The sequence below is a fragment of the Corylus avellana genome, chromosome 7 (assembly GCF_965113065.1).
Source record: "Corylus avellana chromosome 7, dhCorAvel1.hap1.2, whole genome shotgun sequence".
Classification (NCBI taxonomy): Eukaryota; Viridiplantae; Streptophyta; class Magnoliopsida; order Fagales; family Betulaceae; genus Corylus; species Corylus avellana.
In genome coordinates this window covers 26,169,864-26,241,952 of record NC_142496.1, presented here as the reverse complement: position 1 = coordinate 26,241,952, position 72,089 = coordinate 26,169,864, and the positions used below count along the sequence as shown (strand labels likewise).

At 34.4% G+C, this 72,089-nt stretch overlaps 5 protein-coding genes across 6 annotated transcripts; all 5 read left to right on the top strand.

Moving 5' to 3' along the window:
• The first annotated feature begins 13,164 nt into the window (after nt 1–13,164).
• Nucleotides 13,165–14,353, top strand: LOC132185625 (uncharacterized). Its single transcript, XM_059599385.2, has one exon. The coding sequence runs from the start codon at nt 13,311–13,313 to the stop codon at nt 14,181–14,183; it is 873 nt and encodes a 290-aa protein (XP_059455368.2). The 5' UTR covers nt 13,165–13,310; the 3' UTR covers nt 14,184–14,353.
• Nucleotides 14,354–20,261: 5,908 nt separating this feature from the next.
• Nucleotides 20,262–22,485, top strand: LOC132184884 (gibberellin 20 oxidase 2). Its single transcript, XM_059598669.2, has 3 exons — nt 20,262–20,823; nt 20,926–21,247; nt 21,976–22,485. Exons 1-3 carry the CDS (start codon nt 20,279–20,281, stop codon nt 22,243–22,245), a joined length of 1,137 nt encoding a protein of 378 aa, XP_059454652.2. The 5' UTR covers nt 20,262–20,278; the 3' UTR covers nt 22,246–22,485.
• A 6,495-nt stretch (nt 22,486–28,980) lies between these two features.
• On the top strand, nt 28,981–29,529 carry LOC148584732 (uncharacterized). The gene has a single exon (XM_088518600.1). The coding sequence runs from the start codon at nt 28,981–28,983 to the stop codon at nt 29,527–29,529; it is 549 nt and encodes a 182-aa protein (XP_088374726.1).
• Nucleotides 29,530–37,363: 7,834 nt separating this feature from the next.
• On the top strand, nt 37,364–40,932 carry LOC132184252 (putative wall-associated receptor kinase-like 16). The gene is made up of 3 exons (XM_059597809.2): nt 37,364–38,231; nt 38,463–38,627; nt 39,734–40,932. Exons 1-3 carry the CDS (start codon nt 37,364–37,366, stop codon nt 40,930–40,932), a joined length of 2,232 nt encoding a protein of 743 aa, XP_059453792.2.
• Nucleotides 40,933–60,592: 19,660 nt separating this feature from the next.
• On the top strand, nt 60,593–68,658 carry LOC132183951 (putative wall-associated receptor kinase-like 16). 2 transcript variants are annotated; one of them, XM_088518053.1, is made up of 6 exons: nt 60,593–60,671; nt 63,148–63,190; nt 64,186–64,961; nt 65,193–65,318; nt 66,655–66,711; nt 67,346–68,658. In XM_088518053.1, the coding sequence occupies exons 1-6, from the start codon at nt 60,602–60,604 to the stop codon at nt 68,518–68,520; spliced, it is 2,247 nt and encodes a 748-aa protein (XP_088374179.1). In that variant the 5' UTR covers nt 60,593–60,601; the 3' UTR covers nt 68,521–68,658. The 2 variants fall into 2 exon arrangements, with proteins under 2 accessions (XP_088374179.1, XP_088374178.1); XM_088518052.1 differs by lacking the exons at nt 60,593–60,671; nt 63,148–63,190; nt 66,655–66,711 and having other exon boundaries at nt 64,086–64,961; nt 65,193–65,360; nt 67,325–68,658.
• Nucleotides 68,659–72,089: the final 3,431 nt, after the last annotated feature.

The window sequence follows — 72,089 nt, the reverse complement described above, 5'->3', positions numbered from 1 at the left end:
TTCTTCTTCTTCTTCTTATAGGAGTCCAGGCCTGGACTCCTAGGGAGCCTGTGGCTTTTTCTTGCTGGAAGGGTCATTGATTTCTCAGGGGACTAAGATGGGCTTGGCTGGGCCTTTAGACAATTTCCAGACCCTCCAATTACTAAAACCATTGAAATTTGTAAGTCTATGATAATCCAACGGGCTTGGCTAAAAAGCTCGCAAAAAGAAAACGGCAACGGCCATCGTTGTGGAGACAAGAATGTGAATGAAAATGGCCTTTCTAATCCCAAACAGATGTCATTAGTTTATTATATGACCTTTGGGTTCCCAACCAAGATACATACATATATATATTTTGAGCACTGATTGGGATCACGTGGCGTGCTGTGCAAATTTTTTTTTTTTTAAAAAAAAAAATTCTTTTCACGTGTTGTTTTGTTTTACCCATATATTTTTGTTTTTATTTTAAATATGACATGACACTCAAAAACCTAGGTACCACGTCATATGGTGCTTTGAAATCATAGGTACCACGCCACGTGTAAGGGTGACGTAGTGTTCCGTTAAAAAACCTAATAGAATCTTGACAGAGGTACCAAATGAGTTTATTTGCTTACCATAGGTATTATTTGTGATATTTACACGCCGCGTGCTGTTTTGTTTTACCCATATATTTTTGTTTTTTATTTTAAATATGACGTGGCACTCAAAAACTTAGGTATCGCGCCATATGGTGCTTTGAAATAATAGGTACCACGCCACGTGTAAGGGTGACGTGGCGTTCCGTTAAAAAACCTAATAGAATCTTGACAGAAGTACCAAATGAATTTATTTGCTTACTACAGGTATTATTTATGATATTTTTGAAAACTCAAGTGACTATTTGATTTTGGTGCAAACCACTGGAAAGGTATTTAAACCTTAAATAAATTGGGGGCATTTTTAGAATTTTCCCAAATATAAGACAATTTTGAAAAGTTTAGAAAAAAACAATTGCATGTGAAATGCAAGTGAATTAATTTTCGTCAAATTAGACAAAAATGACTAACAGATGGGTCACGTTCTGAAATGAGTAGTGTGCTGTGTGACGAATGGGTTTTTTTTGTTTTCTTCCTAAACTCTCTTTCTTCAAAGCAATCACGAATCTGAAATGAGAGTGGAACTTTTCAATAAGCGGCTGGGAGGGGTTTTTTTGTCTTTTTAACCAGTTGTTAAAAACTTAAATCATAAAATTAATTATTTTTCGTAACTACTTAAATAATCATAATAGAGGAGCATAATAAAATGAAATAGAAAGGTTTGCTTAATTGATTACTAAGGGGTGGCCAGCCCTTCCAATTTTTTTTTTTTTTTAGATTTGATTTTTTAATTAAATTAATTAAAAATTTAATATTTTAAAGTGAGGTGGAAAAAAAAGCTAACGTGACAAAACGGTGAGTTTTGAGATTGAATGACAGACGTTAGACATTTTGAAAAAAATGTAACCGAAGAGTTTATGACATCTTTCGGATTGACTCATGGACTAGAAATTGAAAAAATTAAATAAAAATTCAGTGTTTTATTTTTGTTTTCATGTGTTGACTCGGAGATTTATTAGAAACTTTTCCTAAAATGAAATAGGAGAGGTTAGCTATTGCTATAAATCTAAATCACTACTTTTTAATGGAAAATTACTTGAAAGTTAGAAGAAAAAAGATGTAACTCAGAAATAATTAGAAAATGATATCAGAGAAAAGCATGAAAACATTAGGCATTTTTATTATGGAATAAATCTTTGAGCCCGAAAAATAATTCCCACCGCTTCTGTATATCCTCTCTCTCTTGTGAACGCATGAACCTGATCTCCTCTTTAGGGTAACTTTTGGGATGAGAGAAAATGCCTCTCTTCCTCTTTTCTTCCTCTTTTTACTTTTTTTATTTTTATGAGAAGATAAAAGCCTACTAGTACTTTATCAAACACAATCTCTTTTGTTGCCTCTATTATAATAACAATTATTTTTTTTTTATGTTCAATAACTCTTTCGTCATCGATCTATGATTTGCTCTAAAAAAAAAAAAACCATAAGAAAACAAAAGACTGATCGAAATTGTTATTTTTAAGGATTTGTGAAAATAAAACCTACGAAAATGACTAAAACTTCACCCCATAAATCGTTGGTAAAAGCAAATCTAGAGAGAAGATATTCTTATTCAAAAACAACAAAAATACAATAATAACAAAAAAATAACAAAAACTCGACACATCCTCACGCGTTCCACTCGTGGCCTCTAGCCATCCACGTGCTACTAGAAAGCACTCCGAGAACCATTGACACACATGCCCTAATCAATCTACGATAGAGGTGGGAAAATGAGGAAGAAGGAGGAAAGGGAGCGAGGGGCAGGGAGTAGAGAGTCGTGACTCACTCTCCCCACTCTGCTATGCTCTTTCTCTAGGGTTTGACAGTTCCAAGTTAGCATTTATTTGATATTGTGCATGTTCGGAGAAAGTAATTAAGTACGTGTTTTCAAAACATATTTATATTAATGTGGTATAAAAAATTGAAAATGTAATTTGTATTTTGTTTTGTAAAAAGTATTTTGAGTTATGTTTTTAATTTGATAATCATTTTTGTATTTTGTTTCGAAAAACTTTTAATGATGAGGATCAGATCTGAAAATTTGTTTAAATAACTAATTTGTAAAAAGTATTTAAATAAATAAAAAAGTGTTTTATAAAAATGTAAAGGTCTAAAATATGGGTATATATGTTATAGGCATGTTAAACGTACACACGTTCTTTTTTCCTTTACCTGTGCTGCAATTCGTCACCATTAATAAAAGAAGGAAAATGTTAAAGTCACAACATAAATTCAACTTATGGTCAACTTCTCTCTTACGTGTCATTTAAAAACAAAAAAATTGATAGAGATGATTTTTGGATTCTGAAAATTTGGAAAAAAAAAAAGAGACAATTTGTTTGATTTAAAATTCAAATTTTTTTACACGTAGAAGAGAAATTGGTCATGAGTTGGATTTGTATTGTATCCGTATCAAACCTCGTAAAAGAATTCGCCAAGACTACACGTGATCAAGGCCCACCCTGCAAAGTGCAAAGATCCTCCGCCACTACATATTTGAGGTTTCACATTTGGGTGACTGGGCCATTACCTTCTAAGAAACGTCCCTTTTAGACCAACTCCCAAGATTGTTTTTGGTACTTTTTCAATGCATAATCTATATATTGTGCATCTTTCCTGATTCCTATCATATCAAATTTTTGTACCATGTTCCTATATTTTCCAAATGATTCTTAATTAGCGGGGTACTCATTATTCCACGGTCCACCAAATGTCCATCTCGACTGATAGTTTCACATTGAGATCGTTATTTCATTCCAAGATAAGTTTTGACCCATGGGTGAAAACATTGACCCATTTCTTACACAAACATTGACCCATTATTGGAAACAGATTCTCACCCTCATAATAAAAAAAAAAAAAAAACAAAACAAATCCATAGAATCTCATCTTTGCCCTTGCACTTCCAACCGAGCCAAAATTGGTGAGAATTGTTATGCATGCATACATTTGTAAAGGTTGTGTTTCACATTGAGAAAGTATGAAATAATTTTTTTTTTTTTAAATAGTTAATATATCTAAGTAGACCTAAGCCAGGTTTAGAAATTGTGTGATAATATATGTATATATATTAACTTAGTTTTGTTTGACTCCCAATAAAAAAAATAAAATAAGGGGAGTCTCCTTGTTCTAATGTATGCACAAGGTTAATGCTACGAGTCTAAAGACCATGAGTAATGTTATAAGGATGACTAAATTTTTTTTAGTAATTACCTTTTATTCCTATGAGCTACAACACCTTGACACTTTCCCTCTATGAACTACTAACTATGATACTTAACTTTATCAAATTACCATCTTATGACAAAAAGCCCATTTCCATCAGTCAAATGGGTTAAAATTGACCGTCAACGGTTATGTGCAAGTTATGTGCCATTTTAAATTTTTTTCTTTCATTTTTGCCATCACTTCAAACAAATAAAGTTAATATGTTTATGAGGGTGTAAGCGTCATTTTCTTGGTCTGAAGTGAGGGCAAAAGTGGAAGAAAAAAATTTAAAATGACACATGACTTGCGCATGACCGTTGACTGTCAATTTTAACTCTTTTGACTAACGGAATGGGTATTTTTGTTATAAGATGATACACAAAAGATCAAAGAATGGAGAAAAAGAAAAGAAACTTGATTCCAAAAAGACAAAGAATCTAGAATACAAATATTTTATGAAGTGGGTACTCTAAACTGATGCCACATATAGAGTGTTAAAATTATAATAGAGACTCGAGTGACCACATTGATTACAAGCACTAATTAATTTATATAATATGTAACTTTTAACCCACACATGAATAATTCAAATTTAGATATTCTGATACAATTATTTTGCTCTCTTGGAGTGGAATAATTTATTTAATAACTTCACCAGGAGATCAATTGCTTCCCTCAGAAAAGTTACAGCACAAAAGGGTAGGGGAACTCCACACGGAAACTTGGTGGACAAAGACAAAGCAAGGATTTTCAACGCAAAAATTACAAAGCGATTCGTTCATAATCATGGTCTTTCATATATGGCCCATCAAATGCATGACCAGGGAAAAACGATCCATCAAACCCTTGAAATCTTTGATTAGTGATATTGTCTACTGATCAATATAGTTTGGAATATTTCAACGTGTGTCACCTGCTCTGCTGCAGGGAAGTCTTTCCCACCTCTTTCTTTCGTCCCCTTCAAGAGCGTACATTGTATTATGTATATATATATATATGTACACATTCCCTATCACTGAAACGTAAAAGCATTACACATTTAGAGAGCTGTGTAGGTCTCTTTAGAGAAGAAGAAGAGGAGGGGTGGTGAGCACTGAGCAGCCATTGTGATGGAGCCGAACCAAGTGGGTGTTGCCAACACAAGCCCGGAGAAGGCGCTGAAGGAAACACGCTTCAAACAAAAGCATGGAGGTTTAATTCCGCCAAAGAGGAAGTCTGTGAAGAGATTAATTTTCGACAGCATTGTCGAAAATATTTCCTCCGTTTTCTGTTTCCGAGGTACCTCCTCCTCCTCCGCAGCACCCCAGCTGGCCCATTCTGACAAAGCTCTCGAGAAATAATAGTACACTCATCCTCTGCGTTGTTAATGTTGTTACCGTTATTCCTGTACGTTGTACGTTGTCAATTCTTGTCGATGTTATGATATACTATGTATTTGTGTTGCAGAACGAACAATTTCAAGGTCTTTCTTAATTAATTAGCCTCTTCTTCGCACTCTTTTGTTATACTAGAGATCAGGTAGTGTCTGTTGACGATAATGTTTTGATGTAAGTTGTAATTGGCTTGTAATAATTTGGAATGTACTTCCCGACATGTCCGATTTTATTTTAAGCAGCTTATATGTTGAATATGTAGTTGTTATATATTTGGCTCTTTGAAGGTTTTTTTTTTTTTTTTTTCAAATAAAAAGAAGAGCTTGCAAATTATGTCGATCTGCATGTTGGCCCTTATTTATTTATGTTGGCCCACATGAGAAAATGAAATGGCCAAAGATTTCCACATCAACCAATACTTTTGGGAGAATCGGATATATATTCACATTTATTTTTGTTTCTTGTTGGCCAATAATTGATTCAATTTTCGTTTTGGTCGGAATATTTGATAGTGCATAAATCTAAAACAAAAAATTAAATGCTTTAAACTAGTCTAGATTGGACTATTATAACAAGAAAGAGAGGACACAGAAGAATTTTGTGCCTTAAACTAGTCTAGATTGGACTATTATAACCATTACTTAATTTTAACCGTTTGATTAAATTGAATTTAATCTTATTAACAGTCATGTAAATGTAATCGGGTGTGACCCTACTAGAGCGCACACACCAAAGTATTGATTGCTTTAAAGCAGTAGTTTGGTGTGAGTTGAACATTATGAATGCCTAGCTACTTTGATTTCTTTTTTATTATTATTTTTTTAATGTGGAACTCTCTTCTTCTAAGTTTCTTCAAATACCCTTCATTTTAAAACATATATAAATAATTATACTAATTTTGAAAACTATTTTTAACAATTCCATATTATTTTTAATGTGCTCAAATTTATTTATTTAATAAAAACTTATGAGCACTACCACATTACCCGACTAAAATAAAAGTAGAATAAGAATTTAGGATGCAGCATTCTTCATTAATCAAAATATCATGGTAGACAAGCTTTGAATCAACTATTCTATTTGACGAGCCGTACATATATCTACACGTGTTTTCGTCCCTACCTGGGCTATACACGTACGGGATTATACGCCCGAGCCAACCCAAGCAAAAGACAATTAGCCCAGTCCCTTCCTGAAAGGTTCCTGAATGTTTGAAAGCTGCTCGCAAGCCAAAAATGTCATGTCCCCCAAATTCGCAGCGGACGGTGTCTCAATTATTGGAGTTTGAACTGGGAAGGGATTCTAGGAAGAGTGGATGGATAAAAGGTTTTAAGAATCAACCTTGGAGAACAAAATCCCAACATAATGATGACTTACATCATTCCTGCAATATTTTGTCCAAGAAAATTCGGCTGTCTCCTGCGATCTGTAGAATCTCATGTGGATCTCTTAGATGGTGATACCCTATCCAGGAAGATCTTGACTTTCCAGCTGGAACGCTTCAAAAGCTGAGCGTTGATGGGCACGCTCACTGGTGCGGGACCTCTAAATGGTCAGTCAATACATGCCATTTTATTCCAACTTCAAGAAATTGATGTTTGCTAACCAATAAGGTTAGGCGACGTGGCAGCAGAGATGAAATCTAGGCAAAATTCTCCTACTTTTAAATTCCTTTCACTCGTTGATCCATTTCTGATCATCATACAACCTTCGATCAACTACATCACATGTTATGCAGAGTGTCCTGCTTGTTTAGACACAAAATAATTGCCTCCTATTAGAGAACAATAACAAGAACAATATATATTGTTATATTTGGCTCAGAAAAAGTGTGTTATTATTTTGGTTGTCCCTAACAGGACACACCAGTCCATGTATCTCTTAATCTTATGATCGATGTTGCATGTCTCTGTTTTGTCCTGTTAATTAGCTAGCTAGTAATCTACTTGTCTGTTTGTCTTATTAGATTAACTTATTAAGTGCAATTAATCTAGTCATTATAAGTACTTTGCAGAACTTTATAACCTATTGAAAAATGAGTAGTTTTCTTTGTCCCATTTCTATTTTGGTCTACTTTATATATCTTATTAAATTCTGTTAAATCTTTGCGGTAATAATTAATGGGCAGAACTATGGGAGTAATTTTCTTTCATGCGCATTGACCTGAAAACTAGTCTACTTTCATTCAAGTAATATCTTATAAATCAAATTAAGCTTCTATAAGATTTGTCTGTAAGTAAAAGACAAGCTGCTTAGCTAAGCCAGTGTTCCATTTTCCTATCATAATAGTAAAAGCATTGTGAATAACTTGTGCAGAAACCTTGGAAACATTTGGAGGTAAATAAGTCAAGCTGCGAATATTGTGTGCAGATTTCCCACTAAAACTTGCCCCCCTTGTCCTTGGAGTTGGCTATGCATGCTTGCATCAGATGGGAATATGCCATGCAAATAGATCTGAGAAAGCGTAAAAGATCTCATCTGGACCCCTAGGAACGTAATCCACGTTCAATTCCTGATATTGTCTGCTCCAAAGCAACGAATTGAATATCTACGCGTATCATTGTATCACTCCCCTTTCCTTAATTCCATTGGCTACTTCCTAACATTTATCTTCTAAGAACTTAAAAAGTTCCATGTTCTAACAGCTGGAACACAAAAGGATCGCACTTGAGAGCTAGAGAAATCGATAGGGGTAAGATTTGATTGGCTTATAACTACTTTTATAGAACTCTTTCTTTGACAAAGAAGAAGGGTACGTGGAGAACAGCCAGAGATGGCAGAGGGGGTGAAATCAAGCGATCAGGAAGCAATCTGCAGAGCAAAGACGCAGCCGCGGTTCAAACCAAAAAATGGAAGTGTAATTCCAGCGAAGAGGAGGTTGGTGAAAACAATGATGTTTGATTACATTGTTCAATCTATTGCCTGTCTTCTCTTTTCTCGTGGTTCCTCTTCTTCAGGAGCCCCCAAGGCCTTATCCAAAAATTCTAGCGGCTGCTCAGAGATGTTTCCACCACCCAATTCATCAAATGGCAGGAAGAAGAAGAATAACATATTCCCATATACATCATAGCGCGCATGGAAATGCATTTCCACAATTTGTCCTTAACTCCACCACACCGTTTGCAATTAGTAATATCGGGGCTCTTGTAATTATTAGTTTTTTGATTGACTTAATAATTAGTACGTACTTGTCCTCTTCTGTCTCTGATCGTCTTTTTCCATCGTCTTTTCTTTTGGTGGCAGATGCAGCCATTACTTGTCATTATGCATAGCCTTTCTGTAGTTTAAGGTGTTGTATATATTTTGCATTTTAATCATATGCAGTGTACTTCTAACTTCTCTATGTTCGATTTTTTTTTCCTTTTTTATTTTTGTTTTCATGCCAGAAATTATATTTTTAACTTACAACCATTTTATAATATTGAAGTGGTAGTCCCAAACAATATTAATTTTTGTTAAAAAAAAAAAAAAAAATCAAAACTTGATTGAAATTGCTACATCATTATGAAAGTATTCACAATGGAATGATACCAAGCAATATTCTCATATCTATTTACAAATGGTGTAAATTAAATATACGACCATTTAATTTTAAGTTTTTAACTAGCCCAACTACTGTTCTTAGAGAAGAGTGGCAGAAAGCTAATATATGACTGTACGTAAAGGCAACCTTAGGTATCAAAAAGATCAATGAACATAAAGAATCCTCTCCCCTCTTTCTGGTTCAGCCAATCTTGATCTGATTGGTTCAAACTCATTGAAATTCATGATCGTTGTTTTAGCAGCAAATTATTAATTTTCTTTGTTTATTTAATTGACCATCTTCCCCGATTACCAAAAATAAAAAAAAGTAGAAGCTATATTTTCATAGCTTGGAAGTAGTTTAAAGACGAAATAATTAATAAATTTAAAGCTCTAGTTATTCCAGTGGGGTACCTGTTGATCCTTAACGGATCCCCAGGTGCACTAGTTCATGTACCTAGAGATATGAGATGCACAACAAAGTCTTCGTATGCCATGTGTCACTCTCTAATTAATTTGCTGACGCCACTGTTATCGGATGCTTTGCCATCAAGTTTACCTTGGTGTTTTTCCTTTTTTTTTTTTACTGAGCGTTTCAGTTGGCTGAGTTGTGTGGTGTTAATTAGAAGAGCTTAATGAGTTTGTTTGGATGACGCTTAAATTACGTCTAATAACATATCCTAAACTATTTCATTACATTACGGACTTGATATTGAAGTTGATTTGATTTTCCATTCCGGCAAGAAAAGGAAAGATAGATAGGGTAAGGTACACCAAACACTATGCAAAATATGGATATGTGCTGTGACACCCTTTCTCCCATCATACTCGCAACTTATGCAAAATACTCTGGGTCTTGTTGATGAAAGGAACATTTAGAGTGACTATATATATATATATATATATATATATATATATATATATATATTTCTTAAATAAATGTGGAGTTCAGATCATTTAAAAAATGAAATTTTAAAAAAAGTGTTAGAATGCCTAATAGCCCTTCTCTAACAATATTATAGCCTTAGTGTGTGTGCGCGCTTCTCTTAAGATTATTTGGGCTTTTTTTAGTAGTGGGCCGTAGAGGCTCAATGGTATGTAGGATGGTTTTCTAGTAGTTTTTCAATTATTTGAATGACTTTGGTTAGTAGTCATTCGAAGAAATTTGTCTTGTGTGCCTCTTGGTATCTTGGCCTTTGTCGACCTTTCTTCTCTTCTATTTTTACTTTTTTTACTAAAAAAAAAAGTTAAATCATTAATAAACAACTTTTTCCTCAAAAAAAACTCTCAACTAATTTTATTTCGGTTTCAAGGGATACCACATGGTAAGGACGTGAGGATGCACTCATCGTAGCTTCTCGTCGAATTAAGTGACGGGTAGTACTATTGATGCATCTGTTGCGGGGTCTGTATGTCTCTAATTGATTGTCCTTCGACGCCCTTAAAATCATTGTCCTTTACTTTCATTTCATCCCTCCAATTGTTTCTCTCTGCTTTTGCATCTCCACTTTGATATTGTTCTGCTGCGTCTGTAGTGAAAGCATTGACGATGGGCGACAATCAAGGGAGTGCTAAGGCTGTTAAAACTGGAGGAGATACAAACAATACCGGCTCCGCCCAGCCTGTGGTTGCAACCAGGGAGAAACCGATGAATCCAGCCACGAGAGGAGGTGTCAAGAAGAGGATTTTTTCCGACCTTTCTAAAGTCTTTTATTCCAACTCTTAACTTCCACAACTGCATTGGTGGTTGTGTATATGTATGTATTGTACGCACAAGGTTTTTTTTTTTTTTTTGTTCTTTTCCTTAATTTGCTTGCTGTTGTGGGTCGTGCCTCCAGCAGCTCAGCCGACGACTCCGACCGCCCGACTTCAGCTGCAAAAGCACCAGCCAATCCATGGCGGTCCTTTCTTGGGCTGGGTGATAAGCTTCTATTTGATTGGGTTTTTGGCCCATTTCTAAACTTATTTTGTGGCTAGGCTTGGAGTGATTATGCTTTTCAATTTTCTTAACTTCTATGTATTTTCTTATCAATGCATTGAAATTTTCTATCTTGAAAAAAAAAAAATGTATATATTGTACTTTTTGTTAGTAAGATGGAGAGTTTTTTATTTTTATTTTTTGTTCCTCTAGCTCAACCGTGGGTCTCATTAGCTAAAAATTATGATATGATTTATCATTAATTAGTGTCAACAGACTCAAGATAAGAAGCTAAGAAGGTGTAACTTAAATACTTTAGACAAGGATACAACATATTTGAAATTGTATAGATAGGTTACATTATCTCAAAAGAGGTTATACATTTGAATTGTAACTCTTCGTATTATAAATACAATCAATCTATGCTAGATTACAAGAAAGTGAAAAAATAATATATTCTTTGAGTTTACGTGGTATTAGAGCTTAAAAAAAGACTAATGTCTTTTTTTTTTTTTTTTTTTTTTTTTTTTGTAACTTTTCTTTTCTCTCCCAATGGCAGCCGAACCAACTCACCCTCAACTTGTCACCTTCTCCAATTTTAATCTTACCAAACTTACCCAGGCCATCCTACTTGGTTGCCCCAAATAATTCAACACCTTAGAGGGGTAATTTTTTTTGGCTATGTTGATGGATCTCACCCATGCCCACCACCCACCATGGCAGCTCATGGGTCAATAAATGACCATAAATTTCTTCAATGGAGAGGATGTCAGCTCTTGTTGTGACAAAAGTGACAAAAGGGTTGTATTCTGAGTCAAGTCCCGCAAAGAGGAATGACGGTTTCTCAAGATAACTGAGAGGTTGATTGACGGCTGCAAGGGCATCGATGAGAGTCTGAAACTTGTGGAAATAGTCAACAGTGGATAGGTTGCCTTTCTTCAAAGTGGCCAATTGAAAGTGCATGTTTAAGATACGTGCTTTGGATTGAGACACGAAAAGTGTCTAATTTAGTCCATTTGTTTGGACGTTGTGCGTCTTGCTACATGAGATATCATCTTCTCTGATATGGTGGAGGTGAGGAAGCCGAAGATGATCTGATCTTGCATCTCCCAGTGTACATGTAGATAGGCCGGATTCGTCGTAGTGGAGGAGATGTATTCCTTCACACTGGTGATGGTGGGCGGTAGACATGGGTGAGATCCATCAACATAGCCAAAAAGATTAACCCTCTAAGGTGTGGAATTATTTGGGGCAACCAGGTAGGATAGCTATCTTGGGTAATATTAAAATTGGAGAAGGTTACAAGTTGGAGAAAGTGACAAGTTGAGGGCACGGTGGTTCGGCTGCCATTGGGCGAGAAGAAAAAATCTACGTAGATAAAAAAAATAGACATTAGTCTTTTTTAAGCTTTGATACTATGTAAATTAAGAGAATATATTATTTTCCACATTGCTGTAATCTAGCATAGGTTGATTGTATTTATAATATGAAGAGTTATAATTCAAATGTACAACCTCTCTTGAGATAATGTAACCTATTTATACAATTTCAAATATGGTGTATCATAATCTAAAGTGTTTAAGTTACAACTTCTTATCTTGAGTCTATTGAGATAAGACTTGAAATTGAGTTGGTCTCTCATCCATGATTATCTTGTTCGAGTATTTATCTTTTACAATTCGTGTGAGAGGAAAATAAAATAAATAAATAAATTTGCTCCCTTCCATGTTTAGAAACTGAATTCCTTAAATATGGTAATTAATGGTCTCCTTTATGTTTATTATATTCGTATCCCTCAAGTGCACGATGACCAATTCTTTGATTGGAGATTAATGTAATCAATCAGTTTTGGTCTTGGAATGTGATTGAAATATTAGGCACTTATTGGGCCGCACGGCCCAGGTTTTTAATACTTGGGATGAATGATATTGTAGTCCATTGAATCTTGTCTGACTGTTACCTTAAACCCTTCTCTCTTGGTGTACATAGGACTCGATGTCAGTCGGATGATAAACCCACAATTAAGTTGAATGAGTGGGTTCCCTATAGAAATATGTACAATATGTACATATTTGGGGGCCCAATTATGTTCCAATATTATTTTCAAGTGCAAGAATAAACTGAAAGACTTCAAAGTTTGGGGCAATTGACCTAGCCATAGGTGATAGGCCATACCCACACATGCGGGAGAGATATATGAATGGTAGAGGAAGTCTGCATAATTTGTTCGGTTGCCATTGATAGTTGCAACAAAAAAATTGAGCCGACTTAATGATGTTTCCGTTTCGTGTGTCAGATTGTTGCACAAATGACCTTTTTCTCTGTTAAAGTTACCCTATAATGTTTTAAAATAAGGGAAAGTGGGATATGCGTTGTGGAAGATGCAGCACATCAGAGAGCCCACCAAGTTTGATATGGCCACTTGAATGCTGAAGAGGGAAAGAAAGAAAGAAACACCATCATTCCTCTACATATAACCGTTATACAACGGATTTCATTCCCGGCAATCAAATTCAAAATATCTGAAAAGATAAAGAAGAAAAGCAAAAGCCACCCTCCACCTTTCCCTTCCTTTTTTCAAATCCAACAACAAACAAGCTAGACCTTATATAGAAATGGCCACTATGTTCTTTATGCCTCTTGTCCTCATTCTAGTTTCCCAAACATCAGAATCAAAAATCCCGTCAAATGGGTTCTTGCATTAGCAAATGCAGACACAAGAAAAAACATTCCCTCAAGAAAAATTCCCTAGAAGAATCCAACAGTGTCCAAGACAAGCTTGTAATCTCACAAGCTCCAAAAACCCCAAACATTCCTCACTCGAACAAAATTTCTCCTTCTCCTCCTTCTCCGACGACTTCAATTTCTTCCACTTCTTCCCTCGCATGCACCACCAGTAATGCCACGACGGTCTCAAGCTCGCTGTCAAGCACTGCATCTTCGGAAATCTTGGGCTCCAAAGACAGATCATTCTCCAATGAGTTCTTGTGGTCGTGCATCAAGGAGAATCCGCATATAATACGTATCAATTCAATCAAGGAAAATGCTTTCCTGCTTGCGCCGGAGAAACCAATGGCGGCGCCGGCGAAGCAATCAATCCCACCAAAGGTTGTTGGTTCCACACCGCAGAAGAGAGCCCGGTCAAGGTCCCCTGCCCCTCTAACGCGTCAGAAGAGTTTTAGGAGGGAACCGGAGTGGCCTAATCCTCCATATTCTCTACCAAGTAGAACACTGAGGTCGCCATCTCCAAGCCGGAGATATAATGGTGATAGAAGTGGGCCGATTTCAACAAACGCATCGGTGCTGGAAAGTCATTCAAAGCGTGTGGTTGGATCATATGTGAGGAAGGAAAATATTAGGCCAGCAAGTCCAAACAATATTGTTTCAAGTCGTCCACGGCCATGTTTGAGGAATAAGGAGACATTCACTCATCGAATTGGTTCCAAAATCGACGAATTTGCTGTTGGAAAAGCTCTGTCTGACCATGAAATGATCGACTCTGTTCCCATGGAGGACATTGATAATCCTCTCATCTCCTTGGATTGTTTTATCTTCCTATAGATTTGAGTGTGTGTATTGATTTATAGTGGTGTGCATACTATTCTTTTTTTTTTTGGTCCTTTTATTATTTGTCTGCCTTAATTCATGAGCAGAGCAGGTTTGAAAATCATCATCTGGATTAAATCCCATTTTTCTCTGTGTTTATCATGGGATTATATATGTAATTTTTCATTTTCCCTTAATTTGTTAGAGTTCTTTTCTTTCAGAAATATTTTTTATATTTACACTAAATTGTAATGAAGCTACAAGTCTTGTTGCTGGGGAGAAATTTTTGGTGGCACTTGGTATCTGTGGCGTGGCCGTGATAAGTACCATCTCCTCCTTGCATATCAGCATCGACCACTTTGGGCGTAGAAATTTTGAAACCCATAAAGATCCATTTAGTTATTTTTAAAGGGATAAATTTATCAAAAATATAAATGCCAAAATTATCATTTTAAAAGCAATTGACTGGTTCCTCTCAATTTCATTTAAAATGGAAAGAAATGAAATAGAGAGAATTGAGGTCCCAATTAGGCATGGGTTGGTTCACCTTTAAGTTTTTATTTTTTTGGGCCATTAAGGATGTTGGAACCATTATTAATAATCATTCGGTAATTTGGCCATTATATGCCGGTAAGAGGAGGCAGCCAAACCACCCCATGACTTTGGGATGATTCGTTCACCTTTCATTTGGTCAAAGACTCAAAATGATGGCTCGGCCACCTATCTCTTTTTTTTTTTTTTTTTTTTTTAATTGTAAATGATATGTATCACAATAGTGAATAATTTTAGAAGTCCCTATTTTATCCCTCTAAGAATGATGTAACTATTAAAATTATCATTTGATCAAAATTAAATAATGATCAATCACAAGTTTAATGATAATTTTAATATCCACATCATTCTTAAAGAGATTCAAGAGAGACAAAAAAAAAACTTGTAACATTACTCCAATATAATTGATGTTGGCGTGAAAGATTAACAGATTTTGTAGACCTATTTGCCCTTTTCTTACCTCAAAGAATGTGTAGTCACTTTTTAAATCCCAAATAGCAGCTATTCATGGTAACCACAAACCAGCATTTTTTTTTTTTTCTTTCTAATTTTTTAATTGTTTACGAGGCTCTCTATCGATGATTCCGTGCCTCGGGGCTCGGTGGACGGTGTGTATGGTTCCTGAATGGGCTAGAGAACGCGTGGCAAGGCCCAGACATTGTACAAATAGATGGGCCACCATGAGCTAACCTGAATTTATTGCCCGTCAAAAAGGCTTCACGAGAAATGAAGGACAAAAAAAACCTGGCCTTAATTTCGAAAAGATGGGAATCTAAAAAAAAAAAAAAAAATACAGAAAATATTTTCACATAAAAAAATATAAAGAATATTTTGAACTAATAATCCAATTAATAAAATCATATCCACATAAGAAAAAAAAAATAGAGAATATTTTTCAAATTAAGAACACGTCAATGGAGAAGTTGGCATAATTGATAAGGAACAATTCATTTGGTCCAATTGGGTCAAGAATTATCTTTCTCGTCTACGAATCCCCTTGTCTAGTGCTGTTGGACCTATTGCAAGCTTTTGAAGTTAGGCCCAACATTGTAGACAGCTTTGTTTGGTAAGTAGTATTGCTTATCCTAGCTAGTCTTACTCCTCCAAGTTACATTTATTATTTACAAAATTATTAAATTAAGGTTAGCTGCTGCTACACTTAAGCTTACGTGAATGTAGTGAAGTTTGTGAGGATTTTTCCAAGAAAAATGTACGTAATTCATGGATAGTGTTTGTGTGGAAATCAGCCTCCGGATCGATTAACTCCCTTCCTCGTGTGTCTTATTGTGCAAGTAGAAGAGTGGGCATTTTCTGATGATATATTTTTCCAAACTAGGTAACTGATGGTGGTTGCAACTGTGTTGGACTTTTATGTTGCCTACTACTTCTGTGTTGTAGTGTGTTTTTTGTAGTGTCAGTTGGGTTGTCTCTAGTGTTTTAACGTCTGTGTTGTATTGTTGTGATTTTGGAGGTCTCTTTCTTTCTTGGGGCATTTCAAAATGGTCCCCTCTTTGTATTTTGGTTCTTCTTTTGCTTCAATTATTGTTCATCTAGAAAAAAAAACTCCTTAAAAAAAAAAAAAAAAGAGAGTATGGGTCTTTTCGTTCAAATTGCCAAAATTCTGTCAATAACTCGTCAAGTCATCCCTATAAAATTATAATTATGCAATAGCAAACAAAATATTTTTTTAAAAAAATAATAAGAAAAACAAAAAATCAAACAAACCTCCCGTGGTGGACCACCCTATACCCCTCTTGATTCTTGTGTGGGGGTTGATCGGTGGCCTCTATCCTAGGGATGGTGGGGATGGAGGCCGTCCTCCACCACCTTTATTTGTAGGGTTGAGGCATGGGGTGTGGAGGTCAACCTCTACACCTCCTATGTGTGGTGGAGCCGTGGAGGCTAGCCTCCACTCATAGACCGTTTTTTTTTTTTTTTTTTTTGGGGGGGGTGTAAAATTATAATTTCGCAAGAATAACTTGGTAACTTGTTGACGGAGTTTAATTTCTGCCAAGCCCCCGTCAGTAATTTGGATGAAAAAGTTGAATAAATGATTGATTTTATTTTATTATTTATTTTTAAAGCAAATTAGGAGTGGGTAAATTAAAGGATTAAAACACCAAATAAGAGGTGGACTCTCTAACAATACAACCAAAATGAAAATTACAGTGCACTAAGTACACACAAATAATATTCTATAGGTCATAAATGACTCGGGCCTCTCTAAAAGGGCTGCTAAAAGCGGTTAAAAAAGCAAAATTCATAGACACCCGAAGGTACTCTACAAGCAAGCAACGAACAAGACATCCAAAAGGATTCCGGTGGAAGGAAGGCACTAATGATTTTCGAGATGGATTTGTCAGAAAAGCAAATTAACCGGTATTAATTGGCAACCAGAATCCTCATAAACAAGCCCAAAGAAGGTAACACAAGGCAGAAATACAAATTAAAAAGCAAAAATAAAAATTCAAACCCAAAAAACAACAACATCGACGACTTTGATTTTGATTTTGAAAGTGAACTTAAGGGAGTGATTTGAAAAAAAAAAAAAACCTTAGAGAGATCAATTTGTAAATACCGTACCCCAAAACCTAAGGATCAAGTTCTTATTTTTCCTGATTAGGAAAAAAAAAAAAATTCTTATTTTCCCTAGCAAATCTTTTTTCTTTCCGTATGAACGCAAATTTACATAAAGAAGGCTTTGACTTCCGATAAAGATTCCACTTTAAACGTTGAAAAATTGGATCGAAGATAAAAAAGTTGACAGCTTGATTGAATACTTTATTTATTTCTTTGATTTTTTAATCAAATTTTTGTGAAATCCAGACTTCTCTCCTTGAATTTTAATTGTGTTCTTTCTAGCTTCCTGCCTCTTGTACTGCATTTCAACCATCTTTCTCTCTCTCTCTCTCTCTCTCTCTCTAAAACCAATTCGTAAAAATGAGGTGCTTTTCTCAACTGTGACTAAAACATCTCATTTTACTGCCATATTATGTAATATTGAAACTAAGGGGAAAAAAAAAATTATAGAATATAGGAATTTCACACACACATAATATATATATACTTGGTGGATTATGCCAACATTAATTGGTAATGAAATTATAGACCCAAATATTCAAAGAAGACGGTCGTTTATTTGGATGGTGTTGAATACCTTAATATATATTTTGCTTTTGATGCCATGATCATGAGATTTGAGGTCAATGGTTGTGTCCCCTACCTCTGGCACCCGCTTATGTGCTTATCACATGACATGATCTGCTTCTTGATTTAATGCGAAAAAGCATATTATTAAGCATGTTAATGCTAAATGGAACAGGTAGGGCAAGCATGGCGTAGAAATTTCATTAAATGTTTGGCCCCTACTTCATTTAGTTGGATAATACAGATGATTAAGCATGTTTTGGCTAAACGTCGCAGGTAGGCCATGCATTGTGTCCTTTAGAATTGCTATAAGACGATTATCTTCACGTGATGCTGTCTGCGTCTATTTGGGTACAAATCAAAGCCATTTCGTATTAGATATGCATGCCGGCCAAAACACATCATTCTTCTGTGAGCCTCCTCTGCTTTCTCTTCTTCAGATATTCAGGCCCCTACACGTAGCTTCCCTCCTGACCCCACTCCTCTTAATGGAATTCATTGACAACTCATGCACTAATAATTACTCAATTACTCCAACAAAACCCTATTTCATTAATCTTCCTCCAAATACCCAAGTGCCACCACATTATCTGATTAACATATATATTTTTATATACACGTTTCTTTGACTAGTTATTCTCTAGATGATCATCTACTGCTACTTGTTAGAGGATATTTGAATGGTCTTAAAGCTAGAGATTTGATGAAGATTAGATTAGCCTAATTTAGGGATTGAGCAGATGCGAAAATAAGATAAAAGCATATAAAATAAAATAGACACAAAATAGTTTACGTGGTTCGGCCAACGACCTACATCCACAGATAAAGCTTAAAGGCGCTATATTAGGCTCTTATTGAATTGATTTGTGTCCCCAAGAGGTAGTTCAATTGGCTAAAGACCACGCCTAATGAAGCGGAGGTCACTAGTTCGAATCCCTCATCCCCCCTCTTGTGCGGACATCTCAAAAAAAAAAAAAAAAAAAGAATTGATTTGTTTACAATACAAAATGCTCTATTTATAGAACTTACACATAAATGCAATCTTAATCAAATCTCCTAATTTAGGTTGATCAAATCATAATCAAATCCCAAAATTAAGCTAATCTAATCTTCATCAAATTCCTAACTTTAGAGTCATTCAAATATCATCTAACACTAACAATGGATTGATTCTAATTAAAGACAAATTCTGTCTTTAACTAAGCATTTTGTCGCATTCCAAGGAAAGATCTTTGCCATGGAATTTTCATAGCAGTGGTGTCCATGTCTTTAACAAACAGATATACACTAGGAGAAGAGAGATTTTTTTTAAGTTTTTTGGAAAATTTAAGACAAAGTTGTTGACAACATCTTTTAATTTGGTGATACTCTTTACACATCTTCTTTATAATTAAGACGAAGAATACCATAGATCGGAAGGCCGGCCGGCTCCCTTCTCTGAGTCTCCAAATATATATTGATTACAATATTAGAAAAGTGGCCCATAAAAAGGTTGACAATCGACTTAATTTACGCCCCAAAAAGTTTTTCTCAAATAGTGATATGCTACACGAATGTAGCTGCCACGGCAGTAGCATTATGAGACTTTGTAGCTTAGCTAGCAACAAAAATGACCCACAAAAACACGACCACTCATTTCATTGGAAATTATTTTGCTATAAAGATTCATGGTGACACAGCAGTTAAAATCAATTGGATGGATCCGAAAGATATGGGATTCAAATCTTTTTGACATCCTGAACTGAGTGGAGAGAGAGAAAGTAATCATTAAAATGAACAGAAGAGCATAACGTAGAAACTCACAGTCGTTCATTTCTTTTAAAGGGGCAGGCTTGTGGTAGCAGTTGGCATATAGAGCAATCTTTTTTTTTTTTTTTTTTTTTTTTTAATTTCTGGTATTTTATCCGTTCTTATCCACACTAATTCTCTGGTTCCAAACCTTATATTTGACGTCATTTATCTTTTACGTTAATTAAACATTTTATGTATTAAGCTTTATTTATTAAGTGAGAGTTTATATTTTAAGTCCACACATAAAATGAAATATTTATCCCGACCCAAAATTTGAAGCTTGGACCCACATAAGAGGAGTACTATTCACCCATTCTTTAATTTTGAACTTAAACTTTTGGGACGATGCTCCCTCTCTCCCCCTTTCAATAATAAAAAAAAAAACATTCATCCAAAAAATAATAATAAAAAAAAAACCATTTGGGACAATGTAACATGTTACATGAATGAAAGATCTTAACTATTTTCATCATATTAGAAGTCGTTTCTCTTTCTCTCTCCCTCACAATTTGAAATAGTCATTGCTTGTCTGTTTCGAATAATTAATTTCTTTCTTCCTGAATTCTATATAAATGTAGTAGTAGTCTAATACTGCACTTGTACATTTTTTTTCTATCCCAATGGATTCAAGTGCCTCTCCACTTCCCGCTTCCCCTGCTGCAAAGCGAGAAGATTCGAGAGAGCATGGGGATTCTTTTCTACACTCATCATCATTTCTGCAGAAACAATCGTATGTGCCCAGAAATTACATTTGGCCAAAAGGGGACTTGGTGGAAGCTCACGAAGAGCTTCGAGAGCCAATTGTGGATCTCGAGGGTTTCTTTAGGGGTGATTGGTTGGCAACAAAGCATGCTGCAATGCGCATTAGGGCAGCCTGCTTGAGCCATGGCTTCTTCCAAGTAACAAGTCATGGTGTCGATTCTCGTCTCATTAAGATTGCGCACGATCATATGGATCATTTTTTTAATCTTCCAATCAGCATCAAACATAGGGCCCGGAAGATGCCTGGCAAAATGTGGGGCTATTCTGGTGCTCATGTGGATCGTTTTTCATCAAAATTACCGTGGAAGGAGACATTATCCTTCAGTTTCCATGAAAATGATTCCGACCCAGTTGTGGAAGAGTTCTTCAAATCCTCTCTGGGAATGGATTTTGAGCAGACAGGGTAGGGTATATATATATATATTTGCGTGTGTGTGTGTGTGTGTGTGTGTGTTGGTGGAAATTAACACTAATTGACAATTAATTGGTGAATTTTGGTTTGTAGAATTGTATACCAAAAGTATTGTGAAGCAATGAAGGACGTATCACTTGCAATCATGGAACTACTAGCAATCAGCTTGGGAGTCCATAGATTGCATTACAAAGAGTTTTTTCAAGACGGTTGCTCTATAATGCGATGCAACAACTACCCACCTTGCCCAGAGCCAGGCCTTGCCATTGGCACGGGACCCCATTGCGATCCCACATCGCTAACAATACTTCACCAGGACCAAGTTGGAGGTCTTGAAGTCTTTGCAAACAACAAATGGCAGACTGTTCGACCTTGTCATGATGCACTAGTCGTTAACATCGGTGATACTTTCATGGTACGTACGTAATTTTATTTATTTACCTACTTTGTCTAAGAGTGAAAAAAAAAATTATAAGGGTTAAATTTTTTTCGGATAAATAATAATTTAATATGGAAAAGAAGCTCTGTATTTAAATATTTTACTTATTGAATGTAACTTAAGAAAAGAAAGTGTTAAAATCTTAATAAATAAATAATTTTATCATTTTCTATAAATTTAAGCTTTTGAAAAAGTGATCGTAATGATATGATCTTATTTTAACTTGACACCAAAAGTGAAAGTATTTTGTATGGCTTTTGGGTTTTGTCTTGTTTTGTTTTGTTTTTTCTTTTCTCTTTGACATTAATTTTTCGGACAGTAGTATCATTAGCATATTGCATGTCAACACTATATCCATAAATATAGTGTTGACATGCATAACATATATGTTACAATGTTAATATTAATTTAAAAACAGCTCCAAGTAGTTAGGCTAAATTAATAATTATTTAACTTCTCAAAAGCTGAAAGAAAGGATGAATTTAATTATTTAATAAATTTAGAGAGTAATATAATGTGCATGATGTTTTAAGTTGGCATGAGTATTTTGTCATAGAGGGTTGCGACAAATGCAAAACCAATATGGCAGGATTCTTTCTTTGATATGCCAACACAGTTGCAAGCTTTTACATGTATATTTTTTGGATTTATGTATCTATAAATTGCCTGATCAGAGTTACTATTGGGTTTTGTTGGATATGTAGGCATTATCGAATGGGAGATACAAGAGTTGCCTCCACAGAGCAGTGGTTAACAGGTACAAGGAGAGGAGATCGTTGGCATTCTTTCTGTGCCCAAGAGAAGACAAGGTGGTGAGACCCCCAGAGGATCTTGTATGTGGCGATGGGACAAGAGCGTACCCGGATTTTACATGGTCAGAATTGCTTGAATTCACACAAAAACACTACAGAGCCGACGACGCTACCCTACAAAACTTCACCAAATGGCTTCTCTCTTCCAAACCACTTGTCTAGCCCTCTCCTTTGTGCCTTATATTCATCCAATTATTCTACAATAAGGAGTTTCTGCAGTGTTGATTTGGGTTTATTTATTAGAGCTATTAGTTATTAGTTGAAAAACACTAGTGTGTGTGCGTGTCAGTGTGTGTATTTGGTTGTATTTTAGTTAGGGTCCAGCAGCTACGACTTCTGTATATATACTTTCTCTTGCTATATATATCTATATAACTCACTCATTTATTGAAAGACTTTTAAGTTATTTGTCAAAGTCGCTGACTTTTTTTAGCATCTAACTCTTGGAAGCCTCTCAGCCTCAATGGCATCTAAAGAGGAAAACATACAAAAGAAAATAAAAAATAAGAAAAAAATAATGACTGCCTCTTTTATCTGAACATGCAACAACCTATCTATTTACATATTGTTGTTCAAGTTTTCAACCAATTGTTGGCCTGCTGATCCACGTCACTCTAATATCTACATCCATGTCTTAACATTCTATTGTCTATAACAAATCTACGGTTTTAAACAGTAATTTAATGCAGTGTCATAATCAAAGGTTCTGAGTTTAAACTTTGTCATTATCAATTTACCTCATATTTCAATTATATATTTCATGTGCATGGTATTGGGATAAGCGGTTACACTATGTGCATCATCATCTCATCACATGTTTCATTTAATTTTGCCAGAGACTCCATCAATTGTTTTAACTTTTAACCATATATGCAGTTCTATTATATGGTACGTCCTCGTTAAAAAATAAAAAAATAAAAAAATAAAAAAAAGGAGGTGGTAGATACATTAGTACAGTTTAACCCAATAGTTCCAAAAAAAAAAAAAAAGAAGGTAAAGGTACAGTTTAACCCAGAAAGGGGTTGAATTTTGGCAACAAGCGAGTTATTAAGACTAAAATATAACAAGTGGTCCATTATGGATGGAATCACGGACTCTTCAGTCCTCGTGAGCGCAAGAGTTTGATCAAAATTTGGCTCGGCATGCAGATAAGGATTGCGTTAAACAGTGCACGAGTCAAAAAGGATGGTTTAAACTTCATATATATTTTGGTGGCTCAACGGATAAGCAAATGAGATTCTTGCCTAAGATCCTTAATTAAGACATAATTAATATTTTTCTTTTCACCAAAGCCATTCTCACGTGGCTAAAGAAATAATAATATAACTAAGAAATATTCTCGTGGGAACGACTGATTCCCTCCCGGCCATTTACAACTTCATCATTCTCTCTAATTTCTATTAATTTGGATTTAGCGAATGTGTCAAAAACAAGAATCTTTTGATCAAATATAATTCGTACCAACTCTTCAACGCAAAACGATCCTCTCAATTTCAAATGAAATGAAGAGGTTCCATTTAGTGTAACTAAGAAAATAAACTTGTCCAAAAAATTTGGACAATATTATCATTCTAAATGCACTAAATGAATCCTCCATTTCATTTGAAATGAAGATGATCGGTTTCCCTCCTCAACAATCTTTTAACTCCTAGTAAATTATTTTTCGAGTTTGAGAATTTCATTTTCAAATCTACAAACTTAGTCAGGACGTTGTCAGGATTCCACCAAGACTTGATTTGGACACAGCTAAGAAAATCACACACAATCAAATGAGATGGAAAACATTGGATTAAAATCTATTCTCCCATCATCCAAAAAAAAAAAAAATCATTTTTCTCCTCGCCGGTCTCTCTTTCTCTCCCTCTCCTCTCTCTCTCTCTCTTCGGCGGGTCGACGCTGGAGCCCAGCCCATTTGGGGGGCCACCCCAGCCCATGGGGTGGCTGGTGAGCCAACCCCAACCCATTTTTTCCCTCTCTCTTTCTCTCTCTCTCTCTCTCTCTCTACATATATATATATTGTATAATCGCATAGGCAATCCCTTGAATACATGATTGCTTTTATGAGTCATATATATAATTAGATCATAACAATTTTGAAGTAGTAAAATTTTTGTTTTGCGTTTTTAATCAATATTGAAACACTTTTTTCTTTTCCTTTTTTTAATCAAAACTACTATTTAAAGGTGGTTGACTTTATATATAGTTAAGTTAATTAATGACAACAAATTAACAATATTAAAAGAGTGTTGATAATGTGGGATTATATTGATTTTAAGATTCTTTTTTGGACATGTGTGTTACATCTAAGGACGAAACCATGAATTATTTTTTGTGTGTTTCTCGGTTCTTTGGATTTTCCTTTTCTCAATTCTTCTTCTTTTTAATTTCTCGGTTTCTGTTGTTTCTAGTAACTACCCTTAACTACTACTCCAAAAAATCTGATTAAACCGGATCCAAACGGCCAAGACAATCCCCCGACTACTACTCCAACGAGAGATGATCTAAAAGGGGTTGGGAATGTTGGGGTTTTGAACCTTCGTAAAAGGTTGGGGCACCCCGAACCAGTTGGGGTTTCGGCCACCACTTTTAAGTATTGGGGTGGTTAAGCTATATTGTATTTTTTTAAAAAAAAAAAATTATTGCTTTTATTTTATTTTTTAAAAAAAAAGTATAATTTTTTATTAAGGATATTTTTGTAATTGGGGACACAAATAATTTTTAGTAGTTTGAGAGAATATTAACACAATTTATAATTTAGAAGGGATATTGACAATTCAATGATAGTTTGAGATGGTATATATATATGTGGACTTTTCCAAAATCACCCACACAATCGAATGCCAAATTAATGACTGCACACAACATAAATAATATTTAGCCTATATATGGTTAGTAGGAGGCTAGACCCAAGTATGCTCTCATTCATTAATTTTCATCTATCTTTTCCATTTTCACATCTATACTTAACAAACTTAAGTTTTGGAGGTAGTGCTGTCGCCCCCCCTCCCCACTTTGCGGCGTACCACTTTAACATTTGGTTGCTTTAATTTGTAGGGATCTCGAATCGAGAATTAGGCCAGTAAATATTAAATGTAATAAAAAATGGGAGATTTTGTAATTTGTTCTAGTTGTTATAATATTTGCTATATGCATGATAATTAATATGAACTCTCTCTCCCCCTCTTTGGAAGATTGGGCGAGTTATCACAAAGTAAATTTTGATATAGCAATTAAGCCTAGTTGTGTTGTAGCTGCTACCATTTTGTGAGATTACCGTGGAGACATTCTTGCAACTTGAGCCTTTATCTATGGAACCTAACTAAGATGAAGCAGATGCCGCCTTTCTTGAGGTGCACCTCGCCTCTCATTTTGGAAACCCCTCCATCATCCTAGAAAGTGAATCCCTGACAACCATCCTCACATCAACTCTCCTTACGTAGTCTCGAATTGGGCCTCAACCCCATCCTAGCTGACATAAGTCAGCAGCTCTCGATCATCTCATTTTTGAATTGAATTGCATTAAAGACACCAAGATGTGCAAATTAGTGTGCACACTATGTTGTCAAATGGGCCGTTTTGAACCATGTGTTTGGAAGTATTTATTTTTGCTCCCCTATTCTCTCTTCTTTAAGAATTTGTAGTGGAAAAAAAAAATATGAAATCCATTTGATGACCTGAAGATGTACACAATAATCATGATAGGCTTCGATTGTAAAGACACACTGATAAGAGGGGTGTCCTTGTACTGTTTGCGTAGGGACAATCTTAAATGGGTGTGCAAATGACTAGACGAGTGGCCAAACCTTAAGGACAAGCAACTTCCTTTGTCTCCCAAGTCAGATAGCAATAACAAGAGACGAAGAACCACATTTGTTGGGATCGAAAAAGTATATCTGATGGAGAGGTAAAGTGAATGAATCTACGTCAAATCAGAGCCGCTACTTCTGGAAAAAGCATTAAAAAAAGAAGAAGAGAAAATGCAATAACGTCTTCCTTTGGACCACCCTGCATGCTTTTGTGCAGTCGGATACGATAACACAGACAACTTTTTGGGTGTCCATGCTTCTGACTCCAAATCTCAGTTGTTTCGCCTCAAGCTAGCTCCATGTGATGCTGCTCACTGTAATTCTTCATATTTATTCACTTCGTTTTTTTTTTTATTGGAATCCAAAGCATAAACCAGAAAAAAAATTGGGATCTTATAGACGGGAAATATAACTCATGCATATATTTGTTTGATGAGGTTAATTATTCCTCAAATGATTTATTTTCCCATCCAGAAGATTCATTTGTATTTTCTAGCTAGCCAACTTGCGCACATGCTCAGCCATCTAGAGCCATCAATTTCTGGACAACTTCCTGTTTCGCATGTGAGCTAAAGGATATATGAGTCAGAAAATCTTAACATGGAGGATAAACATTAATACATAATAGACCCACGAATGAGGCTGGCTTGAAAGCTAACAAACTTCATGTTTCTTGTATGTCTAGTTGCTGCCTAGCTGTGCTTTGGATGTTATTTCTAGAGTTTATAGGGTTTATAGAAACTTGAATACCAAAAACTATTCTTGCCGAATTCATTTAGGTCACGTTCAATTCGTAATAGTAGACCCAAAATGAAATAGTTATTTGTATTAAATAGCTATTCAATAGTTTATTTGCGCCACTATTAACTATTCTTAAGAAATGTTGGAGTATATGATCAAATTTTATTGTATATTCAAGTTTAATTATAATTGATTTCAGATTTGATTATAATCTCTTACCTTTCAGGTAATCAGATTTGATTTGATATTATCTCCATCTATCATACATCTTTTATCCTCACATACCCGCCCAGTTCTTCTATAAATATGAGCATTTTGTATTGAAAATATCATTAAGAAATAAAAAGCAATATGTAGCATTTTGGGCTTTTCCCCATGATCGATGTAGGTGTCTAACATGAATAATACTAGAATTTCATTTTGTGTCCCTCTAGGAATAATGTGACTTTTAAAATTACCATTGAGCTTATGATTAATCATTATTAAATTTTGATAAGATGGTGATTTTAAAAGTCATCTCATTTTTGGAATGACACAAAAATGACTTTTAAAAGTAATTGTCCAACATAGAACACCTTTTTTATTTTTTCTTTTTACCCAAAGTCATTTTTGGAAGTTTAGGTGATAAAAAGTCACTGCGATACACATGATTTCTATTCCATCCAAAAAAAATGGAAAAAGCCCCTAAGGAGTAACTCAATCGGCTGTGGACCACGTCTCATAAAGCGAAGGTCACTAGTTCGAATCCCTCCTCCCTCTTCCCTTGTGTAAACATGTCAAAAAATAAAAAATAAAAAATAAAGGACGGAAAAAGGTAATAGATGAGCTAATTTCTCAAAATTTATTAGTTTGTGGGGGTTAATTGTCACTTTTTAAACTTTGGTGACTAAAATGCAAATGTGGTGATAATTTAGGAGAGTTAAAGTATATTTTTTTCCTTTTAATTTAAATAGCTACCGAGTGCACAAGAGAGATTTTCTCAAAAAAAAAAAAGAAAAAAAAAAAAAGCATTATGTAATTTCTTTTAGAAGTTTGATGGTATATATTGTTATCATGCATTTACCTGTTTCCATTTAATTTGTTTTTGGAAACAACGAAAATATTTTCTAACAGACGGAGCCCTAACGGGCCGTAGTTTTGAACTTTTGAGTCCGTCAAATGTTATACTGTGAATGGAAAATGATTTGAAAGTGAATGGTTTCCGAATTTCAAAGTGGAGCGGCAAACGGTCCGAATTTCGACCCATAAGTTTTGAACTTGAAGAAAAATAATCACATGTTTTAGGCCCATGAATGATAGTTGGTCCCGTCCAGAATAATATGGATGGGCTGAACAACATTCTTGCTGTTTTGCAAAAGGATGCGCCATTAACAGACTTTTTTTCTTGGGTCGAAGGACAATGACTGGTGTCGGTTCGGTTGGGACAATAAGCACTGGTGATTCGGCCACGAATGGGCTGAACAGGTCGTTGGAATATGACTGGGCTGGACTATGGCTAGCAGCGTTAGGCTGGATGGCAATCAGCAACGGGGATAGGTGGCACACGGGGGTCACATGGGATTTTGGCAATAGTTTCCATCGGCACGTGTGACATCAGTATAGCTTTGTTGTAGATTACGACTGATAGAATTTGTAATTACTATTTATTATTTAGTAAAAGATAATCTAATTAATTCCACGCATTCAATGTGTTAAACCATGAAGCAGAAGAACCAATGCTGGACAAGCTGTTTTCGGCAGAGGAGTGTGCTTTGATTAAGGCTATTCCCATTAGCTCCTCAAATCAAGATGATCGGCTTATCTGGAGGGGTACTGATAGGGGAATTTTCTCAGTTAAAAGTGCCTACCATATTCAGAAGGAAAGGGAGTTGGCGAAGGAGGCGGAGTGCTCGTCTCAGTGGCAGTGCAGCAGGGTATGGGGGACTTTATGGAGATTACAAATTCCTCAGGTGGCAAAGGTTTGTTTCTGGAGGGCCTATCAAGACCTTCTACCTACACTAGATAAGCTGTTTCGTCGAAAAGTGATTCCAGACCTGAGCTGCCCAATTTGCGGCCTTGAAGCGGAAACTATTGTCCACACCCTTTGGCATTGCCCTGCGACAAAAGATGTATGGAGTGGAGGCTATATAAAGTTCCAAAAAAGCTCTTACAGTGAAAAAGACTTCTTGCGGATTGCAAAGAGGATGTTGGAGAAAATGTGATGTGGAGGAATTTCAGAATTTTGTTGTCGTGACTAGAGGAATCTGGGTACGTACCAAGGAACGAATTTATACATGAGGGCTCTTTCACGCACCCAGCGTCCATTCTAAAACATGCAGAGAACGCCATTCAGGAGTTCAACCATATTCAGATGGGGATGTCCTGGGTTCGTACTCATGAGAATACTCCTGATGCGGGGCAGTGGGTTAATCCTCAACAAGGATGGTACAAAGTAAATTGGGATGCGGCCGTTGGAAAGCTGACGGAGAGGATCGGACTGGGAGCGGTCATCCGGAATCATCGAGGTGAGATAGTGGCAGCGAGGAGTCTCACGTGGGTGGGCCTACTTGAACCTGCCGCTGCTGAAGCTCTAGCAGCTACCATGGCTATTCACCTAGCACATGCAATGGGTCTCTTGCAGATTAATGTGGAGGGGGACGCCAAGATGATTATTGAGGCAGTAATGTCTACAGCACCAGATTGGAGTCGCAGGGGTCATCTGATTGAAGACATCCGCTCTGCCCTTCAGAACTTTCCACAATGGACAATGACTTATGTTAAACGAAATGCAAATCAGGCTGCTCACCTGGTGGCAAGGTTGGCAACGAAACAGGTCATGGACAATACATGGATTAGCGAGTTTCCTACAAGTATAAGTGAGATTTGTGATTTAGAGCGCGCAGCTCTGAGTTTATGTTGACTATTTTCGTGAGAATGCAATAATATCAGAGTTTTACACAAAAAAAAGAAAAAAAAAGAACCAATGCAGTATTTTAATTATTGGATTTGCAACATGACAATTAAATGCAGCAAATTAATATTCCTAAATGTCCTCAAGGGATAGCTCAATCGGTTGGAGACCACGCCTTATGAAGCGGAGGTCACTAGTTCGAATCTCCACTCCCCCTCTTATGTGGACATGTCAAAAAAATAAAAATAAAAATCCCTAGATGACCTATCATCCATCTACTTGGTACTTTCTTCCTTAATAATTAATATATAAGAGATTTTGAATTGAAAATATTTTATGTGAAAGTGACTTAATTTGTATATTCTTAGAAACAAATATTTTTTTATTTGTTTTTCATTTTCTTCCTCTTTTTTTTTTTTTTTTTTTTCATTTTCTTCTAAAACAAATATTTTTTTAGAAGCTGACTCGACAGTAGTGATAATGGACTGGTCTACTAATAAGACAGTGACCTTCCGGTAGCATCAATGGTATTAGGGCCGGCCCAATGGTTTTTAGGGTTTTAAGCGAAACTTTTAAATGGAGCTTTATTTTTAAAAATATTTAAATATGAATTAAATAATATTTATTTTAATATTATTGTTATTATATTTTTATTTAAAAATCATTATTCTTCCCAAAATACTCTATCTAAATCTTTTGAATAAACTAGTCATTTTCTATTATGCTTCTCCCCATTTGATAATTTCCGTATATAATATGTACTAAAAAAATGCTTAAAGTTCCCATCTTTAGGAAAATCTATATTACTATCTTATTGGAGCCATTTTCTACTAATAAATACCTTAATTTTGCATCAATATTTTTCTATTGGACTGGGTCATAAATATTTGTAACAATAGTTTTTTTTTTTTTTTTTCCTATTCAAATGAGGAAAGGGATAGAGTTAGATACTATTCAAATATTTATACCAATAGACTTAGATATATCAATAGTATTTTCATTATCTTCTGATTCTTTTTTATGAATTTCTTGTTCATTTACAAGTTTTTTACCTAAATTATCCTTTATATTTTGTTTATTGCTAATAACAAATTTATTTAGAGTTCCTCTTTGAGATTCAATCAGCTTTTCTACCCTTTTTTTTTTTTTTTTTTTTTTAAGTTTTTCATTTCCAGATGCATATTTTTTGGTAGAAATATTTGATTAAAAATATTAAAAAATTAAACAAACACGATTTTTATATATAAAAAAACAGAACAATAAAACTGAGTTGCGGTTTTATTGTTCTATTTTTTACTGTACAGCCAAGGAAGCATGTTGTGGGCCTTGTGAGTTATGGTCGTTGTGCAGCGAAAGCATGCTGAAAGCCTTAATATTATAAAAATAAAAAATAAAAATTTATTTTTTTAAAGCATGTTGAGGGCCTCATTATTATAAACAAATAACATATATATTTTTTAAAACATGTTGAGGGCCTTGTGGCCATCCAACAGAAAGCATGCTAGGACATTCATATGATAAAAAAAATAACATTATTTTTTTAAAGTATGTTGAAGGCCTCAAGAAAGCATGTTGAGGGCTTTGATATTATATACAAGTAATAATATTTTTTTTTAAAGCATGTTGAGGGTCTTAAATTTTTACGCTTTTTTTTTTTTTTTTTGGCCTTAGAAATTTTTTTTTTTGGAGCTTATGGAATTGGGGCTCTAGGCGCCGGCCTAACTCGCCTAGCGGTTGGGCCAGCCCTGAATGGTATTAATAGTCTATCCAATATTACAATATTACATTTATAATTAACAAACAAATGTCTTTGTTTAAGTAGACTACTGTAGTCTGTACACCTTCCCTATTCCACTACATATTGTAGTCAACATTGGAATCTTTCGCCAGGCTTGTTTTTTCAAGTCTTTCGCGATGTTAACATCTCAACAAGAAAAGATCAAGAGATTTTAAATTAAAAATATTTCCTATTTTCACTCGAAATAATGACGTTCCCTTATGCGATTGATTACCTCACATTTTCAGGATTCAAGGAACGGCGAAACCAATTAAATTAATGGGCCCTGTTTATTCAAGAAATCTCATCTCAAGAAAATTAAGCATAAAACTTTTGGTTTACAATACATTCCTTTATATAAAACTTAACTGCCACTTATTTGACCATAAAAGTATTAACGGCAGTTTTTATTAAAGTTTTTAAGAAATTTAGAGAATCAATTTACCTTTTATTTTTTAATTAAAATAAACTTCTTAATAATTTTTCTTTTATCTTTTACCAATACCATTAAAATATTATTTCAAATAAATACTAGGGAAAAGAGAAAACCATATTTTCTTTCATTTTTGTAATCTCTCTTTTTCCTCGCATTTATTTGAAATAATAGTTAAATGACTTTTTCTTTTCTCTTGTATTTATATGAAATAATATTTAAATGGTATAAAAAAATAATAATAAAAAGTTAATTGTGAAATTTATTTGCATAGAAAAACAAAAGATAATTTAATTCTTTAAATTTAAAGAAAATCTAAGAAACACTGTTGTTATTAGTGCTATTGATAATAAAATTTATTTTTAGTCAACTTTGGAGTACCAATATTGCTGCTTGCGAGTGATTATATATATGTTTACTTATTTGTTAATTAAATCAATTGAGTAGTTATGAAAATAGATGTCCAATCACCATTCCAGCAGGCTGGGCAACTTTGACTTAGAGCATGTTTGAGATTGCATTTGAGAAATAGAACTTTTAAGTCAAAAAACGTTTTTTGGACAAAAATTTCATTTTAAGCTTTTACCAAAAGTGCGTTTTCACAATTTTTGAGCTTTTGGGACCCTTAAAAGCGCTTTTAATTATTTTACCAAACGATTACTTAGTCTTCAAGATTGATTGCGATTATCTATTCTAACAATATGTTAGCTCCCAATGAATGTGAACTACAAATTAAGATGAGGTTTTTTTTTTAATGTAATTAATGGAGTCCAAGGAGTTGAAGACGTAGATTAATTAAGGTAAAGACTTTAGGCAGCCAATTATTTAGATGCAATATGTATGTAAAGGCCATGTCATACCCGACCGGCACATCGTTCGAGTGGATCTTCCGTCTGGTAACCACTCGTCCAGTATTAATCTTCAATATTACACAACACACCTTCTCTGATTGTCTCCGGCCATTTCTCTCACAATTGCATTCCTTAATGCTTTCTACACCCCAATAAAGTCAATAACTAGATCAATAATACGGATTGAGATCCCGGCTATTCTTCAAGAATTGCCCATGGATTTTTTTTGAAATCTTGACCACCCATTTTCATTAAACAACGACAAATCCGTCATGTGTCTCATCTAATATAAAGGTAAAGTCCACTTAACCTCTTTAAACTACCATCATGTTGACAATTTACCCACAAACTATCAATTACGACAATTTACTCCTCAAACTATCAAAACAATGACAATATATTCCCAAATTTAACAAAATGACGAAATTACCATAACTAAATTAAAAACAAAAATACTAAATTTTTTTTTTTTTTTTCAAAATTTTAAGGGTATTTTTGTCTTATTAAAATTTTTATATGGGTAATTTTGTCATTTTGCTAGCATTGGAGGGTATATTGTCATTGTTTTGGTAGTTTGGGGAGATAAATTGTCGCAATTGTCAATTGATAGTTTGAGGGATAGATTGTTATTGGAATAATAGTTTAAGGGGGTTAAGTGGACTTTACCCTATAAAATAATAAAATAATTTATTAAAAAAGAAAATAATTAAAAAAATAAAATGAGGTAGTTCGGCCACCCCATTCTCCCCCTAGGGGATGGCCGGCCACCCCAGCTCAGCCTAGAGGGTGGCTGAACAACCCCCTGGGGCCATGGGGGTGGCGTAATTACGCCACCCCCAAAGGAGTTGGGGGTGGCCGACACCACTCCCTAGGGGGAGAATGGGAAACATACGATGACCTGATTGACCCGTAGTAGGAAACATACAATGCACAAACTTGTATAACTAAAGAATATATAGGCCACATTTGGTTTGTGGAATAAACTTCGGAAATGAAATGACTATTCATATATAGGAATAGTCATTCTCTTGTTTGGTAAGGATCTATTACTCGAAATAGTTATTCATGTGGGAATGAATATTCTCATACACAGAGGAATAGTCACTACAAAAAAAAAAGAGCATTTTCTGACGTGGCTACAATACATGTTTTGTTGCCACGTCATTAATTTTTTGACGTGGCAATTTTGCCATGTCATAAAATAATTTTCTGACGCGTGAATAGTGCTACATCAGAAATTTTTGACGTATTTGTTTTAACACGTCAAAAAATTCTGACGTGTTAAATATTGCAACGTCAAAAAATTGTTACAGATTTTAAAATTTAAAAAATTATATATTTTCTGACATATCAGCATTTACCACGTCAGAAAAATTCTAACGTGGCACACCACCATGTCAGAATTTTTCTGACGTGGTGCACTGCCATGTCAGAATTTTTCTGACGTGGTAAATGTTGACCCGTCAAGAATCTCTCAATGGCGGGATTTTGACATGTCACAAAAAAATGGGCGGGATTTTTAAAATTTTCCCTCTTTTTGTTTCCCCTCAACTTTTTTACTCTTCTTATTCTTTCCCTCTTCATTTATTTTTATTTTGGTTATTCTTTTTATTTTCTTTGGTATTTTTTAAAAATAAAAACTGTATTTTGCTTCAAAAACTTTTTCCTTATTTTTTAATTTAAAAAATAAAAAATTAAAAGAGTTTTTGAAGCAATAATTTTTATTTTAGTTCTTCTTTTATTTGGTATTTTTTTAAAAAAAAAATTGTATTTTTCTTCATAATAATGACCATTTTTTAAAAAATTGGTCATTATTATGAATAAATGTACAATTTTTATTTTTTTTAAAAAAAATACCAAATAAAAGAAGGACCTAAATAAAAATTATTGCTTCAGAAACTTTTTTAATTTTTAATTTTCTTATTTTTTTAAATTAAAAAATAAGAAAAAAGTTGGCCTAAAGTTGAGGCTGTATCATTCCTCTATTTTTTATTTTATTTTAAACTTAAAAAAGAAAAAGAAAAAAGGGGTGGCAAAAGAGTGTTTAATTTGAAGCTCACCATTACCGAACAGATAGGTTTTCGTTTCACGCATTAAACCATTCGGAATAGGTTGATTTTAAGACTAATCATAGATGCTAATTAATTACCTAGCTATATATGTGCTACAGATATACTCTACCATAGGCTCGTCCTCTAGCCCTTAATGACTAAACAGGACGTCAGCAATGACGATTTAGAGCTTAATATGAGGTCAAATATATATATATATATATATATATATATATATATATATATATGTGAGTATATGTGCTACAGATATACTCTACCAAGGGATGACTAAGACTAATCATCGACGACTGACTTAGATTAGTCAATCCCATTCATGGAAAATAGAAGGCCTACACGTCTCCTATTATGATACTGACTAAGCTACACGTGATGACATTGACAGATAAATTGACATGCAAGTTGTTGGAGCTATCTATCAGGTATGCTTTTGAAGTTTGATTATAATGTGAATCATCAATTTTCATAAGCTTTAAGCTATTTTGGTTCACTTTGCTGCTCCCTAATGGATGATATATTGGTTAATTCTATGCCTTTTACAAATATTATTATACGTTAATTCATCCAACAGTTTACTGTTCTGTTATATATTGTGGTTAATTATATGCCTTTCAATTTAACTACTTTTTAAGTTATTTTTAGATCAGAACCCATGCATGTGTTGCAAGAAGACTTGACTTTTTCTTTTTCTTTTTTTCTTTTCTGAGATATAACTGGGAAAAGGGGAGGGGTTTCAGGAAGCCTTGACTATTCTCCAAGAAGACTTGATTATTCTAAAAAATGCATGTGTTGCGCAATCACCAAATTAAAGTTTCTCCTAACTTGAGGTCGTTAATTATGACACTTGGCCGGTACTTGGTCAGAAATAATTTTTGGTGAACATATATTACAGGATGTTGCAAAAAGAATTAGTCATGTGTGAACCCAAAAAAGAAAGAAAGAAAAAAAGAATAGTTAGAGTTTTAGGCAAAGTGTCAAAAGATGGTGGCTGTGACAGCTAATTTAGCTGGTTTGACAACGTTTGATTTTATTTTTGGAGTTTTTTGCTTTTTAGCAGAAAGTAAAAAATACTAATATTCATCTCAAAAACCATATAAAAGTTTTTATCATACAAACCTATATTAATTGCAAATGTTATGAAATTTTAAAATTTAGATCTCTATTCAAGAGGATTAAGTAAAAAAAAAAATTTTTTTTTTTTTTTTGGTATTAATGGCATTTTTATTATTAAGAGGAGGAGGACATAGTGATAATTAAAAATTTAAAAGAAATATTAACAAATGAATGATAGTCCCCAAGGGGTAACTCAATCGGCTGTGAACCTCGCCTCATGAAATTGAGGTTACTAATTTGAATCCCCTCTCCCCCTTCCCTTGTGTGGACATGTAAAAAAAAAAAAAAAAAAAAAAAAAAAAAAAAAAAAGAATGATAGTTCAAGGGAGAAGTGCAATTTATTTACAACAAGAAGGTTCTAGAAGGATGACTAAGACTAGATTCCTTGATTCAAGTAAGATTCCCAAGGGATGACTAAGACTAATCATCGATGACTGACTTAGATTAGTCAATCCCATTCCTGGAGAAGAAGGCCTACACGTCTCCTATTATCGTACTGACTACGCTACACGTGATGACATTAACAAATAAATTGACATGCTTGGAGCTACCGGGTATGCTTTTGAAGTTTGATTATGTGAATCATCGATTTTAATGAGCTCTTAGCTATTTTGGTTCACTTTGCTGCTCCCTAATGGATGATATTTTGGTTGATTAATTCTATGCCTTCTACAAATATTATTATACCTTAATTCATCCAACAGTAGTTCTGTTATATATTGTGGTTAATTATATGCCTTTTAATTAACTACTTCTTTAAGTTATTTTTAGATCCCAACCCATGCATGTGTACATTGCAAGAAGACTTGACCTTTTTTTTTCCTCTTTTATTTTTTCTTCTTTTCTTTCTGAGATACAACCGAAAACAAGTGGTTGCAGGAAGACTTGATTATTCTCCAAAATGCATGTGTTGCAATCACCAAATTAAAATTTCTCCTTACCCGACGTTATTAATTATGACTCCTGGGTACTTGGTTAGAAATAATTTTTGGTGAACATATGTGACAAGATGTTGCAAAAAGAATTAGTTATGAACCCAAAAAGAAAAGAAAAGAATAGTAAGAGGTTTTAGGCAAAATGTCAAAGTTAATAGGGTAATGCAATATAGCACACGGCTGTGCCAAATTTTTTTTTTTTTTTTTTTTTTTTTTAAAAAAAATTTGCACAGGCATATATGCGTGCACGCACATGCGCTGAATCACGTCCCAAGATAATAATAGTTATGACTGCTAACTCAGCTGATTTGACCGCGTTCAATTTTATTATTATTTTTTATCTTTTTGGAGATTTTTTGCTTTTTAACTAAAAGTCAAAAATATTAATATTCATCTCTACAGCTAAGATGGTGGGGCCTCTTCAATTTTCATACCATTAAAAAAAAAAGAAAAAAAGAAGAAGAAAGCGAGCATGAATGCATGATAACGCTACATGCAATGGTGCATTGATTAAGACATGTATAATTCTAACCAATAGCTTAGGGCGCTGAATTGGTCTTCGTTCCATACGCCTTTAAAGGGAAGAGTCTGTCTAGCTCGGACAATTAGATCACATCTAAACACAAAGTACAACACAAAACTCTCTCCTTAAAAAAGTTGTGGCCATGGGCTTAAGTGGGAAGCTTTTGCAAAGCATGGTGGCTGGAGTGATGGTATTTGCAATTGCGGCAGCAGCAAGTACAGCAACAGCAGCAACTATGGCCAAGCCTGGCTGCCCCAGCGAGTGTGGAGGTGTAGAAATTCCATACCCATTCGGGTTGAATGAGGACTGCTACCTTGATGAGAATTTCAATATCACTTGTGACGACTCTGGAAAACCAATGGTAGGTAATCTCGATGTAACAAAAATATCAATTGAGACTCATGAGTTGCGTATCTTGCAATATGTAGCCGGAGACTGCTACGATCAGTTCGGTCATCGTGTAGAGTGGAACAACCCAACGCTCTGGGCAGCCCAGTTCACCATTTCCAGCAGCAAAAATAAGTTCTTTGCTCTTGGCTGTGACACAATTGCATACCTTGGTGGGTCTGAAAACGGAGAAAACTACTGGACCGGGTGCGTATCTCTATGTACTAGCCTTCGCAATGTCGTCAATGGGTCTTGCTCTGGCGTTGGGTGTTGCGAGGTAGAGATTCCGGATGGATTAAAAGATATTAAAGTGGAAGTAACAAGCTTTTATAATCACACCAACGTATCCTACTTCAATCCCTGCAGCTATGCTTTTGTTGCTGAAAAAGGCGAGTTCAACTTCTCCTCCGATTATCTCCACCATCTACCGAACGACAAGTTTCCACTGGTGTTTGATTGGGCAGTTGGCAGTCTAACATGTGAAGAAGCTCGGAACAAACCGAGTTTCGCATGTAAGGAGAATAGTGAATGCCTTGAGCCCCAAAACAAGCTGGGGTACCGCTGCCAGTGCAAGCAGGGTTACCAAGGAAACCCATACCTCCAGGACCATGGGGGTTGCCAAGGTACGTATTATACATACTTCTACAAAGCTTCCCAATAGAAATAAATTTTTCCTGAATTCAATATCACTCATGATGACATTTATTTATTTTCACTTTGGTTTCAATTTTTCATGCATATATATATATATATATATATATATATATATATGTAAAAGAATTTGATAATTATGATTAATTGTACATGTGGGTAAGTGGGTTGATGTATAATATTATTATTCACTTGATCTGCAGACATTGACGAATGTGGGGATCCAACTCTCAATAATTGCACGAAAAACTGTATCAATATAGAAGGCAATTATACATGTAGTTGTCCCAAGGGGTACCATGGGGACGGAAGAAAAGATGGTCAAGGTTGCGTTGCGGATCTCATACTAGTGACTAAGATTGCTATTGGTAAGCATATATTTACTCTTTCTGTTCGTCTAACGCTTGTCTGCCCAAAAACTTGCTTATACAATTAATTTCCAATTGGTTGTGAAATAACGTATTCGGTTGGTATAATTAAATTATTAATGTTAACGGGATTTCTGATACATTGGAGTGGTTGTGTGTGTTCTATACTTGCATACATTGCTGTGTTAAGTTAGGGCATGCTCTAATATCATATTGATATATATTAAATGAAGAAATTAAAGTCGAACCACTTAGAAAGATTTTTATTTTTATTTTTTTCGGAGCAGTCAGAGTTGGTCAATACTATCTATCATAATATACATATGGCCGCCCGGAATAAACAATATCATACGTATGGCCCACATCGACTGTTGAATGAGCAACAAATTACAGAGCATCCTTGTAAATTGTAATCCAACCCAAATTGACTGCCAAAAGGACTGTTGAGTGAGCAATAAATTATAGAGCATCTTTTATACGACTAGCTAGGATGATTGCAATACATATTCTCAATTGTTTATTTATAAATGAAACTATGTGCATCATCTAATTATTATTTTTATTACTAATACTATGTTAGGGAGTGAATACCTAAACGTATTTTCTATATAATTATTTAATCATGCATAAATACATAAATATATAAATATTTTACTTACATATAAATTTTTATCTAGAGGATTGAAGAATATCATACATAGATATGGCGGCCTTGGAAAGTAGCGGAACCGTCCTTTGGCTTGGGGTCTTCAGGCCCTTAGCCCCCCAAGCAATTGGGTGGTGCCAAAATTTTTTATTTTTACTTTTAAATATACATTTAAAAATTAATTTTTGCTCCCTCATTTTTTAAAAAAAGAATTTTACCACATCAAACTAAACATTCTAGTTCCACCTCTGCAATCCGACAAATCCTGATTAGATGTCCCCATAGTATCCCAGCTTTAAATGATTATGTTTCTTTTTCTTAACATCTTTGACAGAGCAATACAAGCAATAAATCCTTAATATTAACGTTTTTGATAGTACAAAAAAAAAAAAAAAAAAAAAAAAAAAAAACGTTTTTGGTGTATTTCAAAATAAATAACTTTCGCTTTTTTCAAGTGCAGTTATTGGCGTAAGCTTTGTTGCCATGCTTGTGGGTAGCTCTTGGCTGTACTTCGTCCATAAGAAAAGAAAACTTATTAAGCTTAAAGAAAGCTTCTTTAGACAGAATGGGGGTTTCATTTTAGAACAGCAACTCAGCAAACAACAAAGATCAAGGGAAACAACCAAAATATTTACAATGGAAGAGCTGAAGAAGGCTACAAATAACTATGAAGAAAGTAGGATCATTGGCCGAGGAGGTTTTGGTACAGTCTACAAAGGATTTTTACCTGATAAAAGGATTGTTGCCATCAAGAAGTCCAAGACAGTTGATCAAAACCAAATTGACCAATTCGTTAATGAGGTTGTTCTGCTCTCACAAATTAACCACAGGAATGTTGTCAAACTCTTAGGCTGTTGTTTAGAGACAGAAGTTCCTTTGCTAGTTTATGAATTTATCCCAAAAGGTACACTCTTCAACTATATACATCATGAAGGTAGGGGATCCACCCTACAATGGGAAACCCGTCTAAGAATAGCTGTAGAAACAGCGGATGCCCTATCGTATCTACACTGTGCAGCCTCAACGCCTATAATTCATAGAGATGTAAAGTCCTCAAACATATTGCTTGATGATGATTTCGTTGCAAAAGTCTCTGATTTTGGGACTTCAAGATTGGTTCCCCGTGATCAAAAGGAACTGGCAACTGTAGTGCAAGGAACGCTTGGATACTTGGATCCTGAATACTTACAGACGAACCAATTGACGAAGAAAAGTGATGTCTATAGCTTTGGAGTGGTCCTCGTGGAACTACTAACGGGAGAAGATGTACTTTCATTCAATAGGTCTGAAAATGAAAGAAGTCTAGCTATGTATTTTCTTTCTTCCTTAAAAGAAGATCGATTGTTTGAAGTTCTTGAGAATTGTATAGTTGAAGGAGGAAATGAGGAGCAGATTAAGGAAGTCGTTGAACTTGCAAAGAGGTGCTTAAGAGTGAAGGGGGATGAGAGGCCTACTATGAAGGAAGTGGCAATGGAATTAGAAGGAATAAGAAAGACGGAGACACATTCATGGGTTAGTGTTCAATCAAATCTAGAAGAGGCGGAACACTTGCTTGGTGAGACATCAAACACTTTCAACTACGGTGGAAGTAATAGTAGAACTGCAGGATATGACAGCATGAATGACCATGTAACATTAGCTTTGGGGGATGGGAGATGAATGCGACATGATAACATCCTTTCTATTGCAATTTCCCTTTTTATTGTCCTAAAACTAAAGGCAGGGAGAGAAATAAAGAACTTCCTTATGGAAGAATAGGTTAAAAGCTCTATACAAAATAGGTTAGTTGATGTGTTTAGTTTATTCGGTTACTGTAGTATTTCGTTTTATTTCCATATACTTGCGAATATATGGCTTTTAAGGTAGAACTCCTTGTATTTCGTTGTTTTCCTCTACAATTCGAGCTGCTCGAATTGATAGTTGTATTTTTGCCCTTTGCTTTTTTTTTTTTTTGCATTATTCATGAAAGTTTTAATTCATCCAAACACACACAAAAAAATCCCCTCCCACCCAAATAGATAGGCCAATTGCAAAGAGGAGTGCTAGATTTACAAACAAATTTTACAGAAAACTTTTACAAGCTGATGTGGCTGATTAGGTTTTTCAAAATTTGAATTTATCTTATATCCAATCATATTGTGCCACATCAATTTGTAAAAAATTTTCTGTAAAATTTATCTGTAAACCTAACATTTCTTGATTGCAAATAATATGTTTTTAATCAAATAAAATAACGTAACACTCTTTCTAAAACGTTATAAAAGACCAAAAAAAAAAAAATTTTGGTAGTATATATAATTTCAAGAAAGTAAAAGAAAAAGGGGGTTTAATTAAATCTAAGAAAATGTGATTCACATCAAAGAATAATATAGGAAGTGAAATAAAAACACATAACGATTTATGGAATAAAAAACTTTTTTTTTTTTTTTTTTTTGACATATTATTAATTATGAGTCTTCAGTACTTTGTCAGAAAGTACACGCCGTATATCGGTATATGTACTTTTAACTTATTGAATTATTGGTGATCATATGTACACGATGGTATTAAAAAAAATAAATAAATAAAACCGTTAAAGCAAAACGCATGGAAAAACTATCCCTCAAATGACGTTCTCACACAAGCCCAAGTTTCGAGTTACTTGACATTATTAATAATTGTGAGTCTTCAGTACTTGGTCAGAAATTACAGCCGCAAATGGACTTTAACTTATCGAATTCTCGGTGAGAAGTGAGAACATATGCTACACAATGTTTATAAAAAAAATGAAGTTAAAATTTTATGAAAGTGTCGAAGACAGTTGAATAAACGAGTGAACACTCTTTCTCAGAAATTATGTTCCCACGTAAGTTTCAACACATCCAAATATTGGCTTCCACCTTAACTGCATGAGTTTAATTACTATTTTCGTTTCAGAGTGTTGGCGGTTTAGATTGAAAGAAAGCAAAGAAAATTGCTTTTGGCGGAATGAAGTCTCAGCTTCGTTCTCATTGTATATATAGGCAAAGAGTTACAATTGTAATCAAGTTTGACAAACCCAAACTTGATACAAACTAGGAGACCTAATTCAATACAAATAAGTAAAACAAATACAACTAGAACACTAAAGAGAAGAGATAAGAACAACTATAAGGATAATACTAAAAGATAAGAACAACTATAAAACAGACTCTATTGGTTCCTTAACAGCCCCCCTCAAACGAATGGGAGGGGGAGTAACCATGAGTTTGTCTCTGAGGAAAAGAAATCGAGAGGAGGTAAGACCCTTTGTAAAGATATCAGCACATTGATCTTGAGTTGGGATGTAGCTAGCACAAAGATCTTTGTGAAGAATTTTCTCACGGATGAAGTGGTAGTCAACTTCTATATGCTTGGTACGAGCATGGTAGATGAGATTAGAAGCTAAAGCAATAGCTCCTATGTTATCACACCAGAGTACAGGAGGATCATGGAGAGAAACTTGCAATTCTTTGAGTAGCATTCGAAGCTATGAGAGTTCAGCAGCTGTAATGGCCATTGCACGATATTCAGCCTCGGTGCTAGATCTCGAGACAACAGGCTGCTTCTTGGCATGCCAAGATACTAAGTTGGAGCCGAAGAAAACACAATACCCTGTAGTGGATCTGCGATCAAGAGGATCCCCTGCCCAGTCAGAGTCACAGCTCTTCTTGCTGCCCTCAGATCACCTTTTCTCTTGCCGCACCTGCTGTACTGCACCAACATTGCCGCACTGCACCAGATTGCCGCACCTACTTTCTTTCTTCTTGCTGCACCAAATTACAGCCTCATTGCTGTTCTTCTCCTTGCCGCACTAGACCATAGCCGCATCTCCTTGCCGTGTCCTTGATACTGCACTCATGACGCAATCCAGCGACGCTGCTCTATCCTTCACAATGCCAAACATTGCGCATCTCTGTCAATCCAAGCTCGATGACAGCAACTATCTCGGATGGGTATTTCAATTTAAGCCCATCCTCAAAACTAACGGCTTGATGGGCATTGTTGATGGCTCTGAGCCATGCCCACCAAAGCTTATTCCATCTTCTCCGGACAAAACTACTCCTGATGTCCCAAATCCAGAATATATTCTCTGGGAAAAGAAAGACCAATGTATTCTCAGTTGGTTCATTGCAACCTTAACTGCTCCACTTGTGCCTACTATTTATGGGTGTAAAACCTCCAATCAAGTATGGAAAACCCTTGCCACTCGTTATGCTTCTCCATCAAGGTCTCACGTCACTCAATTGAGACGCCAACTTCAGACTCTCAGACAAGGTAATAATCCATGTGTTACCTTTATTCGAAGTGCAAAATCCTTGGCTGACCAGCTAGCTATCGCCGGCAGCCCCATCACCGATGATGACCTTGTATCCTACATCATTGGTGGATTAAGCTCCACCTACAATTCTTTTGTCATGACCTACTCCATGATAACAAAGAATACCACTATGTCTCTTGAAGAATTTCAGTCTGAATTACTTGGACACGAGCAACTCATTGAACATCAGGCTGCCATTGATGAACCACAATCCTTTGCCATGACTGCTCAGAAGCCAGGTTACAAACAGAGATTCAACAACCAAAGGAAACATTTCTCCAATTACAGAAATTCCTATCCCTCAAAGAAGACTTTCAACGGATCTCCTGGTATACTCCCAACCCCTGCTTTCTCCCAAGGAAAAACTATTACTGGAAGCACTAGCAACTACACTCCAAGAAGCAATTCTCCCAACAACTACACTCCAAGGAGAAATAACTACACTACAAGGAGAAATTCTCAACCTGGCATCCCCTCATCCAACAAACCTCTTTGTCAGATATGTGGCCGCTCCAATCATCAAGCATTGGACTGCTTTCATCGCATGGATTATTCATTCCAAGGACGACATCCACCATCTGAACTTGCTGCAATGGTTTCCCAATCCAACGATCTATAAGATGAAGATGAATGGCTTGCTGACAGTGGAGCCAATACTCACATCACTAATGACTTGGAAAATCTAACTCTGCAGCAACCATATCAGGGTAATGAGACAGTAGCAGTAGGTAATGGTAATGGACTTGGTATCTCCCACACTGGCTCTTCCTCTTTTCTTCGCTCAAATCAACTCCTACATCTTAAAAATATCTTACATTGCTCTGATACCATGAAAGAAAGCAAAGAAAATTGCTTTTGGCGGAATGAAGTCTCAGCTTCGTTCTCATTGTATATATAGGCAAAGAGTTACAATTGTAATCAAGTTTGACAAACCCAAACTTGATACAAACTAGGAGACCTAATTCAATACAAATAAGTAAAACAAATACAACTAGAACACTAAAGAGAAGAGATAAGAACAACTATAAAACAGACTCTATTGGTTCCTTAACATAGATTACCATTAAAAACTCGGTTTTTACTTAACTGTAATACGCTTTTGCTTGTTGCTCATGAGAAGATTACGAAGTAGGCTTCAGTCAATCAATCATACAGAACACAATCGATCGACACAAGAAGGGATGGAGTCAGCTTTGAACTTTGGGGGGACTCAGGACTAAATTTTTTTTTGAGAGGAACCAATTGGCAAAAAATACTTTAAATTATTATTATTTTTACCTTTTTTTTTTTTTTTTTGCCTTAAAATTTTTTTTCTTGTAATTTGGGGAGGAACTACGGCCATTATCGATCCCCCGAAATCCGTCTCTAGACACAAGCTTAGGCGGGAACCCATTCTGGGTCCAGATGTCAAATCAAGTAGACAAGTAGAATTATTGGCAGAGATAGGGGAGGAGGGGGCCGTGATTTGCAGAACGCCGGCGTGCGTGGCATGCTAGGCAAAAAAAAAATTTTTTTCAATATTTTATTAAAAAAAAAAAAAAAGCACGCCAGCATGCTCTTTATCTTCACCCGGGGAGGAGGTGATGGTGGACCTCGATCCTATCCCTTTCAAATTAAAATGTGCATGCTACGCTTCCAAATATTGTTGATCACAGCTAATTTTATGTTCCCACGTGAATACAAAAGATTTCTTCTCTTCAATCAGATTTTATTGGTAACTCGATTTTTATTCCATGGGATGAATCTTATTTTGTCAACATATGTTATTATTATTATTATTATTTATTAATGGACTAATTTTATTTTTAAGTGTGGCGACATTCTTGTTTATGAATTGAGTAAGGATATAAAGGGTAAAGAGAATTAGAGTAATCTCAAATGTGATGTGACTTTTAAAATTATTATTGAATTTGAGATGATCATTATTGAATTTTGATATGACGGTAATTTTAAATGCTACATCACATTTAGAAGGACTCTAATCCTCCTTATATCATTGCTCTTATAAATTTGCTACACGTTAAAAAAAAAAATCAATAAAAGTTTAGAGTGTTATTCATAATATGGAGTGGATTTGACTCATCACAAGATCAGACCAATTGGTGGACAGAGTCCAATCGGCTGTTCTTGTTAAATGCTTAGGAAATTAATAGGGATAAATTAAGATTAATTAGCTCGTAGCATACTTTAATATATACAGTTCTTAAAGGTCTAATTGTTCTCAAAATGTAGCACAATTAGCTGAGAATCACACCTCATAAAGCAGAGGTTACTCAGGATTCGAATTTTTCCCCCTTACATAGACGTGTCAAAAAAAGCGTTTGCCAACTTTTGTTTTTCTATTCAACTAGATTTGGTTAAGGAGTTGGTTAGTTGTAACACTACTCAGCAAATTTACTAATCACTATACTAAAAAAATGCCTAAATTAAATTAATAAAAAAAAAAGTCAATCTATTCTCTCTCCCCAAATGTAATTGTTAGAAGAATGATAAAGGAAGAATTTTTAAGTAGAATTTTGTAAGGCCAAATGTACATGAATGCTCAGACCATGTGCCGGCAAGCCAATTACTAGACACAATGTGTAAGTCAGACACGGTGCATAGAGTGGGTCTTCCGGAATTCCAGATTTAAAGGCAGTTTTACAAACAAAAACACGTACAGTAAATATATATATTTACTGTATTCCATGAAATTTGCAATTGATTGTGAACTACGGTGCTCCTTTAATTTGGTATTGGAGATTAACCAGATCTATTTCTTTCAAAGTGTAGGTCTTGGTATAGGCCTTATTGTTGGGCTCGTCTGCAGTGGCTCTTGGCTCTACTTGATACTCAAGCAGAGAAAGCTAATCAAGCTTAGAGAAAGGTTCTTTCGGCAAAATGGTGGTTTATATTTAAATCAGGAACTCTCCCGACAATAAAATTCAGCTGGGACAACCAAAATTTTCAGCGCAGAAGAGCTGAAGAAGGCCACCAACAATTATGATGAGAATCTAATTATTGGGCAAGGAGGGTTCGGTATTGTTGATAAAGAAGTTTTATCAGATGAGAGAATTGTAGCCATCAAGAAATCTAAAGTTGTGGATCAAAGCCAAATTGAGCAGTTCATCAACGTGGTTATTATACTTTCTCAAATTAACTATAGGAACATGGTTAAGCTTTTGGGTTGTTGTTTGGAAACGGAAGTTCCTTTATTGCAGTAACCACGAGTACGTACATCATGTAACCACGGGTTGCACCGTACGTATCATGAGAAACTCGTCTTAGGATAGCTACAAAAATAGGAGAAGCGCAATTGTATTTGCACTCTGCAGCTTCTCAGTCTATAATTCATAGGGATGTCAAGTCTTTAAACATATTGCTAGATGGCAATTATACAGCAAAGGTGTCTGATTTCGGAACCATGAGATTAATTTCACTAGACCAAACAGAAGTAGCTACAATGGTGCAAGTAACTCTTGGATACTTAGACATTGAATACTTACAAACAAGTTAATTGACTTATAAAAGTGACATTAATTTATAACTTTGGAGTGGTCCTCGAAGAGCTATTAACAGGAAAAAAGGTATTGTCATTTGAAATGCTGAAGGAGGATAGAAGTCTAGCTAACTATTTTCTGTCTTATTTGAAAGAGAATAGATTATCTGATGTTCTTGAAAAACATATAGCGAATGAAGGGAACACGGTGCAGCTGAAGAAAGTGGCATATTGCATTTCTCATTGCATTTTTCTTTCGTTCAGTCATGACATAACGACTATTAGTATTTTCTACTTTTATTCAGCTCATGGCATGTTACCGACACGTTACCGATATGTGTAATGTGATAAAATTGGTGTAAAGTATAACCTTACTTAAAGTTTCAATACCAAAAAAAAAAAAAAAAAATTAAGTCTCCCTAAATCCTTCACTATAAAGTCCTCCAAGAGTCACAAAGGACGTGATCAATGGCTGACTTATGAGAGGACGTGATGTTTATCTTCAACGTAAATAAGCATAAATATTTGAATCCCAATATGCTGGTGAATGAAAAGACTTGAATATGCTTTATTTGGAAGCAACAAAATCAAGTTCCCATAACCGAGAGGTAAGCCTTGAGAAAAAGGCCCATGGGGCCTGTTTAAGACCGTAGTTGACATTATGCAATTACAAACGTGTTGAGAAAAACTTGGATTAGCAAATTCAGGATGCTGATCCCGTGGGTCAAAAGTTTCGTCGTGGCCCATCTCTGCGGGTCTGCGATCGTAACATGGGTCACGGCATGACCCACTTCTGTGAGGTTAGCAAAATTCATTGCCGTGGGTTTGGTTGTGACACACAAGTGGGTCACTTTTTCTTTTCTTTTAATTTGTAAGGATAAATTTGAATTTTTATAAAATTTTTAGGAGCATAAAGTTATTTTTATCTTTGTTTTTTTTGGTTTAATATAAGGTCAAATTCTAATGGAATTGTGGCATTACAAAAAATTGAAAGTTCGATATACTAAATTGAAAGTTTTTGAACTTTGAAATGTAATTGCAATTGTTATGAAAGTTCAAAATTTAGAGCTCTATTCAAGAGGATTAAGTGAAATTTATTTTTTTTATTTTTAAATTTATCTTTTTGTATTAATGGCATTTTTATTATTAAGAGGAGGAGGACATAGTGATAATAAAAAAATTAAAAGAAATATTAACAAATGAATGATAGTTCAAGGGAGAAGTGCAATTTATTTACAACAAGAAGATTCTAGAAGGATGATTAAGACTAGATTCCTTGACTAGAGTAAGATTCTCGAGGGATAACTAAGACTAATCATCGACGACTGACTTAAGTTAGTCAATCACATTCCTGAGGAAGAAGGCTTACATGTCTCCTATTCTCGTGCTGACTACGCTACACTTGATGACATTGGCAGATAAACTGGTGAAATTGAAGTTTTATATGCTTACTATTTTCAAAACTTGTTGTGGACGACTAGTATATGATTTTCATAAACGTTTTATTTTTCTCTTTGTTTTATTTTTTATTTTTTTTTGTAACATATTTTTCTCTTTGTTAGTAATTAAGCAAATGCTTAGACCTATAGACAAAAGAAATATTTTTCCCCTTTCAAGAGATCTCACCGGATCTGTTGAGAGCCCCTTCAACAGATTTTTTTTTTCTTTTTCTTTTTTTTTGAGCATCAAACAAATTTCATTTATGTATGAGTATGATCCTATTTGCAGAAGAAAAATTCTTAAGAAATGTTGGAGTATATGATCAAATTTTATTGTATTCAAGTCTAATTATAATTGATTTTAGATTTGATTATAATCTCTTACCTTTCAGGTAATCAGATTTGATTTGATTTGATATTATCTCCACCTGTCATACATCTATTATCTTCACATACCCGGTCCAATTCTTCTATAAATATGAGCATTTTGTATTGAAAATATCATTAAGAAATAAAAAGCAATATGTAGCATTTTGGGCTTTTCTCGTGATCAATGTAGGTGTCTAACATGAATAATACTAGAAGTTCATTTTGTGTCCCTCCAAGAATAATATGACTTTTAAAATTTTCATTGGGCTTGTGATTAATCATTATTGAATTTTGATAAGATGATGATTTTAAAAGCCACCTCATTTTTGAAAGGACACAAAAAGGACTTTTAAAATTAATTGTCTAACATAGAATACCTTTTTTATTTTTTTCATTTTTGGAAGTTTAGGTGAGAAAAAATCACTGCGATGCACGTGATTTCTATTCCATTCAAAAAAGACGGAAAAAGTCCTTAAGGGGTAACTCAGTTGGCTGTGGACCACGTCTCATGAAACGGAGGTCATTAGTTCGAATCCTCCCTCCCCTTCCCTTGTGTGGACATGTAAAAAATAAATAAATAAAAAAGACGAAAAAAGATAATAGATGAGCTAATTCTCAAAGTTTATTAGTTTGTAGGAGTCAATTGTCACTTTTTAAACTTTGGTGAGTAAAATGCAAATGTGGTGATAATTTAGGGGAGTTAAGTAATTTTTTTTCCTTTTAATTTAAATAGCTACCGAGTGCACAAGAGAGATTTTCTAAAAAAAAAAACAAAAACAAAAACAAAAAAAGCATTATGTAATTTATTTTAGAAGTTTGATGGTATATATTTTTATTATGCATTTACATGTTTCCATTTAATTTGTTTTTGGAAACACGAAAATATTTTCTAACAGACGGAGCCCTAACGGGCCGTAGTTTTGAGTCCGTCAAATGTTATACTGTGGATGGAAAATGATTTGAAAGTGAATGGTTTCCGAATTTCAAAGTGGAGCGGCAAACAGTCCGAATTTCGACCCATAAGTTTTGAACTTGAAGAAAAATAATCACATGTTTTAGGCCCATGAATGATAGTTGGTCCCGTCCAGAATAATATGGATGGGCTGAACAACATTCTTGCTGTTTTGCAAAAGGATGCGCCATTAACAGACTTTTTTTCTTGGGTCGAAGGACAATGACTGGTGTCGGTTCGGTTGGGACAACAACCACTGGTCATTAGGCCACGAATGGGCTGAACAGGTCGTTGGAATGTGACTGGGCTGGACTACGGCTAGCAGCATTAGGCTGGATGGCAATCAGCAACGGGGATAGGTGGCACGCGGGGTCAGGTGGGATTTTGGCAGTAATTTCCTTCGGCACGTGTGATATCAGAATAGCTTTGTTGTAGATTACGACTAATAAAATTTGTAATTACTATTTATTATTTAGTAAAAGATAATCTAATTCCACACATTCAATGTGTTAAACCATGAAGCAGAAGAACCAATGAAGTATTTTAATTATTGGATTTGCAACATGACAATTAAATGCAGCAAATTAATATTCCTAGATGACCTATCATCCATCTACTTGGTACTTTCTTCCTTAATAATTAATATATAAGAGATTTTGAATTGAAAATACTTTATGTGAAAGTGAATTAATTTGTATATTCTTAGGAGCAAATATTTTTTATTTGTTTTTCATTTTCTTCCTTTTTTTTTTATTTTTTTTTTTTATTTGAGTGCCATCTGGGTTAGAAGTTGATTTGACAATAGTGATAATGGAGTGGTCTACTAAAAAGACAGTGACCTTCCAGTAGTATCCAGGGACGGAGCCAGGAAATTTTATGGGAGGAGGCCAGCCAAATTTTTTTTTTCGGTTCTTTAGAATTTTTTTTATCAAAAAAAATTATTTTGGTTGTTTTTTATGAACTAAAGACTACCGTAAGGACAAAAAAAAGTAGACATTTGAAAGTAAGGGCCAAAAATAAAAAAATTTAGTGGGTATGGGCCAACAAAATTAAAAATAGGGCCAATTTTTTTTTTTTTTTTTTTTTGAGGGGGCCAAATAACTAAAATTAAAACTTTAACTTTACTTTTTTTAAAAAAAATTTTAAAATTTTTTTTTTTACTTCTAATATTTTTTTTCCTTATTTTGGGGGGGACCATGGCCCACCCCGGTCCCCCCTCCCTCCGTCTCTGGTAGTATCAATGGTATTAATAGTTTATTCAATATTACAATATTACATTTATAATTAACAAATAAATGTCTTTGTTGAAGTAGACAACTGTAGTCTGTACACCTTCCCTATTCCACCACATATTGTAGTCAACATTGGAATCTTTCGCCAGGTTTTTTTTTCCAAGTCTTTCGCGATGTTAACATCTCAACAAGAAAAGATTAAATGTCTTTGTTGAAGTAGACAACTGTAGTCTGTACACCTTCCCTATTCCACCACATATTGTAGTCAACATTGGAATCTTTCGCCAGGTTTTTTTTTCCAAGTCTTTCGCGATGTTAACATCTCAACAAGAAAAGATCAACAGATTTTAAATTAAAAATATTTCCTATTTTCACTCGAAATAATGACGTTCCCTTATGCGATTGATTACCTCACATTTTCAGGATTCAAGGAACGGCGAACCCAATTAAATTAATGGGCCCTGTTTATTCAAGAAATCTCATCTCAAGAAAATTAAGCATAAAACTTTTGGTTTACAATGCGTTCCTTTATATAAAACTTAACTGCCACTTATTTGACCATAAGAGTAAGTTTTCATTAAATTTTTAAAAAAATTTAGAGAATCAATTTACCTTTTATTTTTTTATTCAAATAAACTTCATAATGATTTTTCTTTATCTAGGGAAAAGAGAAAACCATTGGGAAAAGAGAAAACCATATTTTCTTTCATTTATGTAATCTCTCTGTTTCCTTGCATTTATTTGAAAGAATAGTTAAATGACTTTTTTTTCTTTTTTTCTCTTGTATTTATATGAAATAATATTTAAATGGTATAAAAAAATAATAAAAAAAGTTAATTGTGAAATTTATTTGAATAGAAAAACAAAAGATAATTTAATTCTTTAAATTTAAAGAAAATCTAAGAAACACTGTTGTTATTAGTGCTATTGATAAGAAAGTTTATTTTTAGTCAACTTTGGAGTACCAATATTGCTGCTTGCGAGTGATTGTATATATGTTTACTTATTTGTTAATTAAATCAATTGAGTAGTTATGAAAATAGATGTCCAATCACCATCCCAGTAGGCCGGGCAACTTTGGCTTAGAGCATGTTTAAGATTGCTTTTGAGAAATAAAACTTTTAAGTCAAAAAACGTTTTTATTTTTTTACAAAAACTTCATTTTAAGCTTTTGCCAAAAGTGTGTTTTAACAATTTTTAGGTTTTTTGGACCTTTAAAAACGCTTTTAATTCTTTTACCAAACGATTACTTAGTCTTCAAGATTGGTTGCGATAACTATTCTAACAATATGTTAGCTCTCAATGAATGTGAACTACAAATTAAGCTGAGTTTTTTTTTTTTAATGTAATTAATGCAGTCCAAGGAGTTGAAGACGTAGATTAATTAAGGTAAAGACTTTAGGCAGCTAATTTTTTAAATGCAATATATATGTAAAGGCCATGTCATACCCGGCCGGCACATCGATCGAGTGGATCTTCCGTCCGGTAACCACTCGTCCGGTATTCTTCAATATTATATAACACACCTTCTCTGATTGTCCCCATTTCTCTCACAATTGCATTCCTTAATGCTTTCTACACCCCAATAAAGTCAATAACTAGATCAATAAGACGGATTGAGATCCCAGCTATTCTTCAAGAATTGCCCATGGATTTTTTTTGAAATCCTGACCACTGATTTTCATTAAACAACCACAAATCCGTCATGTGTCCCACCTATTATAAAGGTAAAGTCCACTTAACCTCTTTAAACTACCATCATGTTGACAATCTACCCCCCAAATTATCAAAACAATGACAATGTATCCCCAATTTTAACAAAATGACGAAATTACCCTAACTAAATTAAAAACAAAAATACTAAAATTTAATTTTTTTTTTTCAAAAATTTAAGGGTATTTTTGTCTTATTAAAATTTTTATATGGGTAATTTCGTCATTTTGCTAGCATTGGGGGGTACATTGTCATTCTTTTAGTAGTTTGGGGGAGGGGGGGGGGGTAAATTGTCGCAATTGCCAATTGATAGTTTGAGGGGTAGATTGTTATTGGAGCGATAGTTTAAGGGGGTTAAGTAGACTTTACCCTATAAAATAATAAAATATTAGTTAAATTTCAAAAATAAATATAAAATAATTTATTAAAAAAAGAAAATAATTAAAAAAATAAAATGGGGTGGTTCGGCCACCCCAGCTCAGCCTAGGGGGTGGTTCGGCTGGGGCCATGGGGTTGGCGTCGGCCACCCCCAAAAGAGCTGGGGGTGGCGTCGGCCACCCCCTAGGGGAGAATAGGAAACATACGATGGCCTGATCAACCTGTAGTAGGAAACATACGATGCACAAACTTGTATAACTAAAGAATATATAGGCCACGTTTGGTTTGTGGAATAAACTTCGGAATGAAATGACTATTCATATATATGAATAGTCATTCTCTTGTTTGGTAAGGATCTATTACTCGAAATAGTTATTCATGTGGGAATAAATATTCTCATACACATAGGAATAGTTATTCCTCTTAAAAATGAGAGGAATACCTATTCCTTAAGGAATGTACAACTTTTGCCCAATTTTGGGCCAACTTTTGTCTTATTTTTTAATTAAAAAAATAAAAAAATTAAAAGTAAAAAAAGTTTTTGAAGCAATAATTTTTATTTTGGTTATTCTTTTTTTTTTTGGTATTTTTTAAAAATAAAAACTGTATTTTGCTTCAGAAACTTTTTCCTAATTTTTTAATTTAAAAAATTAAAAAATTAAAAATTAAAAGAGTTTCTAAAGCAATAATTTTTATTTTGGTTCTTCTTTTATTTGGTATTTTTTTTAAAAAAAAAAAAATTGTATTTTTCTTCATAATAATGACCATTTTTAAAAAAAATTGGACATTATTATGAATAAAAGTACAATTTTTATTTTTTTTAAAAAAATACCAAATAAAAGAAGGACTTAAATAAAAATTATTGCTTCAGAAACTTTTTTAATTTTTAATTTCGTTATTTTTTTAAATTAAAAAATAAGAAAAAATTTGGCCCAAAATTGGGGCTGTATCATTCCTCTATTTTTTATTTTATTTTAAACTTAAAAAAGAAAAAGAAAAAAAGGGGTGGCAAAAGAGTGTTTAATTTGAAGCTCACCATTACCGAACAGATAGGTTTCATGTACTAAACCATTCGAAATAGGTCGATTTTAAGACTAATCATAGATGCTAATTAATTAACTAGATGTATATGTGCTACAGATATACTCTACCATAGGCTCGTCCTCTGGCCCTTGATGACTAAAAAGGACATCAGCAATGACGATTTAGAGCTTAAAGAAGGTCAAATATATATATATATATATATATATATATATATATATATATATATGTGAGTATATGTGCTACATATATGCTCTACCAAGGGATGACTAAGACTAATCATCGACGACTGACTTAGATTAGTCAATTCCATTCTTGGGGAATAGAAGGCTTACACGTCTCCTATTATTGTACTGACTAAGCTACACGTGATGACATTGACAGATAAATTGACATGCAAGTTGTTGGAGCTATTTGAAGTTTGATTATAATGTGAATCATCGATTATATATATATATATATATATATATGTGAGTATATGTGCTACAAATATACTCTAACAAGGGATGACTAAGACTAATCATCGACGACCGACTTAGGTTAGTCAATCCCATTTCTGGGGAATAGAAGGCCTACACGTCTCTTGTTATGGTACTGATTAAGCTACATGTGATGACATTGACAAATAAATTGACATGCAAGTTGTTGGAGCTATCTATCGGGTATGCTTTTGAAGTTTGATTATAATGTGAATCATCGATTTTCATGAGCTCTTAACTATTTTGGTTCTCTTTGCTGCTCCCTAATGGATGATATATTGGTTAATTCTATGCCTTTTACAAACATTATTATACGTTAATTCATCCAACAGTAGTTCTGTTATATATTGTGGTTAATTATATGCCTTTCAATTTAACTACGTTTTAAGTTATTTTTAGATCAGAACCCATGCATGTGTTGCAAGAAGACTTGACTTTTTCTTTTCCTTTTTTTCTTTTATGAGATATAACTGGGAAAAGGAAAGGGGTTTCGGGAAGACTTGACTATTCTCCAAGAAGACGTGATTATTCTCCAAAATGCATGTGTTGCGCAATTACCAAATTAAAGTTTCTCCTAACTTGACGTCGTTAATTATGACACTTGGGTACTTGGTCAGAAATAATTTTTGGTGAACATATATTACAGGATGTTGCAAAAAGAATTAGTCATGTGTGAACTCAAAAAAGAAAGAAAGAAAAAAAGAATAGTTATGCCTTGTTTGGGAAGCAAGATTTTCCAACTCAATCTCAAATTTTTTCTAAATTCAAGTTTGGCAATTTTTTAAACTCAATTCAACTCAACTCAAAAAATTTCAACTTAACTCAACAATTTTCAACCCAATTAATAAAAATTATAAATAAAGATTGAAAAAATAAAAAAAATAAATAAATAAATAAATTTAGGGTAGCCGAAACACCCCAGGTGGTGGCTGGGCCACCCCAAGCCCAACTGGGGTGGTCCGACCACCCCTTAATATTTTATTATTTTTTAAAACTTCTTATTATTATTTTTTTATTTAAATTTAAAATATATGTAATATTTTATTATTATTTCTATCAATGGGACATATGTTTCATTTATGACCTTAGAGAGATCCTAATTATTAATTGGATATTCTCTAATCCAAAATGGATAGAAGAAAATCCTCTACCGTGTTTGACCCACATTCCTTCGTGGGCCATAGGTTGAATAATGAAGGTTGTTGATAGAGGACAATTTTCAATCATATTTGCTTTAACAAAAGGGACATATATAGCGATTCTGACATCATATGGAGACATAATTAATGGCGTTGGAAAGCTCATTTAAAGGGTTACAAAGTCATATATCATTAAGTTTTCCTAATTCAAATGTTTACTAAGTTAAAATAGACCGTAAAAAGAAAATTGAAAAGCCGTACAAAATTGCTCGTATGTTGTTTATGTTTGAACAAGCTTTAAAACAAGTTGACAAAATAGCTCGTTCAATAACTCATATGAAGTTGGGTTCGAATGAGTTATTCATAGATGCACTCGTTTAAAGTTGGGTTAGAACGAGCTGCTGTGTGAATTGACAATTCATGTAAGAATACGAGGAAACCATAGTTAGGTTCGAAAGAGCCTCTTACACGTTCAGACAAGCTCCAATAAATTTTTGTAAGCAAACTTTTATTTGAGCGTTTTCTTAGGTTCAGGAGTCTAGGTAGTATAAATATATGTAATGGCTATCTATAGCCTTAATTTATTATGTTATTTTGACCAGTGATCAATGAAAAACACTTTTAAGAGTGGTTTTCTTTTCTATCCACATTAAATCCTTGATTGAGTATTAGTTTTAAGAAGAGTTGTGATTCTTATCTTGTTTGTCTTGGCAAACTAATCACTACACCCTGCATTAATTGATATCAAAGTCAAGTTGCACTGCATCAATTATTTAATTGTTGATGGAGATCTTGTGGGCTAAACAACAAAAAAATTCGTCCAAAGCGCGTTAACTAGCAGAGCAGGAACATTAGTAATTACTACTCTTAACTATTGGCAAATATATCAAGGATTAAATTAAGGGTGAATTAAATTAAGCTGGAAGAGAAATGATAGGATTATAAAATATTTTACAAAATAATTTTATTGTCCTATTATAATTGAAAACGAGATAAATTTATATTTTAAAAAATTTAATCATATTTTTTTAAAATTAAAAAAAAAAATTAGAAGCCTAACAATTTTTCAGCTGAAAAGGCTAAAAAAAAAAAAAATTGCTAAATAGAAAATCTCTTTTTAAACCATGAGATGGTAGAATTTGTAAATGGGTTAAAGTAATTCCAAAAATATTTATGTATAATATTTATCTCACAAAAGAAAAGGTAATTGTGAAGTGGGAGAGTGTTGTTCTTAAAGTTAGAATTGTAAGAGTCATTCATTTATGAGGACCTCAAAGGGAAGTTGTGGCATTTAAAACTTTCCGCATCCAATTTCCAATGCTCCAACTACCTCGCATTTACTCCGATCGACGGATGGACGGATGGATGGGACAGATTAACAAAAAAAAAATAAAATTCAGTAATTCTCCCACTATTGCTGGATCCAATCCATCATTTCTTCTCAAATTGCATTTTAGACCCTTGATATTTGACAAAATTGCATGTCCGGGTGTGTCGGTGATCCAGCAGAGATTCTGTCCTTTCCACTGCTCCATGAATCAGACTTTTGTGGTGGAAATGTTAGAAGGACTACTGCTATCGCTAAGTCACCAGAGGATCATTTACAAAAAGCAGATTTTCACATCGCTTTGTTCTCTTCTGGCAGGTAAAGAAAAAACGACTATTATTTTTTTTTTTTTGGGGACAAGGTCACATGATTTTGATGTAATAAGGACGAGATTGTGTTTGGTTTTTTCCTTTGCTAGCTGGATACTTTTTTCTGCTTTCCTTTTCTCTTTTTCTATTGACAGACCCATTCCTCCCCATTATTGATGGCCGTGTTATACTCAACTGACTTCTTTTTGTCCTGTTGTGCGTGGACGCCAGAGGGGGGGACCACATGAAGACGACACAAATCTCAGCCCCAATTGTCTCATTTATGAGCTTCACATGCATGCTTACGTGTTCTCTCTCTCTCTCTCTCACGAATCACGATAGATTGGGTGGTCGTTTCTGAGCCACCACCAATGCAGGCACAGAGTACATCCGTCCCATCCATCCGTCCATCCGTCGATCGGAGTAAATGTGAGGTAGTTGGAGCATTGGGAATTGGATGCGGAGAGTTTTAAATGCCACAACTTCCCTTTGAGGTCCTCATAAATGAATGACTCTGACAATTCTAACTTTGAGAACAACACTCTCCCACTTCACAATTACCTTTTCTTTTGTGGGATAAATATTATACATAAATATTTTTGGAATTACTTTAACCCATTTACAAATTCTACCATCTCATGGTTTAAAAAGAGATTTTCTATTTAGCAATTTTTTTTTTTAGCCTTTTCAGCTGAAAAATTGTTAGGCTTCTAATTTTTTTTTTTTTTTTTTTTTTTTTAAATATGATTAAATTTTTTAAAATATAAATTTATCCCATTTTCAATCATAATAGGACAATAAAATTATTTTGTAAAATATTTTATAATCCTATCATTTCTCTTCCAGCTTAATTTAATTCACCCTTAAATTAAATCTATGTAGCATAATTGACACTTTTAAAAACGGATTCTCTCCATAACGGCATTACTCGAAAGGTTGTGTATATATAATAGGCGATATTAGTACTTTGGATCACAAAAGGGACTCATTTTAGAACCAGCTGGCATGTGTTAGTAAGGAAATTCTTTTAGGCCATGTAGCTCTGAATTCACTGGAGGGGTTCCACTTTTTATTTATTTATTTTTTATAATTTTATTTTATTTATTCAAATACAATACAGGAACGTGGGAGGGGGATACAAGAGGAGTTAAACTTATTGTTTCTAAACCAAAGCATGAGATATCAACATAAAATGATCTGCTTATTAGAAAGGGGAAAAAAAGTACAATCTGCTTGCAAAGATTAGCATACTTATGTTAGTTAAAGTACGATCTTCTAATTGACGTAAGAAAAAGGGTTGTTACAAAGTGAGATTTTCCTACTCTTATTTAAATGGAAAAGAGAATGAAATATCTCATGAAAATGCTTTGAAATACGAGACGAGAAGCAAGTAGCAACTACTTTGCCTAAAATGTATACTCTAAAATTTGCACATTATCATCATTTCAAAGCATTCCAACTTTAAAAAGAAGATAAATCTAAGCTAATATAAAAAATAATACTAGCAAAGTTCAAATTATTATTATTATTTTTTTAAAAAAAATGCTCATACCCCCCACCCCTTTTTTTTTTTTTTTTTTCAATGCGGGGAAGAGGGGAGAGGGAAAAGTTACAAAAAAATAAAAATAAAAAATAAAGGCAACCGAGCCAACTCTATAATAGTTGAAAATATGTCAAATAATTAGAAAATATGTCAATTAATAATTAGGATCTCTCTTGACAGATATCTTAAGGCCATAAATGAAACATATGTCACATTGATAGAAATAATAATAAAATATTCTATATATTTTAAATTTAATTAAAAAAATAATAATAAGAAGTTTACAAAAATAATAAAATATTAAGGGGTGGTCGGACCACCCCAGTTGGGCTTGGGGTGGCCCAACCACCATCTGGGGTGTTTCGGCTACCCTAAATTTATTTATTTATTTTTTCAATCTTTATTTATAATTTTTATTAATTTGGATGAAAATTTTTTAGTTAAGTTGAAATTTTTTGAGTTGAGTTGAATTGAGTTTAAAAAATTGCCAAACATGAATTTAGAAAAAATTTCAGTTTGAGTTGAAAAATCTTGCTTCCCAAACAAGGCCTTAGAGTTTTTGGGCAAAGTGTCAAAAGATGGTGGCTGTGACAGTTAATTTAGCTGGTTTGACAACGTTTTATTTTATTTTTGGAGTTTTTTGCTTTTTAGCATAAAGTCAAAAATACTAATATTCATCTCAAAAACCATATAAAAGTTTTTATCATACGAACCTATATTAATTTTTCCGGTGCAGTTTACTGCAGGAGGATTTATTTATTTATTTATTTATTTTAAAAAAAAGAAGCAAGTCAGTTTTTATTTACCGTTTAGCAGCCACCATTTCTCTTTGGAATGGAGAGAATGAAGTCCCTAGCTTGGCCGTCCCATGCATGGCCAAGTATGTCATATGTGTTACAGCACATCACATCACAACAATTTTTTTGTTAATTTTTCATGGTTTTAAAGCTCCATGTACATTAATGTTGACCTAGACGAGAATAAATCATATTTTGATGAACTTTGCAGTGTCTTTTGTTTGTTGGCTTGTCTAAATATGTGGCGTCTGACATTACCTAGGTATGGAGATGAAGATGTGTTTATATGTATATTTACGCTTTTTATGACAACAACGCGTTTTAAAGCTATGATGATCATGAACTCATCAAAACTTTATAGTTAAGTGTGCTTCTGCGAAAGTAGTACAAGGATGAATAACCTCCTAAGAAGTTTAGTTCAGGAGAGCAAAAAATCGATAATATTGTATATCATTAGAGTAGGGTGTTACAAAACATGATGTACTAATTATTATGATGATGTGTTGCCGACATCATTTTAAGGCACAAACTTCTTTATGCCGTGACAATACCCACGAAAATGCCTCCTGGTAAATGAAAGAGAATTATAAACCCACAAATCAAAGAAATTCATATATATATATATATATATATATGTGTGTGTGTATAAGGCCAAGTCATACACGGCACATCGAGTAGGACGGAAATATGTATAAGGCCAAGTCATACACGGCACAACGAGTGGGTCTTCCGTCCAATAAAGCTATAAGAATTTCATATCTAGTATGGCAGTTTTACAAACAAAAACACACTAAACTTAAATCCTCTTCTCAGAAATGGTGGGGGCTATGGGTTTCCAATATCTGACGCTTGTACAACTTACTTGGGTTGGTGTGCTATTATCAGGAATGACGCTTGTACTACTACGATCGAAGTTTTATGATCAGAAAATGTGTTGATTAATCTCCAAAACAAATCCAAGGACTTCCACATGCCGAATTCGGTACTTAGTCAGAAAGGTCATGTACGTGTTGATTATATCCAAAACACGTCCAAGAAGACTTCCACACGCCGAATTCGGTACTTGGTCGGAAAGGCCATGTACGTGTTGATTATTCTCTTAAAAGACTAAAGATCGGTTTCATTTTTGTATCTTAATTCTTTGTATTAATTATTCTCTAAGAGTGCATGTGTTGATTATCATCCAAAACACACAACACCCATATATTTCCAAGAAGATTCTTCGGTACTTGGTCAGAAAGCGAATGTGTTGATTATTCTCTAAAAGCGTAATTATAGACATGTTTGTTTTTAAAATTATTGTGATAAATTATTATTAAATTTTGATCGAATAGCAATTTTAAAAGTTATACCAATTTTAAGTGGTTACAAGAGAGACACTATGGTAACATCTATCATTACTTTCTAAAAGATGCATGTGTTGCAGTCACCAAATTATAATTTCTCCTTACTTAACATTATTAATTAGAGAAAAATATAAAATTAATCCATATAGTTATATTGATTTGCAATCACCAAATTATAGTTTCTTAGAGCTCTATGTGGTATGTGAAAAAACAAATAAATCCCTACCATCAAATTTCATCAAAAATCTTCACAAATTCCGTTTGTGTGCTAAGTTAGATCTAATTATATAACGACACGTGTCATCCATAATAAATTTTGGTTCACTTTACTGCTGCCTAATGAATGACATTTTGGTTGATTGTATGCCCCTTTTCAGATATTATCATACGTTAATTCATCCAACAGTAGTTCTACTATATATTGTGGTTAATTATATGCCTTTTAATTTACCTACTTTTTCAGTTATTTTTAATCTGATCGAACCCATGCATGTGTACATTGCAAGAAGACTTAGACTTTTTTTTTTTTTTTTTTTTTCTTTTTCTTTTTTCTGAGATACAACTGGGAACAAAGGGAGTGGTTGCAGGAAGACTCGATTATTCTCTGAGAAGACTTGATTATTCTCCAAAATGCATGCATGGTGTTGCAATCACCAAATTAAAGTTTCTCCTTGACGTTATTAATATGACACTTGGTACTTGGTCAGAAAGAATTTTCGGTGAACATATGGGACAAGATGTTGCAAAAAGAATTAGTTATGTGAACCCAAAAAAAAAAGGACTAGTTAGAGTTTTTCGGCAAAGTGTTAAAGATAGTGGTTGTGACAGCTAACTCAACAGCTGGTTTGACAATGTTTAATTTTATTTTTATTGGAGTTTGTTTGCTTTTTAGCATAAAGTCAAAAAATATTAATATTTATCTCTAAACATAAAATAAATACAAAATATTTAAAATTACTTTTACTTTTATATTTTTTCAATTATAAAAACAGAACCCTATAAATTTTTTAATCATACGAACCTATAATTTTTGCAGTGCAGTTTGCTGCGTGATGGCAAATTATGAAGGATTTTTTCTTTTTTTTTTTTTTAAAAAAAGCAACTCATGATGTAGTTTATTTACTATTTAGCAGCCACTAGGCCGTCCCATGCACGGCCACTAAGCCATGTCCAGACAAAAATTCCTGAGAGTTTATTTTACAAGACCTGTCCAAACACATTGGGAACATGTTCGAACTTGAATTCCAAAGAGTTCAATTTATATGGCATGTTCGGACATTGAGGATTTACACATACGTAATCCTAGCCGTGTTTGGACACGTACGTAACCTTGTCTGTACACAGCTGCTTTTATTGTTGTGCGAATTTCTATTTATACCATTTGGTATGCACATTGTAACGTAGGTATTTAGAGGGCGAATACTGTGAGCTAAGAGAGAGTGATAGTGATATCAAAGATATCAACTGGAGTGACTTATCTCTCTTAGAGTAAAGGTAGGGAATCTTATCCACTATTTTATGATCAACACATGAAGCCAATCGGAGTTTTAGTGAATGAGATCGCGTAGAAGAAACACACCAGAGGTTCTGAAAGAACTATTGCGGTAGCAGACAAGTGGGTCGAGATTGTCATGTGCAAAGGTTTTGTAAGTTTGACATTGTGTAAATTCTTGTTTTTCTATAGTGAAGTGATTTCTTGGGTTTGATTGTCTTGAATAGGTTTTACATTTAGAGAGTTTTCTAAATGGTTTACTTTTCGTAACCAAATATTTATGTTCTTTTTGATTCACTGCTTATGTGTATTTGGTTGATTATTCTGTGTTAGGTCAGATCATAATCAGCATATTATTTTTGTGAAACACCTATTTTATCCTAATAGGTGTAAATTGGAGTCTATATAGTTTTTCAACTAGTATCCGAATCAATTATGACTATCAAAGTGTGACCCATGCAGAGTAAAAAAAACAAAAAAGAAAACAAAGATGTACAACAAATTAATTATCCAGTTTAAATCACAATTAATGGGATCCCTTCAATATCTTGGCCATTTCTCCCTTTGTGATGTCTCGTAGAAATAGTCTCTTGTCAGTCGTCATTGCAACATCTTTTTCTTCGTTTACGTTGACCGGAGAGAAATTTGGGAACATACAACCACAACTAATTAGTGAAGCTCTAGAGTCCATTTATCCTTATCATAAATAACGTGGAGAATGACATTCTTAATTATTATGACCCATTCTCATCATATATATATACTCCTTTAATATTAATTAAATATGCAGAAAGATTGGTTTCTGTTTAATACATTGTTATATACTATTAATATTTAATACTAAATAGCATTTAAATGAAATGAGATTTCATTGCTATCCTAATATCAATATTAATATGTCAAATTGATATAAGCGCGCGCAAGTATATATATTACGTCAAGCAAACAAAAGATTAACTCAAGATTAATATATCAAATTGACTATAAGAAAGTACATGCATTATGTTAAGTAAACATAATACATGAAAACCTTCAAGAAGATATACAGGTTTTCTTGAACAGTACAATAAATGATTTCATTGTTCTAGATTCAATCTAATCATTCTGCTGGTCCAATAATTAGCATCACGAGTGGTCGCCAAACATTCACTCTCAAGGAGCATTCTATCGAGTATAATGACTTTAGAAGACTTTATAATTGCGCTCAAAAAAAGAAAAGAAAAAGGACTTGATATAATATCTTGACTAGTTCAGCCTATTCTTTAATGCTCTTCTTTAATTCTTTACCTAGTTGTTCTGAAAATCATTGTCCATCCACGACTGAGTCTCGCCCAAGAAAAGAAAATGAAAAAAGAAAAAAGAAAAAAGAAATAGAAGGACCGAGTCTCATTAAAGAGATACTTTGCCTTCTATAAAGAGGAGGTCATTCGAGCACAAAGAAAGACTAAATTATACAAAAGAAGAGGCAAGCCATGGCTTTGCATGGAATGCTTTTGCCACAAAAATTGCTACTTGGTGCCTTCATTTTAGCAGGAATAGTAGCATCTCAACCTGATTCGAGCTGCAACGACACATGTGGAAATGTTAGTGTTCCATACCCATTTGGAACAAGAGAGGGCTGTTACCTTGATCCATCTTTTCTCATCACATGTAACGACTCGTCCGGGACTCCACAACTATTTCTGCGCAGTAGTAACATAGATGTCATCGACATATCATTATTGGATGGTGAACTGCGTGTCTCAAACTTCATAGCTAGTGATTGCTACAACGAGTCGGGGCTACGTGTCCAGTATATCGAGTCCGAGTTAACATTGTCATATTTTTACGTCTCATATACGAGGAACAAGTTCACTGTCGTCGGTTGCGACACTTTCGTGTTTATTGACGGTTCAGGGGTACAAAACTACTCGAGTGGACTTGATGCATACTGTGACCACATTGACAGTGTGGTTAACGGGTCTTGCTCCGGCATTGGCTGTTGCCAGACTACTATCCCAAAAGGAATATCGAGTTTGGATATTAGAGTTAATAGCTACAAGAACCACTCCGCAGTACGCAGCTTCAATCCATGTGGTTTCGCTTTTGTAGTGGAGGCAGAAGCATACAACTTTTCCTCCTCAGATCTTCAACAATTGGAGAACACAGAGTCCTTTCCCCTAGTGCTTGATTGGACAGTCGGAAATGAGACATGCGAAGATGCTCAGATAAATACGACAAGCTATGCATGTAGGGCGGAGGATAGTTATTGTTACAACTCCACCAACGGTCCTGGGTATCGTTGCAACTGCTCCACTGGTTTTCAGGGGAACCCATACCTTCCTGGTGGTTGCACAGGTAATTAATTAAATACCTTTCGTTTGGTAAGTCTTTTTTTTTTTTCCTCAATTTAGTCGGTTAAGATTGTAATATTTAAAGTGCTACGTATTTCAAGTTGATTCTTAAATAATGTATTACTATTTCATAAGATTTATTATTTACACATGTATTTTACAAGTTGCTTAGCATTGGTAAATTAGCAAAGGGTTGTATCGCTACCTTGTGACGGCCTACATTACTGTTTTTCAGATATTGATGAGTGCAAGAATCCAAAGAGCTGCGATAATAAGACTCAAATATGCAACAACTTTCTTGGAGGTTTCAATTGTTCTTGTCGCAAGGGGTACGAAGAAGATGAGAGCGGAAAAAGTTGCCGTGCAAAAGTGAACCAATCTAGGGTTATCATTATTGCTTTGGGTAAGTACTAATTAAGACTTTCATTATTTATTTATTTATTTTGTGTTTGCTTGATAATTTATTCAAGTACGTACTACACCACGAATATGGGATTGTTATTACGTTTGTCACTTTGTTGAATTTCATATAAACTTAGATAACCTCATCAAGAGGGGGAGAGTTTTGAGGTTCACCTTTACCGAACCGATAGATTTCACGCCCTAAACTATTCGGGATAGGTAGGCAGTAGGCTTAAGATCAACGTACAGGCTAATTAATTCGAGCCGCCCAATACCATCTTCCTCCATGCTTGTTGGCGTGGTTTGCATGGTTCAAAATTGTTGACTTTAAGACAGATGTATATGTGGTAGATGTAAATGTTGAATCCATCGGCACAAATAAATATCAAAACCGACAAAGCTGTGAACTAAAAAAGACGTCAGCATTAATGATGATTCAAATTAAGTTCAATGTGACGTATATCTGGAAATTTAATGCAAGGGTTGAGTTCTTAAAATATAAAAAATTAAAATTTAAAATAAATATTAATTTAACTTGATATTAGAGTAAATTTTTTAATTCAAACTTTGTCTTTATTATTTATCTTATATTTTAATTAAATAATTTCATGTTAAGTTTTACTTATTAAATAAGTGTTTGAACTTATAAGTTAGGGCACCTGATTTTTTTTTTAGGTCATTTGAACTAGAGAGCATCAAGTTAAGTGAGGAGGGTTTAAAAAAAAAAGTGTTAAAATATTAATTAAATAATTAAATATATTATTCACTGTTAACCTAAGCTTTTTGAAAAAATTTGTGAATTTTTTTAATGAAAAAAAAAAATGTCATGAGTTTAAATTCCATCTCCGTTATTTAAATCTTATTTATTAAAAGAGAATCTGACGCACACATAAAAAGTGATCATAATTTTTCTCAAAATTATTATTTTTTTTTGGAAGAAAATAAGCTGTAACTTAAACATGAGATGAGAGTTAATACAAAACAAAGAAATAACTTTAAATTACTTTTAGCTGATCTTAGTAGGTGTCTTTGGCTCCCGATCGATTTTTTTTTTTTTTTTTTTTCCCCTCTTGTTTATATATATTCAACTGATCAATAACAAAATGATGATCTCCAAAATAATCCATCGATTCTTTTGCCCTTCAAAATTTTCTAGAACACTTTTGGCAATCGTCAGTTTTATTTAATAAAGGCTTTTCCTTCAGTTTCAGCTGCAGTATGCAAGTGCTCCTGCAGTTTTATTTTTTTTAAAAAAAAAAAATCGATCAGGAGCCAAAGACACCTACTAAGATCAGCTAAAAGTAATTTAAAGTTATTTCTTTGTTTTGTATTAACTCTCATCTCATGTTTAAGTTTAATGAAGAACAATAAAAGATCGAAAGAAAGCCAACACTTGTACTGAAGAGTACTCACAGCAATTTCTCATTGATCTCGGAGCTCAAGTAGCCCGGATCGACTCCAGAGACTTCGGGTCCCGGTCCGAATACTTGGCCTCTAAGCCTATGTCTCTTCAGCTAAACGACGTTGTGGACTCACCCAATTAAGCACAAAGAAAAGAGGACACCGAAGGCGAACCAAGCATATCTCGGGTCGGAGTTTTTGATAGCTGTAAAGACCAAGAAGGCGGCTCCGAAGAGCTTCGAAACCAAACGGCCCAACCGCCGACGAACAATGCTCCGGCACCAAACGACTCCGAACAGCTCCGGCACAAAGAAGGCAGCGAGAACCAAAGGAGAAGGGGAATTTTCTTGAACGAACTAGAAGAAGAACGTGAGAGGAGAGAGAACGTGGTTTTTATGATTTAATAAAGCATGGAGCAGCTCCAGTGCTAGATATTTACTAGATATATGCTTCTGTGGCTTCACTAGATATTCTCTTAAACAAATTTAAATCGAGTCATTTTCATAGAATACATGTGACATATTTCGTTTCCACCGATCTAAATGCATGTTTGAACATATGTAGGTATCAGCATAGGCCTCTTAGCACTGGTTGTGGGAGGTTCTTGGATATCTTGGGTACTTAAAAGAAGAAGGCTTCTCAAGCTCAAAGAAAGATTCTTCAAACAAAATGGTGGATTAATGTTACAACAAAAACTCTTGAGTCATAGAGGGTCAGTCAAGACAGATAAAATCTTTAGTGCAAAAGAGCTTGAAAATGCCACCAACAACTACGACAAGAGTAGAGTCCTTGGTCAGGGAGGTTATGGAACTGTTTACAAAGGAGTGTTGCCAGATAACAATGTAGTTGCCATTAAGAAGTCCAAAATCATTGATCAGAGACAGATTGAGCAATTCATAAACGAGGTGGTTGTGCTTACCCAAATTAACCATAGAAATGTGGTTAAGCTATTAGGTTGTTGTTTAGAAACAGAAGTGCCCTTACTAGTTTATGAATTCATCACAAATGGGACTCTTTCTGACCACATTCATAATAAAAGCCTATCATCCTCACTTTCATGGGAAAAGCGTTTGAAGATAGCAGCTGAAACTGCAGGAGCACTTGCATACTTACACTTTTCAGCTTCTATGCCAATTATACATAGGGATGTGAAAACTACAAATATATTGTTAGATGATAACTACATGGCAAAAGTGTCTGACTTTGGAGCTTCGAGGTTGGTACCTCTTGATCAAACACAATTAACCACTTTGGTGCAAGGAACTTTCGGATACTTGGATCCCGAATACTTCCATACCAGCCAACTAACAGAAAAAAGTGATGTCTATAGCTTTGGTGTTGTTGTGGCAGAGCTATTAACGGGAAATGAGGCACTCTCTTTCAATAGGCCCGAAAGTGATCGAAATCTGGCAATGTACTTTGTTTCCGCAATAAAAGAGGATCGCCTGCTTGAAATTCTTGAGGATCACATTGTGAATGAAGGTAACATTCAAGAACTAAAGGAAGTTGCTAATCTTGCAAAAAGGTGCTTAACGATACGAGGGGAAGATAGGCCTTCAATGAAGGAAGTGGCAATAGAGTTGGAGGGATTAACAGTTATGGGGAAGCATCCATGGGAAAAGGCCGATATCTACACGGAAGAGACTGAGTACTTGCTCGATGTCCCTGCACACTCTTTCAACATTGATGTTGGCACTTCTACTACTGGGTACGATAGCATGCCAAACCAGCTACTAGAACCACTAGATGATGGTAGATAATTTATTAGTGCATGGTGATGCAGACGACAAGTTATTGGGTCTTATAATTTTATTTAGGTTTTATTAGTTGTAATTTATGTTTATTTTAATTTTCAAGAGTCAAAGTATTTTGTAATTCAATAAATGGGTGTTTTCCTATATTATTTTTGGTAATTCAATAAATGGAAACAAATTATGTTGCACTAGAGCGTTGCCTTAGGGTTTAATTGTGAGTTTATTTAAGCATGCTTTGTACTCCAATGGAGAAAAACTTTGATGGAATAAAATTATGAAAAAGGGTTTTTCTCTTCTATCTCTTTATCTACCGAGTTTCTTCTCTTTTCTCTCTTTTTCCCGTCTTCTCTCTTTCTATCTTCTTTATTAATTTTCTACTCTTTTTGCCCTAATTTCACATTGTATTGTCGTGATCAATGTTTATCCCGCGTCACAAGGTTATATATATGCCTGCATCATATGATGAAATCAATTATATATTGATATATCTCTTGTTTAGCTATATATATATATATATATATATATATATAGGTAGTGAGACCAAGTGATGAAAGAGATGTGCAATTGTTTTTTAAACTAGAAAGTTATATATGTAGCACAGTAACAGGCAGGTCGAACCAGAAACAAGTTATGGGAAAAGCAACATGCATCGCTGCAGACAATGTATAGATATAGTAATTAATATCATCTAGTACTTATACTACTTTCGGAGATTGAGGTTGAATTTAATCATCTGACTTCAAAATTCTTTGGAAGCTGCAACAATAACATTATCAACTTCTAATTGAAAACATAATAAGGTATAATAAAATATTTCCTTTTGTTACGTGAATACTATACCAAATGTTACATGAATACGTAACGGGAATAGATTATAGGTTATGAGGGAACCTAAACCTTTTAGATTTTGAGGAAACCTAAAAAACCATTTTCAAACTCAAGGTTTGGAATTAATTTTCTGATCTCTTTTATTAAAATATCATCCTTTAAATAGGAAGATTACAATGACTTAGACTTAGAGTAAAACTCCTACACTTGAGATAAACCTAGAAAGATAACTAATGCAATCCTGACTCTAAAATAAATAACTAGATAATTGAAATACAAATAGACACATATCTCTAATCTAAAAATACAGATAACAAAACTAATCTAAATGAAATCTAATTCATTTTAAATATAAATCTACTGTAATATAATGTCTACTTTATCCCTATGTTACTTCCATAACAATCCTTCCCCCTTAAGGAGACCTTATCCTCAAGGTCTAGAAATTCTTTTCTTCCAATGTCGCCCCCCATTTTTGCATTTTTTTTTGTCTTTGGCCTTTCATCCTTTTCCTAGGTGGTCGTTCTCTCGGCTGATGCACTTCCATTTTTGCAAGCATGGTGGTCATCAAACACAACCAGAACTATAACTGGTGTGTATCGATTCTCAACACACAGGTCTTGTCTTTTCGATCCATCATCTTTGTTTGCATCCATGGAAGTCATTCTGCTGGTTTCAGGTGGTTGCGGCATGAGGACTTTATTGTTGGTGGTGAGATTTCAACAAGGTGAAATGGATCCTGTGGTTTAACAAGGTTGTTGATGTCTTCGGTTGGTTGGAAATCCAGTGATGGCATGGGATACGGTGGTAGCACCATTTGTGGCTGCTCGTAGCAATGAAATTCATCGTTGTTATCAGCTAAACCATCATCGAATTTGGCAATCAATGCAGACAATTTTTCTTGAATCATCTCATTATTTTCTTTCATCTTCTTCATAAAGCCTTCAACCATAGTCATGAGGTTTCCTAGCTGCTGCTCAAGTCGATCCAGCCTTGGATTCGCCATTGACAAGATCTTGGCTCTGATACCAAATGTTACGTGAATACGTAATGGGAATAGATTATAGGTTCTGAGGGAATCTTGACCTTAGATTCAAAGGGAACCTAGACTTTTTAGATTTTGAGGAAACCTAAAAAACCCTTTTCAAACTCAAGGTTTGGAATTAATTTTCTGATCTCTTTTTATTAAAATATCATCCTCTAAATAGGAAGATTACAATGACTTAGACTTGGAGTAAAACTCCTACACTGGAGATAAACCTAGAAAAATAACTAATGCAATCCTGACTCTAAAATAAATAACTAAATAATTGAAATACAAATAGACACATATCGATCTCTAATATAAAAATACTGATAACAAAACTAATCTAAATGAAATCTAATTCATTTTAAATATAAATCTACTATAATATAATGTCTACTTTATCCCTATGTTACTTCCATAACACATTTTCCCTCAAATGGAGCTATAATTAGCAAAGACCCCAAATTCGAAAGAAGCAAGATTGAATAATCCCAGTTACTGTTCAAGAAATGATATGATATTGTCTTTGTCACTAAAAATTATGCCTTGATTTAGAAGCAAGCATATACCTCCATGTTCCTTATTGCATTATTTGCTATAATTCCCAGTTGCAGAATGAATAGATATAGACATGCCCGGCCCTCGATCTATTATCATCAGCTTGTAACTACACAATATTAGCATAGAATAGAAGAAACCAAACTCCACAATGCACCCAAATATCTCCAACTCGTGGAGGTCCTAATTATGTTTTAATTTCAAGAATTTGTGCACAAGTCTGATGTTATCTACCAGAAATCGAGGCCAGCCCATGCTCATATTATTAATTGTATTATGCGTCAAATCTAAATGATTATCACCATGACAATTAATTTGCGTTTTTTTTTTTTTTTTCCATCTTATATCTGCATGCAAAAAAAATTAAAAATTAAAAATACAAAATCATATAATTTTTTTAGAAAAAATATAATTTAGCCTCCCAAACTACCAGTCATTTTCATTTTAACCCCTTAATGTTTAAAAAGTGATAATGTAGCTTCATAAACTACCAAAAAATTGCAATTTGGCCACTCCGTTAGTCAACAACGTCAAATTGGATGAAAAATGCAATTATTTTGGCCAGATTAAATTATTAAAATACCATTTTGAAAAGAAAAAAATCAATTTAAAAATGCCTGTCGTTTTGAGGAAAAAAAGAAAAAAAAAACACCGGTGGTTTAGGGGTGGCTCGCCGGCCACCCCATGGCCTGTGGGGTGGCTGCCCAGCAACCCCAACAGGAGTTCCAACTGGTGCTGCCGGCTTGCGGGGCACAGGAGGGGCTTCTGGCACGTTCCCAGCCACGACAGCAGCCTCACGTACATTGCGCATCGCCCAATCCCATCTTCTTAACTGGTCCATCATTCTTCTCACTCGCTCTCACAACGAAAAGACGCGGCGGGCGAGCTGTTGTTCCAGTCCTAACACAATTGAACTTCAAATTCCTTGATGGTCTAAGTCCAATATTGTTCTGGCAATCCAAACCCTTAATTGCTTGAACATTGCAAGGCACATTAACGATACTCGAGGCAATAGATTATCCCTAACCTAATGTCTGTAGCGTGAACATACACACAAAACAGCAACATAGATCATAATCAAAAGGTCGGATATTTAAATATAAAATTTGAGAATTTCCGATTCTATGTTTTTCTGTTAACACCAGAAGCTAATTGAATTCAA

What these genes read in the sequence shown, in the direction of transcription:
- LOC132185625 (XM_059599385.2), top strand. Translation starts at nt 13,311, where the DNA reads ATGGGTTCTTGCATTAGCAAATGCAGACACAAGAAAAAACATTCCCTC.
- LOC132184884 (XM_059598669.2), top strand. Translation starts at nt 20,279, where the DNA reads ATGGATTCAAGTGCCTCTCCACTTCCCGCTTCCCCTGCTGCAAAGCGA. An exon ending in ATGGATTTTGAGCAGACAGG is followed by an intron (nt 20,824 to 20,925) that starts GTAGGGTATATA and finishes TTTGGTTTGTAG; the next exon opens with AATTGTATACCAAAAGTATT. An exon ending in ACATCGGTGATACTTTCATG is followed by an intron (nt 21,248 to 21,975) that starts GTACGTACGTAA and finishes TTGGATATGTAG; the next exon opens with GCATTATCGAATGGGAGATA.
- LOC148584732 (XM_088518600.1), top strand. Translation starts at nt 28,981, where the DNA reads ATGGGGATGTCCTGGGTTCGTACTCATGAGAATACTCCTGATGCGGGG.
- LOC132184252 (XM_059597809.2), top strand. Translation starts at nt 37,364, where the DNA reads ATGGGCTTAAGTGGGAAGCTTTTGCAAAGCATGGTGGCTGGAGTGATG. An exon ending in GGACCATGGGGGTTGCCAAG is followed by an intron (nt 38,232 to 38,462) that starts GTACGTATTATA and finishes CTTGATCTGCAG; the next exon opens with ACATTGACGAATGTGGGGAT. An exon ending in AGTGACTAAGATTGCTATTG is followed by an intron (nt 38,628 to 39,733) that starts GTAAGCATATAT and finishes TTTCAAGTGCAG; the next exon opens with TTATTGGCGTAAGCTTTGTT.
- LOC132183951 (XM_088518053.1), top strand. Translation starts at nt 60,602, where the DNA reads ATGGTGGGGGCTATGGGTTTCCAATATCTGACGCTTGTACAACTTACT. An exon ending in GGTTGGTGTGCTATTATCAG is followed by an intron (nt 60,672 to 63,147) that starts GAATGACGCTTG and finishes CAGTTTAAATCA; the next exon opens with CAATTAATGGGATCCCTTCA. An exon ending in AACTCTCATCTCATGTTTAA is followed by an intron (nt 66,712 to 67,345) that starts GTTTAATGAAGA and finishes TAGGCCTCTTAG; the next exon opens with CACTGGTTGTGGGAGGTTCT.